Source organism: Poecile atricapillus, chromosome Z (genome assembly GCF_030490865.1).
Source record: "Poecile atricapillus isolate bPoeAtr1 chromosome Z, bPoeAtr1.hap1, whole genome shotgun sequence".
Classification (NCBI taxonomy): Eukaryota; Metazoa; Chordata; class Aves; order Passeriformes; family Paridae; genus Poecile; species Poecile atricapillus.
The window spans coordinates 56,636,917-56,709,005 of NC_081289.1; the positions used below are offsets into that span (position 1 = coordinate 56,636,917).

General features: G+C 38.4%; 1 protein-coding gene across 1 annotated transcript; it reads left to right on the forward strand.

Moving 5' to 3' along the window:
- The first annotated feature begins 323 nt into the window (after positions 1-323).
- Positions 324-43,001, forward strand: LOC131572972 (putative interleukin-17 receptor E-like). Its single transcript, XM_058826445.1, has 17 exons — positions 324-457; positions 18,174-18,201; positions 24,019-24,168; positions 24,890-24,999; positions 25,266-25,380; positions 27,013-27,057; positions 27,898-28,037; positions 28,358-28,429; positions 30,556-30,610; positions 31,264-31,427; positions 33,659-33,706; positions 34,364-34,421; positions 34,745-34,890; positions 37,369-37,428; positions 38,436-38,493; positions 41,052-41,106; positions 42,086-43,001. The coding sequence occupies exons 1-17, from the start codon at positions 356-358 to the stop codon at positions 42,111-42,113; spliced, it is 1,434 nt and encodes a 477-aa protein (XP_058682428.1). The 5' UTR covers positions 324-355; the 3' UTR covers positions 42,114-43,001.
- Positions 43,002-72,089: the final 29,088 nt, after the last annotated feature.

Here is a 72,089-nt window from a genome sequence, read left to right on the forward strand (position 1 = left end):
ACTCTAGAAGCAAAATTTCCATTTATATGTGGAATTTACAAAAAAGAAATCTGTTCAAACTGATCTAATGCTGTTATGATTAAATCCAGAAGGAAGAGGCTTTTACTGTGATTGTCAGAAATCACTGTTTCCTATTTTTCAGTTTGGAACATATGAAATGACTTGAGCATGCTTTATATTTCCCAGAACTAGCAATTTTCTGTCTTTGGAAAGTTTTAGAGGGAGGAGCTCAGAGGTGCTGTGGGAGGGACTAAAATTCATAATAAAGTTTTGGCACGAGGGGGAGAATTGTCAGAATAGAAGGTTTCTTCTGAGGTTTTGCTTTTTCTATTTTATTTTTTTTTTTCAGTTTAGGATGATAAGTATTTATGTTCAGATTCTTCTAATAATTCTCTTTTGGAATGCTGATTGTCAGATTATTCCCAGGATTGAAGAATGTGGACTTTCATGTTCTCAGGTAATCTCTTGTTCCAATTTGCTGTCTATTAATATAGTAGTTATATGCTGTCAAAATAATTGTAGGAAAAGCAAGAGGGAAAAAAGGGGAAAAATATTTCAGCTGTCCTGAACATTAACTTTATATTCGTGTCCTTCTGAATTAAGTATCTAAAGTGGCAAAAATTACTCTGAAAGGGTGTAGGAAAGTGCATCTTTACACCATTTGCAACTGCTGCTGTTAGTTTAAAATCTGTCTTTTGTATTTGAAAAAAAAATTTGGTTCATATTCATTAATTTTCTGGAGTGAGTTTTTACAACAGCAGTGGTGCCAAGGAGATGTGAGAGGGAGGAATGAGAGGTTTCAAAAATTGCTAATTATGTTAGGAATATATTAGCACTGACTTTGCTGTGAATAAATGGATTAAGCGTGAGAAAGAGTAGAATATGTTTTTCATTTTGTGGGTTGAATGTAACTTCAGTATTAAATTTAATGACTTCTGTATGTGCATGAAAGGAGTGTGAACCATACCATCTCTTTAATAGCTTTGGATTTTGTATGATTCCAGATATCCCCGCCAAGGGGCAGTGTGGAGATACTCTGCTCTTGGCATTCTGAAATTGTAAGCATAGAAAGAGTACACAGAAAGATAAATTTAAAAAAAGGATATTAAATAATAGGCAATCTGACTTTCAGTCTTAGTGGAGAATGATAACTGTGTACTGGCTACAGATAAGTGAAATTGATAGTATGAAAGAATTTCTCTGTATAAACTTCAGCTTGAAGATGTCAGTATTTAGGACAAGCAATGAGACATTCTAAAGATTGCTTAAATGTGGTGGCACTACCCAGATATTAAGTTAGTTCAAAGCAATTTATTCTGTATTTAATATGTGTATCCTAGAAAAACAGTAGGAATAAAGATACTTATACTAGATTGAACAAAAAAAGCCCTCTCTATATTTAAATATTTATGTAATGTAATTAATGTTCCTGTATTCAAGTTCTGTAGTGTCTATCTACTTAGATATTTTTGGAATAATAAAATATAGCCATAAGAGATTAATCTCTAGATGTACCCAAATACTTTTCAAGAATTTTTATGTACTTATGTTCATGAATGCAAATTCACATGTATTTTAAATAATTCATGCTCCTTGGTCTGCTGAAATGAGAGTTTAAAGTAGAAATGATTTACCATTCTAATTTATCCCTCCAAAGAGTGTAGTACTATCAGACTCAGCATGTAAAAATCATTAGCAACCTTTTTTGGTGGCTTTCAGTCTAGGGGATAGGATTTACCTCTGGGGACCTTAAGGGGTATCTTTCTCTGTCAAGTCTTCAATATGTCTGTTACGAAGTCTGATTCACTAATTGCCTTTAGACACACCCCTGAGGTTTGTCAGACTGAATCCCTTTACCTTTAAGAGTGTGTCTTACCTTTTCCAATACTGAAGATTGATTAACTGAGAAAGGCATGTTTTATTTTTCTTATTTACAAGGGAAATACGTTGTTTCCAGTATAGCAGAATTATTCCATCAATCATTTGCGATATTAGGGACAGGATTCAGTTCATGTTCTGTATGTGATGTTTCTGCTAGTTGTATTCAGTAGAATCTTGAATGCATTAATGACTTTTTAAGACAAAAATGTTTTCTCAGAGGGAACAATAATGATCTCAACAGCATAAATTACTGCCAGCATAGCATTTTCAATCTAGTGCAAAGCACTTTAGCTACATGAACTTTAGAATCCCATGAATAGCTTGTTAGAGGAAACTTCTTCCTTTTCCTTTGAAAGTAACTTCAGTTTCTCTGCATAACTGACCATGATTTGTGGGCTCAATCCAGCTCATGAGTTATTCTAAAAGGGAGCAGTCAATCTTCCCCATGGTGTGTAACTCAGTGTTCTTCATAGGGGCACTAGTCAGGGGTTACAGTTTGCCTTTGTGTGTGTGAAATAGGTGTGTGCTCCCTTCTGCTATAGCACATCAGATCACAAAGTAGATAGTCAGTGACTTGTTTCTATCCATTTCCTTAATGTGATAATGAGATATTGTAGTTTTAAAACTGTCAGAGATTCCTTCAGCTGCTGTTGTTACAGTGAATATTATAGAATAGAATATATATAGAATGTTAAGTGAATATTATAGGAAATTGGATTTTTTTCTTGGGAAGTTTTCCCAGAAGTTTGCATCATAAATTTCTCTTTTGCATTCAAACTTGAGGCTATGTGGTTCTTCATAAGGCAATAGGGATATAAAAAACAATTAAATTGCATTTTTCTGCAATTTACAAACTATGCGTATTGTCAGAAGTTTTTTTAGCAGGTTTAATAACTGAAACTGTTGAATTTGACCAGTAGACTAGATTTTAGTGTGGCTGTGTCCACGAGATATTTGTGAGCAGTTTTGACCTCCATGGTTACTCCTTATCAGAGTAAAGTACTGGTTGTGCTTAGGAGGGAAATAGCGACATAAATATTTTGAGGCATACGACTTGCAAAACATCTGCATTGAACTGTTACCACAGCTTTATGAAACATTCTTAGTTTACCATGGGTATTCAGCATTGCCTGGTGTAAGGCAATATTCGGGTTTCATTACTGTAACACAGACTGCATTTGTTCAATACAGGAAAGGAAAAAAAAAGAACATCAGATGTTTATGCCAGTATTAGGTGAAATTTTAAGCAGCATGAAAAATATACAGTTGTGGGTTGAATGATGGGAAATGAACTAAGCTTTTATTATGTGCTATGATTTATTTCTCCTTTATTTGAATAGCTTGGCTGTAGAGGTCATGTGATATTCTAGAATTCAAAGATTAAATGCTATAGGTATGGTCTCCATGCCCCACCCAATGGGAAACATGGTTATCAACCAAGTTTCCCTGTAAAAGCATAGGGGAATCCCAGCCTGCAATTGAAACTGGGTTTGTGCCCTACTCATTTTACAATCCACATTGTTTTCAGGCTGTACACAAAGAAATAGGCTTATGCCAAATTTGATTCAACAGCTGGTAAAGATCAAGAGTACTATATTTAAAAAACACTCCCCAGAACACTATGAAGTATTATTTGTATTGTCTGCCATTTCATGCAGTAATGTTTCCAAAGTCTATGGATAAAGAAGTAAACACTGAACTGAATCTGGGATTTCCCTCTAATTATAAAGGTTATTGGCAGCAAATCCTTAATATAACTGCTGCTTGTTTCTGCTATTCATAGTCAGAATACGTGGTGTTTCTTTACTGGCTATTTATACCATGGATCAGTCCATTTTTCCTGAATGCAACACACTGCACTGTTTTTGCATTTTGCTGAATGCAAAACCAGTGCTACAATATGGCCTTTAGTCCACAAAGTCAGCTGACATAAATTGGTATTCTTTGTTCATTATTAAGCAATTAGTATTTTAAAAGTGATCCCAAGCCTTTAGAAAATGGACACGATAATGTAAGTGACATAATTCAGTCGTCCTCTAAAATCCGATTGAAAACATAATTTAGGCATGGGGAATGTCTAAAGAGACTGATCAGAGACCTGGCTTCCTCAGGTTGAGTGAGAGAAATACAGCATGAAATCCCATTTTAGGAATACAACTCAACACAGACTTTTTTGGGTAGGCATGGATATATCTGATGACTGAAGGAGATGCATAAATATATGAAACATATCCTTTGGTAATATTTGCTCAGGTGCAGTACAATCCATGAGAGCATGCCCTAGAGAGAAAGCCTGGGGTCTACCTCTCTGCCTGTCATCAAATCACTTTTGTGGCCCTCTTCAAGTAATTTCATTTCTCCGGTTTTCACAAGTACAAAAGAGTTCTGACGTTCATGTGTGGTGTGTCTTAATTATATGTTTCCATTAACTGCTTTGAATATTATGAGTTTAGTACTCATTATTTCAAACAGTCGTACTTAAGAGGCTCACTAGAGGCTCACTAATAATGATTTGTTGTATTAGAGTGATATTAACCCATTTGCTTAGAGATCCTTGCTTGGCTTCTCTGCTGGTACTTAGAAGAGCTGAAATTAGCACATTTGGGTGGCTTATCTATTGGACTGTGTTTCACATTTGCTCTTTGGGTCAAAGACAGCTTCCTGTTGTGTCCTATGCCACTGGTTGGGTGCTGTCACATTTCCTCTCCCCCTGAGAAGGAAACAGCCAGTGGCAGGTACAAACAGGGACTCACTGCAGTGTTCCTCAGTGTTACAGCATGTACCACCAGTTCCTATAAGAGAAGTAGAGATGGAGAAAGCTCTGCAATTCAGAACTTGCAAAAACTGCAATGGTAGCTTCTGGGCTTTTTTCCTTCTCTCTTCCTCAGGAACTCCAGAGAAAGGTTTCAAGGTCTGGAAAGAGACTAGCCACGGAATAGCAATCACAGAATACAAGCAGTCATGAAAGTTGGGGGCACAGACTAAAAGGTGTTGGAACTGGACCTGACAAAGTGTTTTGGAACTGAAACAGAAGGCAGTGCTAGAAGCTTCACTGTGAGACATCAGCATCAGTAATGTGCAGCCAGTACCCATAACAGGAGATACATATTTAAAAATCCCAAAAAGGGATATATAAGAAAGCTCAGCAGATGGGACCAGCTGGCCTTTATTACTGGCAGTAAATTTCAGCTTACAAATCTCTCTCAGCCCTAATCTTAGGATCTGATCTACCCTTCAGCTCCATTTGGACCCAAAACTAAGTAGTGGGTATTGACACTTGGAAGTAGGTGCTTTCCACAGCCATCTGACTGCTTTGTAGTTGGGAAACTACTTGTAATTTGATCAAATGTGGCCAGGATGGGTTTTCTAGGAGTGGTAATAACTTTAATGAGGCCATGTGGTATGACCTAGCTTGTAATTCTTGCAATAAGGTCTAGGAATAGTTTAGTTTGTACTTTTGTGGAGCTGGCAGTGCTACATTGTCATGTCCATTTTTACTATTCTATTCTTCCTCTCCTGACAGAATGCCTGTGCATAGGAGAGAACCAGAGATGACAAAAAATGAGAAGGACCAAAAGAGGTTTAAAAAACTTCTTTCTGAGGATAGGTTTGGATACTCTCCTTGCTTTTTGGCTCAGCTTTGAAATGCTAGGCTTTGTGGATGGATGGATGGATGGATGGATGGATGGATGGATGGATGGATGGATGGATGGATGGATAAATTTGGACCTAACAAAGGAGTTTCCTCCTATCTCTGTCTAAAAATAATTTGGTTTCTGGGAGCCATAAATTTCTGTGTGCTGTGTTGTGACTTGGTGGTTGTTCAAACCAGGATCCCATATTTGAAGTTATATGAGTTTTTTTACCATTATCCCCACAAGAGATCCCTAGGTTTTATATACCAACCTGTTACAGATGTTTTTGTAGTAGTTTTCATACTGTCAGAAAAATATATTTTCTTATAATTTTTTTCCTGATTTTGTTAACATTTACTGGCTATTTTTTGAAAATCAGGAAATTATTTGCTGTCTTAAATAAATAAGAATACAAACCAGAAAGTAGTCCCCAAACTGCAGTGTGTTGCTGAGGAAATTCCAGACCAACTCTGAACTACTTGTCTGGGAATGATCATGGAACCAGTAAATTCATGTATACTCAGTTGTGATAAAGACACATCACAGCACTACTCCTGCATTCACAACCACAGGAATTCACTGGGCCAGAATTTTCTGATGTCATGAATGAATGGGAAAATTACAGTAACTAATGATGCTGAGCACTAGGATAGATTGCCTGTGGAACTTATAGAGATCTCCACACACACTAAGAAAATACAGCTGAGCTGTCTAATGTAGCTCACATATGTCTCAGAAAAATATCATTCTTCCTAAGGCAGAAAAATAGAGTAGATGACATCTTGAGTTTTTTCCTAAGACAAGTATCTCTGCTTTCATTCATTCATCCTCTTCTCTTTAGTGGGATCTACTGATGGTCCTTCAAATAGTATTTGACTTAATCCTTTGGAGCAGTCAGCAGAGCCAAAGACCTGTTTTGCTCTATGGCATGTCCTCTCCTTCCAGCATGCAAAATCTAGGACTCACCACGAAAACTGTTTGGGACATGCAATCTCATTCAGGAAGTGTCTATGCAAAAATGAAGTGAGTTTTAGTTTTAATTTGCAAATTACTTGTGGGTCTTTCTCTTGAAAGGAAATGTTTCAACATAGTTGCTTTGAATAAGTGTGGTGAATTTCAATAATTTCTGGAAAACTGTTTGTCTTGCTATTGCCTCTACTTGTCTGCATATTTTCAGAGAGTATGAATCACATAAACAACACTGTACAGTACTAGATGTGCAGTCATTGTCTTTTCTTGGAAAAACTGAGGAAATTGAATTTATTGCAGTTAAGATTATTCACTGTATCCAGTTTTATTTTTCACTTTCATCCCTACATATGCAAACTTCCTTCATCTTTTTCCCACTTCCTCATCTCCCTGACCTGCTTTTCTTTTTCTATGACTGCAATGATTTTTCTCCATTGCATTTTGAATTTTGGTATCTTTGTTATAATTTTTCATAATTTCAGTTATCATTATAATGTGATGCTTCATGCTTAGTTTTGATAAGTAATATCTCTTCGTTGGAGTTCCCACCCTCATTTTCAACATATTATATTTATATATGATACAATAGAATAATCTTTAGAGCATGGTCAGATTTGTATTACTGTTCAGTCTGCCTTTGTAGCTTATTTTCTCTTGCATGTGGAGGTCAAAAATCACATACAATTTTTAAGCAAATGTATGGCATAGGTGGTTTTCAGTAAGTGCTATCATTAAAAATGAGGCATAGTGTGAAACAACATATGAAAGTAGTGAACACTGATGGGTTTATTTAGCTGTTGTAAAATTAGTAGTTTTCTGCCTTTTTGGAAGCCCTTTTATTGGACCTCTGCCTCCTTTAATTGTCCTGTGTGAAGTTTAGCAGCTATAGTACATGGAGGATTTATAAAGGTAAACTGATTATTGCACAGTTTGTTTCCCCTTCCCCATACCCCCACAAAACTATGATTAACAGTAAAAATTTTGAGAAATAGACACATATAATGACATTTTAAATTATTAATTTGTATTGGATATGATTAATTTCTCTTTAAATTTTCCAAATTTATATATAACTAGCTTTTCTATCAATTATCTCAAACTGCAAATGTTTGTGCTACAATATACACTAGATATTTTCAGTAGGGTTTCTCTACATGGCAAATTTTGAATTTTTAAAATTTCTCATGTACTATACAGCTATTTCTGTCAGGGAAAGGTGTTTTTGGCTTTTGTTGCTCTTATTAGGAGAGCAAAGGCATGTATGTAGGGATTCTGGTGTAGGGATTCTGATGTAGGATTCAGATTTTCAGACACCACAATAATACAAATATGAATAGCCAGGAAATAGTCCTCTCAAAATTTTTCAAGAATACAGCTGAGAAACTTTTCATGTACTAATATTTCCTAATATTTCATTTTGTTGTGGCTAGAATGTTTCTGTAACTCAAGCAAGCATGATTAGAGCCAATCAGGCATGTTTAGCATTGTCTTTAATAGAAGCAGCTCCTTAACTGATACTGTGGCACCAGGCAGGAATGCAGAAGCCTCCCTGGACAGTCATCTGAGACTACCATGGCTTCTACCATGTCCTGTGGGACCATTTGTATGGCCTTATATCCTTACACAACATAACAAGCTAAGGCTAGAGTAAAACCAAAGTCAACATTAAAAATTACTTCTCATCTGGAAGAGCTATAATCAGGGGTAGTTCCAGGATTATTTAGATTTGAAATTTGCTTCTATTTAAGGAAAAGAGAGTGAAATATAATTTTAGTCAGAGCCACAAAACCCGGAAACATGTGCTCCTGCTTTGAAGGGAGTCTCAACCCTGAAATGTGGCCTCCAAAGTCTTGGAACTCTTATAAAAAGTTTTTGCCAAGCGTGCTATGTTATTCTAGATTTTAGTATCACTTTGTGAGCCATGATGGCAGCGTTAGCAAGTTCTTTTTTGTTTTTAAGTTTCTGCACCTCCAACATTTCAGGGTAGTGTCTACAACATTCACCCATTTTGTGATGCTGCTCTGTTCCTGTGGTTCCAGGTTATTAAATACAGATTCAGTGGAAATCATGAGAAAGCACTACAGACTTGTCAGGGCAGTATGAGAAACCTGCATGCTCAGCATGGTGCTGCATGAGGAAAGGTAAGGGAAAAAGTTAAGCACCTCGTTAGTCTGATCTCCACTCTTTAGAGTCCACAAACCTGAGTTATGAGTGAGAGTTTGATGTTCTCCTTGTGGAGCAGCTGCTGAGAGCTACTCTTCCAAAGTCTCAGTTTCTGGTTTGTTTTCTGATCACTGCTTAGAATAAAATATAAGTAGGAAACAGTTCTCCCATGTGAATCTTGAAAGCACTCAACAAACTCAACTTAAAAATTTCACTGTGTCTTCCCTGTCCTTCTCTCAGACCAGCATTCTTCCATTTCCCGTCTGTACACTCTGACTGCTTTGACAGGAGGCCTGGGAAACCCTCCTATTTACCACACAGTGTGGCAAACAGGCAGCTCAGAACTGCTTCAGTTTAAGGAGGATGTTGAACCTGGTGGTCCCTTGAGATAAGAACTTGAAAGATGGAGTACAAAATCTGGAAAATTCTCATATTCTGCTTTCCTTCTCTAATATTTACAGTTTGAAGGAGGCTTGAGCTTTGTTAGTTTTACTCTGTTACTATTAAATCTCCAGCCACCTGATATGCTGGGGATATGGACGTGGATGTGTGTCACTGAGTGTCTGCTATCCCTGACATGAGCTAGACATCATTCTGGTCACAAACTAAACACCAAATTGCATGCGTCCAGGGATATTTCAGATCAGAAAAGGAGGTGTCTAATAAGCTTAGGTACCTCTAGTGTTGTGCGGCAATTCATTGGGTATTATGGATCATGGTGCTGAGCTGAGATTACCAGTTTGCTTAAATTATATTTCAAGTTCCTAAGCCCTCTTTTAGATTTGGCTGACTTAATCCTTTTGAAAATGGCTGAAAACTTCGGCTTTATTTCACTACCCACTAATGCAAAATCCTCACGGAGAATTTGCTTTACTTGGGAATGATGTGACCCTTTCCTCACGGGCAAAGCTGATGTTTGCATAGGTGTGTTGGGTTTGTGAAGTTTTGGTAGCTGGGCAGGGGTGGCTTCTGTAAGAAGCTGCCAGCCAGCTCCAAGACAGACCCACTGCTGGCCAAGGTCGAGACCGTCAGTGACGATGGTAGCACCTCGGGATATCAGCTTTCTGTTGTCCTCTGATGGAGCAGGTGGATGCCTTAAGAAGGTTGGGGTCCTGTGGGAAGCCTATGGTGGAGCAGGCTCCTGGCAGGACCTGTGGCCTGTGGAGAGAGAGGAGCCACATTGGAGCAGGTTTGCTAGCAGGACTTGTAACCCTGTGGGGGACCTGCGCCAGAGCAGTCTGTTCCTGAAGAGCTGCACCTTGTGGAAGGGATCCACTCTGGAAAAATTCATGAAGAACCTCAGCCCATGGGAAGGACTCGTCTTGGAGTTCTCGTTCATGGAGTTCTGTCTCCTGTGGGAGGGACGGCTTACTGGAGCAGGAGAAGGAGGAAGAGTATAAGGAGTCCTTTCCCTGAGAAGGAAAGTGTGGCAGAGACAATGATGATGTGATGTGTGATGAACTGACAACAGCCTACTTTCCTTGATCCCCTGCACTGCTGAGTCAGAGGAGGTGGACAAATCAGGAGTGAAGTTGAGTCTGTAATGAAGGGAGGGGTTGGAGGAAGGTGCTTTAAAGTTTGTTTTTATTTTCTTGTTAACTTACTCTGATTTTAATTTGGAATAAATTAAACTAATTTCCCCAAGCTGAGTCTATTTTGCCTGTGATGGCAACTGCTGGGTGATCTCTCCCCGTCTTTATCTCCAACCAGGAGCCTTTTGTTACATTTTTTTGTTCCTGGTCCAGTGGTGGAGGGGAGTGACAGAGTGTCTGTGATGAACACCTGGCATCCAGCCAGGGGCAACCCACCACAATGGACAAAAAAATTTATCCCCACTTGCATCAAAGTTCATTCAAATCAGTGGAATGTGTCTCACAGCCATAGTCTTCCACAATTTCTAAATGTGAGCTGTGTGACATTTTTAATTTATAAATTTCACAGTGTACAGCTGAGCACTGTGTGCTGCTCCTGGGACTGACTCTAGAGATACATTAAAAGAATAGTTGCCTAGAGCAAAACAATGTGGGCTTTGCTGTGTATGCCGCTGGAAAACCAGGCCTGCAGTATATCTCCTCTTTTTGCTGAGCAATAGTGTTAGGATATATGAGAAGGGAGTAACTGGAATAGAAAAGTATCTTCAGACAAAAATAAAAATACATATTCCCAAATGAAATAATTACTGTCTCCAGCAGCAGGAGGAGCAGTTCTGTTCTGGAGAGTACCCTCTCATAATCTTTCTTTTGCTTTCTTTCTTTCTCCTCTATTCTTTCTTTTCTATGGCAATCTTACTGGCCACTGATTCCAGTCACCTCTGAGGCTGCTAGTCTCAGTTGTCAGTGTTGCTGATGGATCTTTTTTCTTGTAGCCTGTTTTGTGCTACAAAGATCATTATAACATCATAATCTCAAACCACAGGATATCACCATGATATCCATGGCTGTCTGGAGGGCTTGTGGAATCTGTCCTCCAGTTTTTCAAGAAGTGACCGAAATAATTGCTGTCTTGATCTGGTGCTGGTGACTACTGCTTCTAGCAGGAGGCTGGATTTGGTGACCTTCAGAGATCACTTCCACCCTACATTTCTTTGATTCCATTTTATCATCCCCTGTATGAGAACTCTAGTAAGTAATTGAACTATTTAATGCTGTGTCAGGGTGTCCCTGTCTCATGGTTATACTAGAAGTGCTGATTTGGTAGATTAGTTCTCCTTTCATGTAGCTGAGTAGTCTGAAATTTTTGACACTGTGTATGAGATGGTGCTGATTTATACCAGCTGAGGGTATGGCAGTCAAAGTAGATTTTAATTTTACTGTGTCTATTGTATGCTATTCTGTTTTGTTAACAACTTGTATTAATATTGTAGGAAACATGACATCAGAATGATTGACAAATTTTGGTTGATTTTTTTCTGTTTGGTTCTTTTAATTTCTAAAAGAAAGAAGTTAATACATGCTGTTGCTTCAAGCAAATTCTGCTTCTAGTCCTGGAGCTGAAGCATACAATGGAACAGGCAGCTTTTATTTCAGGCAGTCATAGCTCCCTTTGGTCCAATAAATTTAAAAGCAACTGGTTTATATGTAGGTCCTTTTTTTTGTATCTCAACATCACTTTTAAATAAAATTAATTAAAAAAAATTAGGAGTGGGGAATATTCTTCCCAGTTGAGAGACCTCAAAGCAATATTGTTTTTCTGGCTATTTCACTTATAGGATAAATGTATGTCACTGCCAAGAGTTCTGAGAAATTACTGTGCTTCTAATTCTTCCAGTTGTTCTGCTCTGTGAAAGGCATTCAGCCATGTAGCCACTGCAAGGGCCAGAAGATATTATGTGCCACATGCAGTACTGATAACATATGGAGCAGTGCAGTCATAGTACAGGAACAGGATTCCTCTGCATCAGTGCAGTGCAGGAGGAAATGCATACTGCCTGGAAAACAGAAATCTCTGTTATACCTGACTAGTAGCAGGTAAACAAAAGGATGAAAATCTAAGGGGGCTGAGGGTCTTAGTCATGTGCACTCCCTGAAGTACTGCTAAGCTGTGATGGAGGTGTTGGCCAAGAAGCAGGCTGTGGGAGACAGGGTCTGTACCTTTGCATTTACATGTGAAATGGAAGGTGGTGCAGTGACAATTGGTAGCAGTCTCTGCTTGTGATCCCTGTGAAGTCTTACTGGAGAGTGTCAAATAATCTTCGGTAAGCACAATCATGTCTTCCCTGTTTGCTCACGGCTGTTTCACTGATGAGCTCAGAGCACATCAACAGAGCATTAACACAGCCAGATGTTACCTTGCTATGCTGGACTCAAGCCAACTCTCATCCAAAAAGTGCATGACCTCATTAGCATTGTACTGAGCCACAGCTTGATATCCCACTTCTCAGTAGCAGTTATTCTTTCAGATTCAGCACTGTGATAATGCGATTGGATGTTTTTTATTCCACTTGGAACACACAGGGAAAAGACCTGGAGCTGGATACTGTGTAGACATAACTCAGATATTTTGTTTTAGCATTCTGTAAAACAATCCAGCAGCATCCAGGTGTTTTTGTAGTTTGAAGTAGTCTAAAATAATGCTTTGCCATAAGTTTGGGTGCCTGTTTCTTTTCTGCATGGATAACAGTCCAAATGTTTCCATCTATGACTGCTTAGCTAATCCCACTGCACACTGCTCACATGTATCAGATCACCACATTGTCAGTAAAAGCTGAAGAACAACCTCATGATTTGCCAAAAATTGAAAACTGTCATTAGTAAAATAGTTTTACCTTGGCAATGAGAATAATTACATATGATGTCATAACAAATACAGATGCTTCTTTAAAGAAAAGGTCTTTTGAGGGCACTGTATCAGCAGTAATAACTATAAATTTTTAACAGTTCTAAATTTTCATATTAAGTATATTAATAATTGCAATTTCTCTGGTTCTTGGTAAATATAACCACAGTTTCATTCACTTGCCAAGTGTGTTTTGGAGATGTATTATTTTTCCTTTTCACCCACTTCCAATAACAAGCTTTTTTGTATAAATACTTGACCATGATATAATTGTCTTCTTTCGGTGGGAGAGGAATCATTATGTTATCACCATGATTTCTTTTACTGTAAAGAATTCTGTTTCCTTACATTTGGTGAGATAAATACAACAGTGAGCTTTCTAAGAATATAATGAGAAAAGTTCTGTGGGGTTCCAGTCCCCACCAGCATCAGTGATGTGTAAATTGCAAAGGCATTATGGCCTTTACCTACGAAAATAGCTCTGGAAAATGCTAAAACATACTCAGTTGTTTGTCTCCATGAAGTAATCCCTAGATAGTTTCTGGGGCTGAATGTCTCTGTGAAAGGAATTACAGTGATTTGTTGATGGTCTGTGGAGCTTTTGATACAGATAGAACTCTGAATCCTCTCAGTTTCCATCCAAAGTTCTTAAATGGTGGATGCATATAACTTTGTCTATGGCTGGCCACTGCTCAAAGAACTTTTCCTTATGGAGATGATTGAGATCGCGCTGGCATGCCAGGTTTTTTACTAGAGGCTGATTTTAAAATGATGCTTCGCCAGTTTTTGAAAGGGATTAGCTTATATGGTATCTGTGGTTGTCAGGGGACTATACCCAGTGATCTGGGACCTCCTCTCTATTTATGTGCAGAATAAGATGGATTTTTGCAGAGCATCTCCTCTCAATTGGAAATTAAAAAAAGAACATGTTCAGATTAATCATCTTTATTGGCATTTGGCTACAGTTTGAGCATCAATTATTGCAAACCCACCCTTTCCCTGTGTTGTAAAAGTACATAGAATCCCATGCTTGCTTTTAATGATGGTTAAAGAATAGAAATTGTTGGAACAGAGAGAAATGTAAGAATATGGTCATGTTCCCTTCTCTCTGCCTTCTCTGACAACTGAACCTAAAGTAGCTTTACCAGTGAGCATTGCTAAAGAGGGGGGAAAACTGACTAATGTAGATAACTTAACGAATCAATGTTAAATGTCTGACAACCTGGTCCCCACTAAAGAATGCATTTTAAGGCATTTTCAGGTTTTTTACTATTCCTTACGGAGCTGTGGAAGAGCTGCCACCAACTCTTCTATGAACAAGGTCCAACAGAAATAACAGGTAGACTCTGAACCCAGATTTTCCTCAGACTCTTTCCAGCATGACAGAACATCCAGGGAAGAATTTCCACAATTCTGCACTTGATTTAGTGCCTGAAGACATGCGAGGAAATGGGAAGCAGATTTGATCTTTGTTTCTTTTTCGTGGCAATTTTAATTCATGAAAACACTCCCTGTGCCCCCTAATCCAAGTCTTCCTCTGCTGATCTCACTCTCTTCTCTACAGTTATTAGAACAATGGGATATTACAATTGTCTTCGATTGAGGAGAAGTTGCTGTGCTAGCTAAAAAGTTGGCACCACATCTTCTATTCAGAGTGCTGCATGCTGGTGGTGTCTGTTCAGATAACCTCTAGCTACAGTTGAGTAATACCACAAATGGGGAAAACCCCAGAGAAATAGGAAAATCCCTAACTGTTTGTGCATTGTGTAAGTATACTTTGCTTAGGCTCTTTGCCAAAGAAGATATGAATCAAAGATTCTACCTGTATAAGAGTAAAATGTACTATCATGTTCAGGATCTTATTTTTGCATAAAAGATGCCCTCGGCATTTGTGAAAAGGGAAGAAAATTTCCATTCTGGTTTTAGTGTGTCATGTTTTTCTATTGCACTTATCACTGAAAATTACTGAAAAAATAAAGATATAGAAAGTGGGAGAGGAACTTGGTTAATTCATTTGAGTTATTTTTTCAGACAAATGGTCTCTGGACTGTTTTGCAAAATGATTGTAAGAGAAAATACCACCCCCACCCACTCGGTATTGTACAATAAAAAGAAACACTTAAAAAAATAAGAAATTTGGCTGTGACCAAATGTTGCTGTAACTGGCAAGTGTTTGTGCAAATATTTGATTATTTATGTAAATGTTCCCAACAACTCCTCACCCAGAACTCAACCAAGTGCCCAAGAATGACAAAACATCTCCCTACCAGAACAAAAGTCACAAAGGATGTTTCTTTCTTTCCTATGGAAAATACAAGAAAATAAATGTAAGAGTTCATATGATAGGATTCCTCCATGCAATAGTGAAAACCAGTAATTAATTAGGTGTTAGAGGATTTCTTTATCATGCCACAGCCCACAGAAGGGGGTGTTTCAGTTTTTCCCCTACAATATATGTAATTTAATTATTTTACATTCAGTTTTCAGTTTTTATTTTTCAGGTGTCGTAATAGGGAGATGACCTTCTCTAAGAAAAAGGCTGAATCCTCTGATTTTTATGAAATGTTTTTGTTGTTTAATTTTTTAATCTGTTGTTTAATTTTGTTGTTTGTGGTCTTGATTTTTTTAAAATGTGTTTTTTGCACTAACGTTGTAACCAGAAAGAATGGTTAGAGAAGTTATGCTGTTCTAAGAAATTTTGACTGGCAATTGGGAACTCTGTCAAGTCAATTTTCAACAGTCTGGCTGCAAAATGGGAAGTTAAAAATATGGAGGTAATTTGCTGAATGATCAGCCTCATGAGAGATTAATTTCTTCCAGTAACTAATGACTGAGAAATTAGTTGATCTAGCAGTTAGGTTTTCTCAACAAAAAAAGTGAGCTCTCTAACTCACTACCTTGATTTTTTGGAGTGATTTTGTGTATTTGGCTATTCCACTTCCTAGGGCCATAAAGAAGCTCAAAAGTGACTCAATTCAAGTTTTCTTGCAGCACACTTCTGCAGGATTTAATAAGAAAAAAAATCAAAATTAGGACTTTGAAACAGCAGTTAAAAATCTGGTAATTTTATATGAGCATAAAATATGGCATGTTCCACTTCTGTTGGCTTAGTGTTGGACTGAATAATTCAGAAAATTATAGTCTTCTTTTTATTGATGAATGTGCACTGGGAGCATCACCAAATTACCAATGAAGCTTATTTTGTGGGGAAGGGGACAGAAATAGTTAATAAATAATGAGTATTTATATGATACAGCAGAAATTAGGGTTTATCAGTTACTGTTTTCAGTTTTTCATGGGGATTTGAGGAAATAATAAATCATTGAAATAGAATATCCCAGTTTTAGAACTGTTATATAAAGAAGTTTGGTGTACTTTAGAGAATCATAAAATCGTTTGGGCTGGAAGGGAGCTTTAAAGGTCATTTAGTCCCCTGCAGTGAGTAGGGATAGCCCCAGCTGGATCAGTTGTGAGCTGTGAGCTGTGCTCACAGCCTCATCCAATCTGGCCTTGAATGTTTCAACCACCCTCACTGTAAAACATTTTCTTATGTCTGATCTAAATCTACTCTCATTTAATTTAAAGCCATTACCCCTTGTCTGGTTGCAACAGGCCGTAATTGGAGTATCAATGTAATATGCCGTAGAAGCAGCCAAAAAAATATCTTTAACAATGTCACAAATAATTTTTCTAATCTTCAGTTAATGACAGTATATGACTACGTCTGTTTTATTATAAAACGTGATTTAAAATACCACATTTTATGCATTTGCACTTTTTTTGACTCATAGTAACAAATTGCCAATAGTAAAAGATGACAACTTACCCAAAAGTGATTGTTAAAAAATAGAAGTGCCAAAAGGACAGAAGGATAGGAACTGATTCAGGTTAGACAGTGGTCACTGGCTTTCTTAAGGCCTCCTTTAAGACGGAGCTTATTTAACTCAAATGAAAAGCTGTCATGAAGAGCAGGACACACTTAGGTACCCCAGGCAGCTGCCACAGGACATGCTGCCATTTCTCACCTGTAGCAATATGGTTTTGCTCTACAGCTTTGTTTCTGAGCGGCACAGGATTTTCTGTGGATGAAAGCCTCCTGGAAAACCAAGCAATAGTTATTTTATGATGTGCTAATGCTTGCCCAGGCTGTAACGTCTGAGTTTCAGTTCAAGAACTTCTAGATGTCCATCAGAAGACTTTTGCTGGCTCTAAAACTCACAGATTCTTGGCTCCTGGACAAGATCCTAAAATGTTTTAAAAGGACTAAGAGCTGCCATTCTGTTTGAGAGCAGAGGATACAAGGTGGTGCCTGCTATTTCTGTGAGTGTGATAAAAGTATCTCTGTCAACAGGACACTGCTTTTAAAGGAAAGAAAATGGGAACATATATTCTCTATGCAAAAGACTACTGCTATAAGGGCTATGCCAGAGACCTGAATGCCAGAACAGCAGCAAACAGTATTTACTGGCTAAGGAATAGTCCTTCTTTAGAATGTCATGCATAGCAGTCAAAGTAAGATTTGTTATTTCTGTACTCTACAAAATTTTAGTGTGTGGTTAAATGTTTATTCTAATGGGAAAATGGATGCAGTCTGTCTGAAAGATAGCTAGAAGCTTGTTAAAATCTCAATGCCAGGTTCACTTTGCCTCTTACAAAAACAATTTCCCTTGAACACAATAAGTACTGTGGTAATGGAGTAATTTAATTTTCAGTCTTCTAAGCCAGATGTCAGAAATAAAAAGTCTTATTTCTAGACTGATTTTGCAATTGCTATAATGCTTCCTTTCTAGTGGGATCTTCTAAAAATCATATAATATTCAATAATGTTCTAGATATCTTCCATTATAAAATTGTTGGGTTTTTTTGCTCTGGTGTGAACAAATCCATTGTAGAGTTCAATGAAGTAATGCATAAACTCTTGGTCAGTAGGAATGCAGTATCTATAAAATTATGTCTGTATTTGATGCAACTTTTATGTTTGTTAGAACAATTACACACCTCAGTAGAAATACATGAAAATTAGGATAATGCTGATCTTGTGTCCCCAGTATGTATCAGGCTGTCATATGCAGCACTGATGTGCTTTTTCATGGTATTGGAAAATATTTTTTTTAAATCTTGAATATTATTTCTGTTGTGGACAATGAATACGTTTACCTGTTTAAGGTATGTTTACTTGTGTACAATGATTGAGCAATATTTATTTTTATTATTACCTCAGCTCTTAAAATATTTTGTTTCTGTTTGCAGGGGATTCACTGTAAAAGCAAGCCTTCTGGTGAGTATACATTATTCACATTTTTACTATGTTTGTTTTTAAAGATAATTTGTTAAAGACATTAAATTCACTATGCTAGTGACATCAGATCACTGTCATAACAAGGCACTTACCACCAATTCTTTCATAAAAAACATTGGAAATTGGTAAGTTTTGATAAATAATAGGTTAATAATGACAATTGCTTTATAATTTTCCATACCATAGTGAAGGAAAGAGAGTGTGCTAAGTCACTTTACATGTTTTTATTGCTTCTACTCGTTATTGATATTGCCTATAGTAATAACACAGGGGCTTGAATTACCTGAACTCTGAAGCCTCCATCAGTCACTCCTCCAGTGCACGCAGTCATTTGCAGGGAAGTATGAGGCAGCTGCCTCGCAAACAGTCTCCCCTGAGAGGACAGTCACAGCCCCCCTGAGAGGACTGTCCTAGCTGGAGGCTCAGCTCTGAGACTGCTGGTCTCCACAAAGCCTTTCCTGAATCCATGTGGCAGTGAGTCCATAGACAGGGAGAAGATGCGATGCTGAGCTCAAGCATGTGAGATACTGATGCTATGACATGGGGCATGAACTGAATATCAGCTGGCACAATTCCTTACTTGGAATGTGTGGTATTTATGGGATTGTGTTGAGATGGAGAGAAATAATGTGTATATGGAATGGATGCAGTTAAAAGTCTCACCAGAAAAAATCTCAAGTCTTCTCCCAGTCAGCAGAGTGAACTTCCGGTGGCTGGTTCAGAGGCTGTGAATGAATCTTGTTAGGATTAGGCAGTTGAGTTGGTAGTTGCACAAACTATGTGGAAGGTAGAAGAAGAAACAGGGGTGCTGACCCTTGCTCTGCTAGCTGAAGCATGCCTTTATGTCCTTGAGCAGTTCAGGCTGAGAAAATCAAGCCCTTCAACCTGTTCTCAAAAGGAAGAACACCCGCAATTCTGTTGGTTATGAGTTAAAATCTGTTCTGTGCAGTTAAAAACAAATGCAGATCTAGATAGCAGAGACTCACAGGTACCACGAGGTGGTGATTCATTCCATCCATTTTAGGACAATAGGATTTATATGCTAGGAGAGAGGCAAGAGGGGTTGTCACTCTCTGTTGACTGCCAGAGTTGTGCAGATCAAAGACACAGCCTGGCTGAGGTCAGAAGGGACCTCTGGGAATCTTCTGGTCCAATCCCCGATGCAGGGACATGCAGATGATGCATGTCAGATAAGCTAGATGTTTCACTCTTAATGGGAAGGGCAGTGAAGGGTTCATTAAACTAAAGATCCATATCTTTGAAGATGATATATATGAAGCTGGTTGTAGGTTTTTCAGTGCTGTCTGAAAAAAACTTATCAGCTGTCTTTAAGACAATTAACATGTAGGATGACTCAGCCTTACAGGGGTGATGAAAAAGCATTTTTTGTCTTTATCCTAATTCACTTTTGCAACAGTGGGTGTATACTCCTTTGCATACTTCCTTCTCTATATTATTTTTTAAAATTATTTGTTACTTGAGGTAAAATTACCTTAAGAGACCTTGACTCTATAGTAGAGAACCTTTGCAGTAGTTATTTCTTTTAGCTGCAACAAAAGGATATTTCCTGAAATTTGCAACCACCACCTCAGTAGTATTTGGCAGTGTGGCTTTGACTCTGCCATTTTCCTCCTGCTCTTCTAGACTGTTAGGTAGCACAGAAGAACTGCTGTAGTATTTGAAATTCACTGTAACATATCCATATATTGAAAGTATTGAATTTTAAAAAAATTACATTTTCAGAAGATATAGTTGGCACAGTATATCACCCTGTTGTTCAGTATCCTTGAAAGTTTGAAATGTTTTCTGAACACACAACCATGAAACCCTTTTAATTTACTGTACATTGCAATCTATTGTGAAAGAGAGGCTGTCAGTCTAAAATTTAATCAATTTCATAATTGCTGTGAGTACTTTCAAGTAGTGAAATTTGGTACTTATTAACTGAAGTGCACCATGTGGTTATTGTAGGAGAGCATGTCTACTTTGTTGATGAATTTTGGTGAATCATCCTAATGAACAGATGCAGCAGACACTGTGGTAAATCATATGCAAATAGATTTGAAATACTACTGTAATTTATACTCACGGAATGATATGCCAGTGAAGCAATTCAGATTTAGGCTTTAGAGATGCTCACAGATTTAGCCCTGTCAGTATCCTTAAGTAGCTCAGATTCTTACAATACTTGTAGGGAAGACATATCAGATAAAAAAAAACAAAACAGTTAGGATTTTCTATTGGGTGTTGTCCCAGTTCTGTTATTAATAGGTTTTCTCTGCCTTTGTTTTTTTCATGCTCTTCTCCAATTTCATCTCCTTACCTGAGGCTTCAAATTATTCATCTATTCATTTCTATTGCATATTCATTGCTCATCTCTGGCTTCTAACATCCAACTGTACATAAAGTGTCCTTTACTGTCGTGACAATTCTAGGTTGATTGCTGCATCATCAGATTAAAAAAAATTATCTGCTGTGGTTGACCTGATGGCAAAAGTACAAGGAAATGTCTACATGCTGAATAATAAGCCTCTTTATGCCTGGGCTGATATGTGCCCATAATTAAGGAACCTTTTATTAAAGCAACAATCCCTTTCTCATGTAGCCATGTAGGGCTAATTACAGCTATTATTCATAAACACAAAATTTAGGTAAGATTTACTCAGCAGATGGTTTGTGTAGCAAGATGTATCTTTATGTCTTCTGAGGTATAGTAGTTTTATCTATAAAAGGAAAAGGGTGCGAAAAAGAAAATGGGGTGTGTTCCAGAAGAAAATATCTTAAGCGGGGATTAAAAGATGATAAAGTGGGAGTTTACTGAAGAGTTAGTCAGAAATGAGTCTCATACTGTGATGATTTATACAATGAAAATTATTTTCTGTCTGGTCGTATCATGTATTTACTGTAATCCAATGGTAGTATCCTCATGCATGATATGATCCATTTACTTTATTATGAATGTGTTTTGCAGCATATTTTGCAATTCTCAAAATCTATTATAGAATTAATGGAAAAAAATCCAAAGTGGAAGTGTAATTTAATTTCATTCAGTGCATTTGTTCTCAGTTTGATAGTAGAAACCCTGATTAAGAACAGTGTGTCTGCTGACAGGACATCAGAGTGTTTGTGCATCTGTCTGACACTGATTCAATATCAGTTATGCATCCAGGTTGACTTAGAGCTCTCTTAAGATAGTTCCAACTCTGTGACATCTGATGATATCACACCTCAGGCTGTAACAGCTAAGAAGAAAAGTCAACTAAATCATGACAATATCCCCCCCCCCCCCAAAAGGCCAAATAATATGGTCAAATATCCCCAAACAGAATGACAGAATATTTTGTAACTGAGCGTCCACTTTGAATATCTATCTATCTATCTATCTATCTATCTATCTATCTATCTATCTATCTATCTATCTATCTATCTATCTATCTATCTATCTATCTCTACATATGTCTACATACGTTGCCCTCCCCTTAAATAATTTCTCTGCAGACATGGGACTAGGCCAGTTTATAAACCTGGATCAAGAAATTTACACCAATAACCAAAACTTAAGCAGAAACAGTTACTCCCAGATACCACTGGGTATCCACAACTGCATCTCATATGATGCATTCAGGAAAATATCTTTTTGAGCAAAGAGACAGAACTCAAACTAATCATCACTTATCACATTATTAGTAATAGTTATCACATAGTTAAGCAATTCCCAGTTAGTTGTGGGTGGATTAATTGAGTGTTGTACAATAACTTTCTATCCTGAGATACCCTTAGGATTATTAAACCACCCATTTTTGGAACATGAAATACAGTGTTCATATCCAGCTGCTGTGCACTGTACTTCCGAGGGCAGTCTCATTTCTGTGGAAATATTTATAAATTCTTCAAAAGCCAACATACTCCAGCTCTTAAAGCTTTATATGTATATTTTGAGTGATCTGTGTTTTTTCATTGGTTTGCATAAATTGTCTTCTCTAGTTGCCAATATTTCTTTGGATAATTCAGAGTTGATCTACTGCCAGTTGAGGTAAAGTGTCCTTGTTTTCCCATGCTTTTCCACTTGGTTCATATCAGCATATCCTGCTGCCTCCAAAATATGCTCAATGACACAAAACCAGACAAACAGAGCGGAGATTCGGGTGTGAAGGGTTTGTCCCTTCTGACCGTATGTATGTGATATGTATCATGCAGGACTTAATTCTCCTGATATCAGGTGTGAGAGCACTTAAGGCCTAACAGACTTAAGCAAAGATGCCACATTTATTTCAGCCTGTCTTGACGTTCTGCAGTATCAGTATCTGATCTTTGACAATGGACACTGGGAAAATTATGATCTCATAAGTTAGGAAGAAGTCCTGTTCAGGTTAATACACTTTCAGTCTTTGAATTTAGAGCATTTTCCTTCTCTTGAGGGGTTGGAAGGATAAGTAAGGATATGCTTTGTCTTTCCTTCTCCACACCCTACCTTTCCTCTGCGAGAGCTGTGGATCTGTCTTCCATGTGAGTCAATGAGCATCCACAGTTGAGAACAGCTCTTGGCTTGACATTGAGGGATGCACCCTTTCTTGATGATTCCATTAGAAGTGCTATCCTGAATTTTATGGCAAGCACAGTATTGTGGCACGGCTGTTTCATACTTTCATACTTTTGCAATTCTTCCTGAAGTCCTTCTAGGAGCATTTTGAACAGCTGAATGGTATATATATATATATATATATGTTTTTGTTCTTCTAGCCTCTCACCAGGGGAAAGGATAATGGTCAATAAAATACTTTTTTTACTTGGGTGGTTTTTAACTTTCATGCTATGTATGGAAGGAAGAAGGCTATGAAACATTTCAAAGAAATAATAGTTATATAGTTAGAGCTAAAAAGAACTGTGCTGCATTGCATACCACAAAGCCAAGGGACAAAACCCAATTCCCTGGCTATTTGTTCTGATAGTTTCTTGAATTACTAGTTTTCAGGACTGCAAACAATGGATGTGGAGAAGCCCAAGGAATGCACTGGGGATTAAATTCACTGTACCGATATAAATTCATAAATAAACAACTGATTTCTGTGTAGGGCAGACTGAGAAGTAGAAAGAGGTGAAATATGCTAACTGATGAGGTTTTATTTATGTCTATTTTTTCCATTTTTACTAGCCTACTGTTTTAGCTCTGCAAACCCATTTCCTAAGGCTTTGGAATGACTAAAATCACACAGTGAAATAGAAGAAGGCATAGTAGCTGTGTTCTTTGCCTGCTGATTACTGTGTTCTGTGCCTTGAAGAAGGCCTGGATAATATTTATTCTGCTCTTGTTGTTCTGGTCTAAAGCAGAAGGAAATCCAGTAGGTGTAGGGTACTCTTCCATGTCTAGGAATGCAATGGTGCCCTCTTGTGTGAAAGGGAAATTTTAACAGCAATGGAGACCATCAGAAAGTCCTAAAATTAAAGTACTATTATGAGAGTGCTCACAATATGCAGGTAATGTTTTTGAAAAAAGTTTATATAAATTATTAGTTTAGCCATGTTCTGCTAACCTTAGGTGGTAGAAGTGTGATTGCTTCCTCTTGTGGGTGAACATTTCCCTAAGCCTAGAAATTTATTCCAACCCCCTAAAATTGCTAGTGAAGCCAACCAGGTATGTTGGCTGTGTGAAAGTCTTAGGCAAAGTACTGGCTTTGCTGGTCAGCGGAGACTTTCTTACTTATTTCAGGAGAGCTGGAACTTCCCCTGTAGTGCTTGCTCTCCCCCAGACATCCTGTGTACGATGAGTTTTCTCTGTCCTTGTGTTTGCATTTGCAGGTGACATTTTTAACAGCTTCTGCCATGATGCTCCTGCATCTTTACCTTCTATGGTACTGAAAAGCATGAAGATCTCAACAGTGATGAAATGTGTCCAAGGAAGCCCATGCTCTCTTCATTTAAACATTAAAGGAACACTCAGTCTGGATGGTAGGAATCAGTTTTGTTACTGAGCTCTTTCGTTCATTTTTTGCTTATTTCAGCCAAACTTACTCCATATTGTAATATATTGGACCAAGCTGTTTTCATGTAACATCAGAAAAATATTTTTATGAAAGCATTTTACTACAAAACAGTTCTCAAAGTGACTGAGAACTGAGATAATGAATTCTACCTTCCAATGTAACACACATAACTTGTCTTCTGCCAGTGCCCCAAGCACACAGCTGCCCTTTTCTTTCTATCTCTGACATCCATGCAGACACACACGATATCTGTCTGCTCTGATAATCTGGACATGAGTGACTGCCCTTACAGAAGGAGAAACAGTTTATTCATCTGCAGTTACAGTTCTGCACTAAAATAAAATGGAAGTACATGAACTTCCTGTGTGTAGTCTATTTTTACTAACACCTTGCCATTCATGTGCTTCATGTTACCATTTAGGTATTTCCTAGTTGCTTCACTCAGAGTTAATAGGTTTATTTTTAAAATTTGCATTTAAAGCTTCAGTTATAGCAATCTATAATAAATCCTTGTTCCTACTCCCATGTGTGAGTTATATATACTGTCCCTTTTTTTGCAGAGATAAAATACATGTGCCTTTCACTTAGAAGGAAAGCTTATGATATGGTGTATTTTAATTTAAGGTTTTGTTCTTCTTAAAGATGCTTAAATTACATTTTTGCAATCTGTTCCTAACTTGTTTCAGAAAATGTCCGTGGGCTGGAAATATGCTCTTTTTCACTGGACACACAGCAATCTCAGTGCACAAATGTGAGATTCACTAGGAAGAAAAGCAAGATGCTTAATGGAAAGAAGGTAAACTTCTTTTTGTGAATATTTGGATTTCTAAATGTGAAGGTGATAGCAACATCCTGGATTAGAAATAATGATGCTCTTTGAAATCCTTTTATTAAGTTGTATCTACTTTTACATTCCCAATGCTACCATATTGACTGCTTAATGCTGCTTTTAAATGCAAATATATCTGAAGGAAGAATATTTATTTCTTAAACATCTTAACCAGAGGTTTTTCTGTATCTGGAAGCCATGTGTGAACTCAGTTTTATAAATGTTTTAAACAGGTACAGGTCCAATTCAATTGCATTGAAGTCAACGTAGCACAACACATCTATGTGACCATGAAAACTGTACCACATTACTGTGAAGTCAAGCTGAGTCAGCAATACTATGTTGAAGGTAGGAAAACATCTTAAATCAGATGCTTTTCAAGAAATATCTTGCAAAAGAATAAAACCCAAATCAACCAAACAACAAAAAAACCCCTCAAAGGCAAAAGAACAAACTGGGTTCTGATTTGTGGGATACACTGATCTAACTGATGGTAAATCACCTATGCTAGGACAAGGCTTAGTTTATGTTTCATAATTTTTTTTTTTTTTTGTTAGCAAGTATAAGTCTTGACTTGCTATAAAACCCAGAGTTTATATCTAAAAGTATGTGGAAAACTTAATTTACAGAATGCGTTTATCCCAGTTGCCCTTCTTGTGATTGGCACCTGCTCTTTCTCTGCCTGAAGGTTCATCCCTGCCTGCTCTCTGTGCAGGATGTGATGGATGGAGCTTCTGCTTCTCTGCATGGGTGGCCCAGGGGTGGCTTCAGAAGCTGAGGAAAGATTAATAGGAAAATCTATGGAAATTTATTTTTACTTTCATTAATTAGGTGTTCTATAGCCTGTTTACATGTAACTAAAAGATAAGGTCACATTTTCCATTTTCTAGTTTTTGGGGTGAAGTGCCTACCAATTTTTTACAAACTATTCCATGTAATTCCATTATTTTTACAAATAATTCCACGTCCATACAAAAATATATTCAGCACCATGGTCCAACCAAGATACAGTGTAGCCAGGGAAGGAAAAAGCAAAAAATTACATGAGACCCTTTGCTCTATCCCATGCCTGGGATTGTCCAGCCTTCCCACCTCCAGAGCCCATGGGTGGGTGATTCTTGCCCTTGCCCCTTGGTACAGTGTCATCCCTGATACATGGTTTGACATTTTTGTACAAGTAAGGCCATTTTGGGCTTAAAAAGTCTTTAATTTTCTTATAAATCCTGATTCACTATTGAAGTATATAAATACTTTGTGAACAAAGAGGGGTGGAAACAAGGTTTTTTGAAGCCCAGTTTTAAGACACATTACCAGGGTGAGTGAGCAAATGAAAATAGGAAGTATTTCTTCCTGGAAGAGAACTCTGTGGGGAAATTAAAGTGCTGCTCCAATACTGTGTTATGCAAGGGGGAGTGAAAGCAACACATGAAAATTTGTTTTAATGTTCTTAAGAGTTAAGTTTTGGAGATAAAAATACCAGATACTCTGAAAGTCTTGCATGGCTTCTAATTCTGGTAAGCTCCCTAGAAGCTAGATAGGGCATTTCTTTCTAAGGCTGGAGTCAGAATAGCAAAAATAGAGAATAACTGATAACAGAGAAATGAGCCTGATAAACAACAGGAGTTGTTTTTCAAGGAAAAAGTAACTGAAATAAATATTATTACTCAAATTGTTGTTAGGTTCTGGGTAAAAAAGTGTGCTGTTATATTTTCAACTGCAGCCTTAACTGCTGATAAGGCTTCCCAGTAGAAACCCCAGACTGGGGAGATAGATCCTTAAGGCATATTGTGATCTAATCTCTATGTGTGGGAAGAGTACTTCTCTCTTTTGCCATTTATCTAAAAATGTATGTAAATCTGCCTTAAAAAAGAGGAATGAGAGAGGTTTCCTGTTGGGAATCTATTGGATACTTTGGCAGGTTGTTTACATAGTTATATGAATAAAGCAGCACTGAGACAAACTCTGCCTTCCACTTTGCAGACTGCAGAAACAGTGATGTGGGAAAATATATTCCAGCTTGTTCGGGTGAGCTGATCTTCTATGCAACCTAGAACTGAGATATTTCTGGTAACCTATAAAATTACATGTTTTCATTCTTAAATGAGCAAGGAGAAAAAAATATTATTTCCAACTATCACTTCTTATAATTACCCTATAGTTGATAGGTAATGTTCTGGAAATGTATTTCTATTGAAATGGTACATGGTAATGTTCTGAAAATATATTTCTATTGAATATGCTACATGGGAAGTAAAGGTTTTGATAATCTATTTGATTTCTAAACTTTTGGAAATAGATTTGTGTTTTTTTAATGCACTTTGGATTGCTGTTTTTATGTTTTGCCTATAGACAGACCGCATAAATAGATCAAAATTAATTTTCCAAAAAGCTATACTGCTTTTGGCATACCTGTGAATATATGTATAAAAAAATATTCCTTCCACATATTGCATTTGTCAATCATAGTTGCACATATTCTCTATGTAAGAAAATTACAATCTTGGGGTAATCAGCCCTTATAATAGTATTAGTGTGTATATTTCAAATATTTGTACATAAACTACATAAGATTCCAGGTACTAAGGTTCAGGTAAAATTGGCACATGTCTTGGCCTCTCAGTATTACAAGTTCTAAGATAAAAAATGTTGAATGAAAATTATATCTCATAAAAGAACATTAGGATTATCAGTAGAAAAGTAATAATTTCAAACATTCTAAGTAAGAATCTGTAGATGTTGAGTTTCATCTCCATCAAGTTATGAAATATATTCTGTACCTTTTATGAATAGATAACATAGAAATAAGAAAGTAATAAAGAAACAGTTGAAATAATTTCATGCTTGATTTTTTTTTTTTTTTTTCAGCTGGAAAGTTAGATTATAATTTAGACAGGGCAAGGAGAATTTTAACAGTGAATGTATCCAACTTTCCCCAAGATCAAGATTATTATGTTCGCCTGTGCCACAAATGGTTTACCTGTGAAGATGTTGGGGCATTTGCTGTGGTAAGTTAAAATCACAGTGGTTTGGGAAACTGGTGGGGGGTGCCTTGGAGGTGGCAATGCTCATTAAGGTTATAATAAATGCCATATATCTATCTATATCTATCTATATCTATATCATCTATATCATCTATATCTATATATCTATATATAGAGATCTATATCTATATCTCTATGTCTGTATCTATATTTAATCTATATCTATATATCATCTCTATCATCTCTGTCTGTATTTATCCATATCTATATAATCTGTAGCTATCATTTAGCTTTATTAAAAGTCATTTACTGTCCTGGATTTATGACCATCTTTTTAATTTCAGATAAAAGGAAAGGAATCTTTTAAATCCGTTTCTCTGAAATATTCTCAGCTGCTCCCTTGTCTTTGCATTGAGGTAATGCGGTCTGGAATTTGGTATATGTTTGTGTTTCTTATTAAAGAAATTTTATCAGGCATTTGTGCTAAGAAAGGAGGAAAAACCTGAAGAAAAAGGCTTTAGATCCAAGTTTTTGACTAAGGCTTTTTTGACCTTAGGATTACATGAATGTAAGGAAGAGATTTTTTAGGAAATGCTTATTAAAATACAGCCATCAGAAGAAAATGGGATAAAATTTACAATAATTTATGGAATTTGTTGTGTAATATTATTTTGACTGATCTTTTATAAAAATGAAAGACAGAAGACTTAATCTGACTGAATTTCAGCAGCATTTGATATAGTATTGCATGAGAAACTAAAACAGGAATTGAGGAAACTGAGAGTGAGAACAAGATTTGAGTGGTAGATAATACCTGGCTGCAGGGCTAACTCAGCAACTCCTGTTGGATGGGCCTGTGCTGGTAGGGAGGTTATTTAAGGACGACATGTAGAGTGATTCTCATATAAATGTTTTCATCAAGGACATGGGCAAAAAATGCATTTTCTGGAACACAACTGGGACGTGTAATCAAACATGGAAGAGGGTCAGCGTAATTGGAAGAGACTAGAGATCTTCATATGTGACATAACTGAATGATGATGAAGAAGTGTAAAATATGATGTGCAAGTTCATGCACTTGCTCTAATAAAAAGAATTCTTTGTAAGATGCAAGTCCTCATTTAGAAATAACAGTGGAAGAAAAAGATCTGGGTGAAATAGTTGATCACAGGGTGATTAACTAGCTTGCTTCCATGATGTAAACATGAACAAAAGTTAGATTATTCCAAGCTAACAGAAAAGTATGGGCAAGGCCTTTGAAATACTGTAAGGAATTCTTGTATCCATATTCCAGAAAGATTAATTCAAAAGGAAGATGTATATAAGAAATCTGTGGTGGTTGGGAAATGAAGATACTGTTTTACAAAGGAGATTCAAATACCATGTTTCCATTAGCCTGGTAAGACACATGCAAAGAGAAAATATGTTTGCTGTGTAAATAGAGATCAGAAGGGTCACTTATAAGGAAAAATAAGTTATGTTTTAAACAAAAGCCACTCTTTCAATGAGAATGAAGGGGGATAAACTTCATTCCATGAATATATTCAGATTAGTTACAGATTTTTCTGATAACCCGAGAAGTGAGATTTTGGAATGTCTTTTATGCAAGGAATAAAAGGTCCCAAACAAATCTAAAATTATTTTGATAACATAGAAAGCTACTATGTGAACCTAGTTTTCTCAGTGAAATTTGGGGTTGGATTTACCTTGCAGATTAAGATATCTAAATGTAGACATCCAAATATAGATATCTACATTTGAATTAGGTGTCCAGTCTCTTACAGTCAATAGAGATGTAATTAATGCAGTCAGTTGCTCAACTGACCAAAGGCAGATGGCCCTTTTGGGATGTGCTGGACTGTGCTGTAGATTGCACAATAAGACTACTGTGACAGTAATTTGGGGACTTCAGTCACGATTAGATGTGTACATTATGAGACCTAAAATCACATGCCTAAATACACAAGCTGAACCACCAAGTCTCTTCCAAGCCTAAGGATTTTTTTCATCCCACTCTGAATATATGAGGCCACTAGAAAAGTATTATTCCTCTCAGTGTATACACAGAAAATTCTGCAATAGGATTGCTGAGCAAACAGATGAGAACTCTAAATAACAGAAACATTTGCACATGAGTCTACATAAATAGGGTATAACAGCAGCCATGCACATACACTTGAAGGTTGGGTTAAGTGTTAGCCTTCAGATTTTAAGGATGCATCCTTTACCACTGCCCAGGCCAGGAGATCTTATGATTATTGAATGTTTTGATACTCCTAGAAAGTAATGTCGCTGTGAGAAACTTAATGAAAATTAATCTGGAAGACTTTCTAAATGAAATTGGACTAAATATATGACTTAAAAATAGTAGGAGTACTAATAAAATGAAAATATAGTGCAAAACTTCTTTTAAAAAACAACTTCCAAAGCTTTCTAACAAACATAGCATCCTAATCCTTTGGTGGAAAAATTTTCTGACACATTTTACCTGAAATGTTAAAAATGTGTCTGACAACCTCTAATGTCCACTGTTTGGTTGTAGGGTTGGCTGGCATTTCCAGATGCAAGGAGGATACAACTTTGCCCCTTTGAAAATGGCAAGTACTTTGTGATTACTCTTTATAGGAGTGACTTTCAGCAGCTCCATTAGTATGTAACAATTTAAATTAATCTACAGTGAAAAAAATGTATTGCAAAACTTCAAGGAAATCATCATATTGGTTTGTTTTACTGTGGGTAGATAAAACAACTTACTTTCAGACCAAATAGTTCACCAAGTTCATGCCAACATAAACACTAAGTAACTTTCTAGTTATTTCCCCCATTTTCTTAAGTGACATGCAAACTGGCCAGGAGGAATAAAAGGTCAGCTTAGAAGTGAGCTGAGTGCTTGAAGAGTGAGTGCTTCACTGAGACATTTGAAGAAGGTGTCAAATACCCTACTTAAAGGAGGGTGCAGGGAGTATCTTTGTGCCTTCCATGCTTAAGGGGAAATTACCCACAAAAATATTCCAGCCATGTCCGAATTTGTTCTGAGATGACAACTGAAAATGAAATTGTCTTATTAGCACTTATGAAAGTAAATGTTTTACCAGACAAATAGAAATAAGAGTAGCCTAAAAAGTGTTTTATTGTGTGAAGTCCAAGATTTTGGGTTAAAGCACATATACAATAAGTACCAGACTTGTTAACTGTGTTGATTCCTGTCTGGACATTTTGAAAAATGTTTTCCCTCTTTCTTTGTGCACAGATACACAGGTGCTATGGGACAATATTGTTTATAACCCATCAACACAAACCCTTGCTTGGGAGCCAGCCTGTCCTGTCCTTGTTGTGGTTAACCTATGCAGGTTCACCAAGTCGAATGACCATTGTGAAGATATAGAAAACTCTTTCAAAAATTCTCCTGAGAAAGTAAGAGCTATGTGGATTAATTAAAAATGTGAGATTGAAGTGCATCACCAAAGGCATAATGTGAAGAACTAGACTTTGGATTAACAGCAGTTGCAAATTCCTCTCTTCTTCTCTGATACTTAAAACTATTCATAATCACAGTCTGTTCTTGCACACTAATCACATGATTTATTCAAAATGGTCACTGACTCATTATAAAGAAATAAAAAGTGGAGATGACTGGGCAGCTAGTAATGTTTGCTAAATTCTTTGGGGTAAATAGAATCTGCTTTTTATTTATAATTCATGTCAGATTTCCTTTAAAGTAAGGGATACAGACATATTGTGAGGACAGCTCTTGTCTGTAGATAGGCATAACAGGTTGGAGGGATTTCTCTCTGATGGTACTGCCTTCTTTCTACTGTCACAAGGGTCTATTGTGATTAGAACAGATTTAGATATTTAACATTTAGACACCAAAAATGTAAATAAGATAAAGCTAAATATCTTTAAATATTTCTGGAGACATAACAGTACTTTGGTAGGGCACAATTGTTTTGTAATTAAGATCTTTCTGAAGTGTCTTCCTCAACCTGGTCCAATGTCTTGAAATTATGGATGCTGAAATCTTGTGTCCCTTAGTTTTTCCAGCACTTTTTTTTCCTCAAGCTGAGAAGGGTTTTCAAATGCATGTGTCTTGAATGGCTTAACACTTCAATCTGAAATCTGATCATGCTGAATGCTCTGGGTTTTTGAGGTTCATTAGAATTAATTTCATAATGAAAAGTAAGTTTCAGGCTTGCCTGATTGTGGAGAGAAGATAGTAAACTTAGAGTAACAATTGAAAAGGCAAATAAAATCAAATAATTTTGAAACTTTTGGACTAACATCGTTATTCCGATGACATGATAGAGGAGGGGGTGGGGCTGACTCAAGACTGTTGAATGCTTTTGCGATTAGGAACTCCTGGCCAAGCCTTTAGTGATTCTTCAGATTTATCATTTGTGAGTTCCAACAAAGCTTTGATCTCGAAAAAACAGATTAATTTAATTTTAGATGTGAGTGATCCCTGGGGGATTATTCATCTGCTGGCAACAACTTATTGCTTGCAGGAGAGAAAAAGAAAAAAAAAAGAAAAAAGATTTAAATGAGGTCTGGCTGGTAATGGTTGTATCTGTTACCAGAACAAAATCCAACTTTATTATGGAGTATGAGTGTTTATCTGTATTTACTGATTGCATTAAATGGTTGAGCATTAATATTAATCATAGAACCACAGAGTATCCTGAGCTGGAAGGGATCCAAAAGGATCATCAACATTTATGGACAGAATTAATTCCCTTTTTTTCCCCTCATTAATTCTGAGAAGTTTGATATTGAATTTGGTCCATTTATTGTACTGTAACCCTGAAAATCATCTCTGCAGTATGCTGGAAACCACTGCAGATTTCTCAGACAGGGCCAGTTGCTCTGTAAATCCACATAAGGCCACCAATACTGTGCACATGTGCTGACTTAGGCACAAAAGCTGCATTACTCTTTACTGAGGCTGGGGCTTTCTCTGTCAATGACAATGCTGTCTCCAGGTCTGACAGTTGGACTATCTCCAGGGACACTGCTATGTTCTCAAAGGAGGTTACAGGAAGGAAGAGTTTGGCTGTATATTGTGCTCAGTCACTTGAGCAACAGGGTTTATTTAAGTAGGATCACTTATATGTGTAGCAACTGTTTATATAAGACAAAGCTTTTTGTGGTGAAGCCCTTGGTGGGTAAAGAGTTGTTAATCAAGTAAACAGTATTTTGTGGATTGCCTAAGGGGATTTCTAAAATTCAGCCTACGTTCTGAAATATGGGTATGGAAAATGCAAAGATTTCTCAACTGATGGTGGAATATTTTTGGATGTCTGTTTAACTGTTCTGCTGAGTTATTCATGAGTGGCAAATAACGGGTTGATACAAGACAACTGTGTAATGACAATTTTGCACAAGACACCATGGAATCAATTAATTAAGCTCTAATGGGTCAGGCTGACCATAAAAAATACTACATGTTGCAGATAAAAAGAAGCAAATTATTTAGTAACCCAAAGCAGCAGTTGTTTCTAATCATTTTATGCGATTAACTTCCTGGGGTGTTTATGAAGTCAACAAACCAGTTGCCTTCTCAGTAATCAAAGCATGAACATTTTCAATAGTTGATTTTGTGAAACTAGTTAATAAAACTAGCTAATGCTGAGTGCTCTGTCTTCCAGCAGGTTAAATATTCTCGTGTGGACACTCACCCAAGACTTTGCATGAAGGTAAAGGGATTTCTTTATAAAACATAAATTAACTGTCTTTCTGTCTCTAAAAAACTTGAGATGCTGATGGTCTTTATGATCAACTTTTTTTTTGTAGCTCTGGTGAATGGGAACTGAGAATGAAAGAAAAATGAAAGATTAGATTAGAAGGTGATTGTTTTGAAGTGAACAGCAATGATAGATAGGACACAGGTCAGATTCTGCCCTTCATTTTTTCTGTTTAAGGAAACCAAGAAAAAAAAAATGGTTTTGGTCAATGCAAACTCTGAAGAATGTGCTAAATTTAACACATAAAGTTTTTTGTAGTAAATATTTAAGAATAAAATGATCAATACAGTAAATTTAATGGAGAATCTCTTACTATTCTAGTTGAGAAAAAAATGCCAAGTAAAGGCTAATACAGGCGTATTATTGTTTTCTTTTAGAACACTTTTAAGTCAGTGGAACCAGGTATTTCTGTAAAATATGCACAATTATAAATACCTGAAGAATTAGGGGATCTAATTTATGTCAAAGGTTGGAAGATACCATAAAGCAGGAAAGCTGTAAATTAATCTTCTGCAACTTTCTGGAATGCCCTGATCATCACTAGTTGAATATTTTGCCACAGATTGAAATAGAAAATTCATTTTTCCTAACAAATTTCTCTGCTTTCAGTTTACAACCAAACGAGGATCTTGGATTAAATGTCCATTTGCTCATGGAGAATTTCCAGGTAAATATATATTTTTAAAATTGGATAACGTTATATTGTGGAAAATATTTAAATCACTAGATATAACCTGTCTCTTTTAAGCGAGAAGTATTCACAATACTCTAAATTGTAAACTAAGTCAAAGAGATTTGACAGCTTGTTACTTCTATGTATCCTCAGAAGATCTAGTGTTCATTGGTATAAAAAGTAACTTGCAGGAAACAAAATAATTACTTGCATATTGTTTGATAGCACTTACAAAAAGCTTTTATTTTAGGCATCAATTTAGGATATAATGTACGGTATTTGTACATCTAAAAGTAAGTCTTTTCCCCTAATATCAGCCTGGAAAATGAGGACTGCTGCAGTTGCAGAACAAATAGAAGTTTTCTTCACATCCCAGATCAAGGCACAGTTCTCAGTGCTTGTGTGTAACAAGACGCAGATGGCTTCATGTGAATCTCTTGGGATGCACCATTCAGTCTCTGTGGTTTGTATATATTGATTCTTAAACATTGTAAGACTTTTAAACATACCTAACTTTATTAATTTATGATTTCATTTATTGTTCTGCAGCTTGAATCCATTAATAAACCATGTACATATTGGAACAATTACTGGAACATTTTAAAAGCATGTAGTTCTAAATCTGATCTCACACTGAAACAAGAAATAAAGATCCTGAAGTGAAATGAGTCACATCAAAGGATGTGACTATTGAGTGGTTAATATTATTTTAATGTAATTTTTGTAGTGTGGTGTTTGTATTATGTATATAGCAAATGTTACTGTTAATATTTCATAGATGGGTCACTGATATAGCTGACCCGGCAAATCACACATCATGAAATGTAAGACTTGAGCCATCAATCTATGATGAACTCTAAATGTCACAGCTGCCAATACAAATTCAGCATGCAAAAAGGGTTAGTTTTCAGCCAAATTATCTTTCTGAGCTGATTGTATGGCTACACAACTGCTTCTTCCAATAAAGTGGGGACAGAGTGGGAAAAGATTATGGGAGGGTGAGACTTCAGTTTCAGGCAGTGGCTAATCATGAGAGCCTCATTCCTCCCTTGCAATTTAGTCCACACCCCACACATTTTCAGTGCAGCACTGTGGTGTTCCCTTTAACTCTGCCAAGTCACCTTGTTGGCCCAAACTGTGATCTGCTGAGAGACACATAAGGAAAGTGAGGTCAAAGAGCAAAAGAGTGGCCATAGCATTATTTTTCAAACAAGAATATTAGCAGGATATATCCTAGTAGCTATTTGGACCACCATGCTGAAAGACATCCCTCTGGTTCAGCAGTCAGCTCCTCAGTAGTCCCATGTCCACTGCTAAATATGTGCTGCTGCTGTCTGCTTCACTGACCAGGTGTATGAGATGGCATATGATGAATTTTGAGAAATTTGAGAAATCTAGATATTGTGATTTGAATTTGTTACTCCTGTTGACTTCACTTCCCTGTGGGGGAATGTGCTTTAGAACACACAAACATAGCTCCTACATCTATCCTCTCTTTAAGGTATATTCCAGCTGTACTTATTTGCCACTATGCAGGGACACAGTGCAATGGTGCCTTTTTCAGGTATTTGTGATTTTACTGTACTGCTGTAGAAGAGTGCACATACCAGGGCTTAGCTGATGACTTGGCAGTTATGAACAAGGATTTCTTAAACATAATGGGCTGGACACTGAACACTGAATTTGTTTTCTGAATAATAAATCAGTTTAGATCGTTATTGCACCTCTGGTGCTGACTGTAACTTAAAAACAGGGTTTTCCAACTCAGCTCAATCTGAGGACGTGAATAAGCATAAGACGATAAATTGGTTCTCTAGGAGATCCCAAAGCTGAATAATCATGGGGAAAAACCTGGGAAAAAACAGCTATCTCTAGTTAATGGACCTGTGTAATGGACCACAGAGGGCATTAATGGTAACATCAAGAGTCTGTCCTTATGGGAAAAGCTGTCTGGAAAGTGCTGTATTACTGGCAGAGATGGACATCTGCATGATAGAAGAGTTGTCAACACACAGGGAACATTCAGTAGCACTACCCTTCAACTGGTCTATTTCACATGAAATCTGTGGAGTTTCTGGTTTAAAAGGTTCCCTGTGTGAATTGCTAAGTAAAAGGGATAATCGTGGAGCACATCTAGATATCGAAGTGTGTGTTTCATGAAGGCAATGATGCATTTAAAAATGGTGTTTTCTTCCCTGTGGTACAAAGCTGTTATGTCCTCTGCTACTGTGACAGAATGAGACCCCACATAAATTACATACAGTTCCTATCTCAACACCATGATCAGTATAGACAAAGTTTTCATCAAGACCTAACTCTGTGTTCCCATAAACCAATGTTGATCCTTTAACTATTAATTTCTCTTCAGTCGTGCTTGAAAAAAGAAATACATATTCACTTAATTTCCCCCAAATTACTTTAGGAGTTTACCACGCTGAAGAGAATGGTGTGGGATTCATAGCTATTGGTGGAGTAACAAACATTATTTTGAGGACAAACCATAATCAATCAAATATTAAATGTCAAGCCAGTCATTTAGGACAATTTTAGCCTAAGGCTCAGCTTGTTCTCTGCATACAATGGGATGGGAAGTCCAGAAGAACTGTAAAGACAGGGTCATTCCTTCAGCTCATACACCAGGGAAAAGAAATGAAGACGATGGGAGAAAGCAAACTGTGGAGGGAGTGTGTCCTCCTTATGATGCTCCATAAAATACAGTAACATTAGCCCTCTTCCTGTGCTGCCACCCTGTGCTTGGTAAAACTCTGCCATCTGCTTATGGTCATTGAGATCTGGGACTATCTCTGAAAATAACTAATCTTCCATTAATTTTCCATTATTGGAAACCAAAGCAATGAGCTGGAGAGACACAGTATGTTTTCGTTGTTTCAGAGTATGGAAAATAGTGATTTTCAAATATTATTTATTCTTTTTTCATTAGGGAGATTCTGTTTCAATCCCTATGTCACAGGAAATGTGTGGGTCAACAATTTGCATTCAGGTATGTGTCTTACTTTTGCCAGGTACCCTGTACAAAATAAACTAATAAAAAAATCATTAAAAACCCCAGCAAACCAGCAGGTACTTTCATTGCTTTCTCCTCCCAGCTAAATATGATTACTGTGCAAACTGAGTTGGCAAAGAGCATTATTTATAGCTTGGTATGCTGCCACCACCTCTCTTTGAGATGACATTAATTAACTGAGAAGTTGCTCTCCATGATCTTGCTCCTTTGTCTGTGGCAGATAAAAGGATATCATCAGGATATTGCTAATTCTGTCTTTATATGTTCCTTCATAAAAAAAAAAAAAGTTCCAAGCTATCAAAAGACCCAAGTAAATAATAGATGAATTTTCAAAAATTGACATTGACTAGAAAGGTGAGGCATATAGTAAACAGCACAGCATCTGCATGGTGTCTAGAATTAGCACTCAAGAAAGCAGAACTGAGCAAATTATTTTTGATATTTCTACACACTATTTCCATAGCTGACTTTTATTAAGAAATTTTATTCACAGAAAATGAGCATGAAGCTGATAGGTTTATGCCTCTCTGGAGTTAATGTTCTCAGCAGACACTGAGAGAAATGAAAGAGTGGAGCTCTGAGGCTCCAGTAGCTGCCCTGGAAGGCCCTTCTCAGCTTCACTTTCTGCTGCTGGGAAGAAAGAAGCAAGATGAAAATAAGATTGGCAAGATCCTTCTGAGTAATGAAAGTAGTAGTTTCCCTAGTGAGAAATGAAATTTGGTGGGGAGACTCCTACATAAATTATTTATTTTGTAAATAAGACATTTTCTGTCAGACAACAATAACAACAAAAATTATGATTAGCTCTATCAGAGACCTAAAAGTGATTACACTAGACCAGTAATCTCCATATGTTTATGTTTAAAAACATTTAAAATGCAGTCACTTGAGTAAACTAATAAAGCAATCTCATTTTGTTAACACAAGTGATTAGTAACAGTTCTACTGAAAGGGGAATAAGCCTCAATTCTTTCTTTTAAAAGGGCTGGAGAACAGATGTAGATTATTCAGTTCCACTGCAGATCTGTGATACCTACTGTGGTAAGTATGCACGCTAAGAAAAGGAGCACTGTGTCTTGGTTCTGTAGAAAGGAGCATTTCAGGTGAAGTGTATTTTCACTGGAAAACTGAGGGATTAACCTGACTGAATGTGGATGTGTGCGTGAGAGCTAGATATGCTCAGATTCCTTTATAGACAATGGACAGTGCCTCATCAGCTACTTTAATAAGCTCTGCAAGGGCAACTTGTGTGGCTGGCTTCTGCCTCTGCTTTTCCTGGGTGAATTTTCCAGCCTGTGCCAGGTTCTGTGTGTTGCACCTATATTTACGTTGCTGTTAATACATGAGGTAAATAGTTAAAAACACACCTTGGCAAGAGGCACATGCTACTGCCATTGCAGTGACTGCAGCACAGCCCTGCTGTCAGTTCCCCACCTCTGCAAATGGGAGGGCAGCATTTCCCTCCACTTCCCAGCAAGCAGAAGTTTGTTTCTGGATATAACAACAACAAAAACAATAATAATAATTGTTATTATTTTAATTATTTTTATTATTATTATTTGATACACTACTCAGATACACTATGGAACCAAAACATTTTTAAATTTCCAAGCCCTGAAACTAAGGCATTGTAGAAGTTAGTGAGTTCAGAGCAAACTAAGGGGCTTTATGGTGAGCAGTACAGCAGTAGATTGACTAATTTAGAACTAAAAAATCTTAAAGGAATCATGCTGAGAGAAGCCTCAATCTGAGCATTGCCAAAAACACTTTCCCAAACTCACAACCAATCAACCAATCAACATCCCCTTCTAGCTCACTGTAAATATACTGAGTCCTGTGACAGATTTTCCCTATTGTCTAAAACCACCTGTCAGTTAACTACAGCTTTAGATTTGGAAGCCTGATAATAAAAAGAAGGGAGCTTAAAACTGTAGTCTGAATGTAGTTCCCTGTGTAATCATTCGTATAATGCCAGTTCAGGTTTCTTCTCCACTGAAAAAATTGTAACAAGCCCACTCAAGATGAAAAAATTAAATAATCAGAGTATTGTGGTTCATACAGTGTGGATGCGTTTTCATTTTTCATATTTTCTATTTAACAAATGCAGAGTATGATGAAAGCATGTAAAATAATTAAAAGCTCTAGAGATGTCAGTCTTGGAATTTCCCTGCACTTCATAGTGGAGAGAATATGTCTGTGTATTAAATGAAAATAACGTAACTTTAAAAGCTGACTAAAGAACTTTTTGGGCACCATATTTGATTTAAATATTGAACTTTTTGTCACAAGTTTGTTTGTTTGTTTTGTTTGTATATGTGTGGGGGTTTTGTTTGTTGTTGTTGTTGTTGTTTTGGTTTTTTTTTCTTCTGATTAGGAATTTGTGAAAATTAAGGAAAAAAAGGAGAAAATATGCACTTAACAAGAATATCAGAAGTTTAATATGTGAACACTGTGTTCGTTGCACATTAACCTTATGCTTCATGGATTCTGACATAGGTTTCAGGATAATGTGATTTACATTAGTTTGTAGATAAATCCATCTCTATCTGTGGACCAGTGTTCCCAAAACCTCCCTGTAATCAAGATTGTACAAGTCAATGTCAAAAGTGGGATACTGAACTGGGCTGGTCTGTCTCATTGCAATAATTCCAATGTTCTTAATGACTAATTGGAAGCCACCAGCTGCTTCTTTAATGTATCAGTAACAGCAAAACTAGTAAGGACTTTTGTATACTTAAATGCATATTTTCTATTACAAAGGTATTTCTTAAACATTAGCCTTTTAAAATCAGAACATGATGAAAGTTTTTTGAAAGAGTCACCAAGGGTGATAACTGTTACACTGGGATGCTGTAACATTGTGTTTGGGCATAAGATGTTAAGAAAACCCATCCACATAAAGGTGAAGGCAATATTAACCTTGAGATTTGTCCGTAATTTGTGACAATATGATTTATACAAATGTCAAAGCAAATGACAAATAATCTTGTAATGGCATAGTGAAACAGTGAAAATATATACTGTGTACATCTTTGTAAAATAGAAATGTGCATGTTAAGTGTTACTGTTAAAAATACCAAGCACTGTCAGTGTGCACAGAAGACTCATGATGTTATTAAAAAACAAGATTCCAGTCATAACAACATCTATTATAAAAAAGTCAGTGTGTCTAACCATCAGGAAGGCTGCTCTTTACCCAGGCTTCAAGAAGAGCTTTCTGGCACGTAGAATTTATTATTCTACAATGGATTGCATTTTTCTATAAGTAGTTATGCTTTGGGAATTACAATGGCTTGCTCTTGTTTACTCTACCAAGGATGGATATGCGAAAATAATATGGTGTTTTTTTTAAAATTTGCGTTTAATAGCATTGACCTGGAGGCAAAACTTCGTGTTCCTTTTAAATTTTCTATTTTCTTTGACCACTTTTCTGGATTCTATTTAATAAACCCAAATATTTTGAGACATTATTTCACCTATAAAATAAGAAATTTATGTATTTTGTGTGAAACAATAACCCATATCAGTTACTCTGGGAATAAATGTGTGAATTGTAATGAAAATGAAATGGCAAACTATATTTGAACTTGTTCCCTCAGGTTTTCATGGTCAGTCACACAGTGATGGAAACCTAGCAAAGGCCATGACACACAGGTATCCATGTAATGTACAGTTTAAAACATCTGTGGGAATGGATGGAGTTTTTAATCTTAAAACCATATCACTGGCCTTGCTACAGGCACAGAAGGAATAGCTGAATAAATTTTGAATATCGTTAGAAGGAATATCAGGTTCTTAACTCTCCCTTTTCCACTGAAGACATTCCTTGCTTCTGTGTTCTCTCTTCTCTTGCTTTCTCTCTTTGCAACACAGTCTGGAATCAGAGGTAGCTGCCTTGCTACCAATGTGAGGAGAAAGGGAGACAACCAGTGTAAGTGGGAAGTGTAAAGTAACAACACAACCTTCAAGAGCCCTGAAACAAGCTCAGATGTGCTGTGCATGATATTCACATTATTAGAACCTGTCCCCTGCTTTCTCACTGATGTTTGCATGCAGATCAGGTCCCTCTGTGCTCTCACTGATTAGACATGTCTGCTCAGCTGTTTCAGTGCTGCTTCTTATTGCCACAGTTCTTTACAAAACACTTGTCCTAGCCTATAGACAAATCAGTAAATAATGCAGCCCATGGAGGTATGACTTGGTAGACCCTGAGCCCTTAAAAATTCTCTTCCTTTAAGGATACCTTTCAGAGCCAAACTAGAAGAATGGGAGCTACCTAGAACTCCAGAGAAAATAGAGATGGTCTGAAAAAGCCTTGTTCAAAGATGGGGAAAAGATGCAGTCTTGCAAAAGCTGTGCAAATCATGTGGTTGAGAAGGGGCTACCATCCTTGCTTTAAGGCAGTCTTTGGCTTTTCCCTTGTCAGAGGATACTGTTCAGAATAAAGTATCCTGGTTTTGTTTATTTGCTCATATAAGCGCTGTTTGAACTGTGACAGTCAAATACACAAGCTGTAGACAAATGGTGAGATTTGTTACTTTACACCAACTATATATGAATGCAATGAATTTTTTCACACTTCAGAGGAAATAACCTCACAACAATCTTCTTTCCTCTTCTGTTTTTCTCCTAGGATGAAGAGTGTGCAGTCCTTGCATTGAATTCAACAACATGTTTCCAAGGTCCTCAGTATCTTCTCAACATTGTATTTTGGTGCAACTTGCAAATCTTGTCTAACTGGTCCTCTCTCATGATAGTAGTTTCTAATGACTATTAGATTATACTCATGAGTGAAAAATTTAGCAAGTTGAGCCTATTCTAGTATGACAAATTCAGATTATGATTCCTTATTTCCCAGTATTTTAAAAAAAAAGTCTTAGATCACTTAGAAAATCAGGTCCATGTTTCCCATTTATACAAAACATGCTCTGAGTACTTTGTGTACCTATAGAATAAGGATTTCAGATTTTCTTGTTTATAACTTTAATTTTTAAACCATAACCAACAGTTTTTGAGAAATGAAGAATGGAGGAAGTTTTCTCATCTTTGATATGTTATTTTTCTTTGCAATTTCCTGTTTTGATTTTGTCATGCCATTCTGATGATCTCACCATAACAGACCATGTTCTTTAAGTATATCTAACAACTGCTTCCTGTGTTTGCATTTGTGTTTGCCTTGGAGATAATTTTCCTATTTGTCTGAGGTGGTACATGTCTTTGGTTTGATAGCTATTTAAAACTGTCTTGTGGAAATCTGGTCTAGAAGGAAACAGTTTAATGGAAATAATGGAAATATTTTTCCCCATTATATCAGTATTTATACTCAATTGTTCAGGATAATATTACACACTGTACTGATTATTAAACATTTGGCCTTTATTTCACTGAATAGTCCTGTCAAACATCCTTCCTGTTGTGTAACTTTGGAATAAAATCAACTAGAAGATGATTAATAGCATATCCTGAAACCATGTGGAATTGATCATGTGAGATTAGGAATATGGGTGAGGACTAAGGGTCTGGAACAAGAAGCTGATCAATAAAAAATATTTTCCATCTGAATGTGTGGGATTTTGAAATTGTTTTGTTTTGTTTCAAGTCATTCATTGACACATTTACAGAGTACAGTATTAGAGACATAACCACTGCATTGAAACACAAGAATTTTTGGTGTGCGCAGGAGAAGTCAAGTTCTGCTCGACTCCTTTTATATAAAAGCTTTATTATTTAGACTGCATATCTATTAGCTCTAGTCTCATTCCTAGCAGTGCTGCAGCTCCAAAAGTAGAGGTGGCAGGGCAGCATTCCTAAAGCACTTAATTACTTTGTCTGTGAAGTTGAAGCTCTGAACTATCCTGACTGTTGTGGTTTTAAAACAGTAACTAAAAAATTACTAGAAAACTTATTTCTTGCTATGAGATATAGATTAGAACAAGAGCAAAACAGGCTTAAAACTAAAAGGAATAAAGAAAGTTTATTAACAAAACTACAAGAATAAGAACACCAGAATAAACCTCCAGAAAATCCCTTTATCCCCCACTACTTAAACATTCCCTTGTTCACATGACAACATAGAGACAAAAAACTTTGGAACTTTGGTGTTTAAAACAGTCCCAATTCCTGCTAGAGTCTTTTCATCAGTCTTTGTAGAGAAACAGAAGTCTTCTGCTAATATATGGAGTTTCTCACAAGAAAACTATTTCTTTTATAGCTTTCTATTTTTCTGATGCCGGCTGCCCGGAAATCTGCCATCAGTTCACTCCTCCCATTTCACATCACTCTGATGTGTATGGGTCAATGAGTCTAGGGATATCATTTTAAGGATGAGTTATTCAAAGGCAAAAGTTCTCTTCATCTGTCTCTGTGAGCTTCCCTGGAAAACAGAAGATTTTTCTTTGCCTCTACAATGGCCCCAAATCTTCAACTATTACTTCTCCCCCCTCTGTTCCAGCACCTCACTGTATCATAATTACTCCACCTTTTGCTCAAAATCCACACTTTGAACACTCCATTCCTCCCAATATACTCTGTCATGAATTAAAGGAGTTTTTTTCAGAACATTATTGTCCATCTCCATAGCTTTAACAGAAAAATATTTCAGCTTAATTAAAGCACCTCCTAATTCTCTACCTTTTCTGAAGCTTAATTCTTTTCTTTACTGTCTCTGATAGTTTATAAAGTCTCTTTACATGTTGATTACTCTCTTTTTCTTTCTCTGGAAAAAAGGATTAATCTGCAGGTCTCATCTGGGTAATGAAAAGGTTAAAATCTTGCCCAGGCTTTGTAGATGGTTCTGTGATCTCTGCCGGAGCAGCAGCTGGAGCTGTCTGCGATGGAAGATTCCTCATGGCTGCTCTGGAAAGTGTGGTCGCTGTCTCAGCCTGCCGCAGGTCCAGAGCTTTTATTCCTTTCTTTACTCGGCAGTCTCTGGTGAATTCAGTCACAGCAAAACCTGCAGCCGAGCCAGGGACCGGCCTGGCCCGGCCAGAGCCCGGGGCAAGCCCCACAGGCCCCATCTCCCAGCCAGGAGCTGCAGCAGGCCCAGCCCAGCCCCTGCCCCGGCCGCATGGGCTGGGCAGGGAACGGGAGGCCAGCTGGACCTCTGTTACCTTTCACAGCCAGGAAACAAAGAGACAAAGAAATTCCCAGGCTTAGGTCTTAAGGTGGTGTTCACAGGTTGATCTCACTTTTCAATGGTTAAAACTGCTGTCAATTCTTAGAAATGGCCAGATGTTGGCTGGGAGAAAAACTCCCATCAGCCTCCAGCGGTTTTAACTTCCTTAGGTGTTTCTCTTTGTTTTCTTAAATGCTAATCTATCACACTGACACACCTGCTTTTCCTCTAATGCCTTTCAGGCTGCAGTCAGGAATAAGGCACTCGACCATCCAGTTGAGAGAGCGAGCATGAGAACACTGCTCTCTTCACTTTCTTCCAGTGGAGAAGTCTTTTCTATGGGAAAGGTTGATTTGTACAGAGTGATTTTTGTTGTCATGGTATCTTAAGATCACCTTTATGAATATGTCCTCAGACTGAAAATGAATTAAAATCATACAGTTATATCTAAGACTAAGGCAAAACACCACCTCCAGTGACAAGCTCATCTGAGATCCTGAAGCACCAACAGCTACACTAAGCTGTATGCTTTCAATGAGAAAGTTCTGTTTCAGCTGCATAGATGTTGACCCTTGCAGTACACCATCTCTTGTTGGCTGCAGTGCTGAAAATACCAAAGAAAATATGACCAAGCACGGTCCTGTTTTACAGGAAAATTTAGATGATGGACATAGCAGATGTCACTTAACCTGAAAGTAAAGTGTTCATCCAAAGATAGTGGTCTAGGCTCCTGTGATGGATGTCCACTGCAGAGAGACAGGTAGTTTCCAGGCATATTTCATTCAGCTTGGGGATTTGTTTTAAAGGGAGCCTAGGAAACTCGACCTAAATGCTTACCATTACAAAATTCCTGCTTACGGCAAATGTTTGCAAATAATCCTTAATAATATTTCTATGCTTTGGCTCAGGTCTGCCTGTTTGCATTTGTGTAGTGAGAAAATTGCTGATAGCTTTTCTGACTGATTCCCAAGCAGATCTGTATGAGTCCTTTCCTGTTGGAAAGGTAGAATTAGAAAGGAATTATAAATATGACTCTTTAGCCAGAAAGGCTAAGGAAGAAATACAAATGAAAAGCACAGTTTGAATAATTCAAAGAAACCGGTCTGGTATGCCAGAACACATTCTTTCCCCCAATAAAACTAAGCTGAGACCCCTCTTCTCAGCCTCATAAGGAAAGGTCTGAAGGACCCTGAGATAACTAAAAATATGCAAAAGCAGCGATTTCTATAGGTCGCACACAAATGTTACTGTATTAGTATACTTAGAAAGATTGGTTAGTGAAGGAATAGAATATTCAAATGTATAGGTTATATAAGTAATTGTAAAGGAGAGCTCGCTGTCTTGTTTCTCTTGTCTCTCTTACTACGTTCTCTTGCTGCTCTCTTTTTCCTGCTCTTCTTCTGCCTCTCTTTCCCGGCTCTCTCACTTCTGTTCTGTTCCTCTCTTTCTTAGCTATCTTAAGTCCTGAACTCATATATTCATATTTTATCCCCTTTTGTATTGTTCCCTCCGAGCCTGCTTTGAGGTCTATCTGCTGGCTCATAGCAGGCTCTCTCTCTCTCCCTCCCTCCCATGCCCTGAAATAAACTACTAACATCTAACTCGACTATAGAGGTCTCTGCCGTGTCTCGGACCGTCCACACCCCAAAGCGTCTCTTACACTTTCCTAATACTCTGCTTCAGGCAAACATTTTCTCTTCTAATTACAAAATTCCTGCTCCCCCTGGGACCAACTTTCCCGCTCTTCCAGATGGTAACTGGACCACCGCATACATGTGATACATTTGGAAGAAGGTCCACTCTATCTCCACACAGTGAGTGGAGATATTTTCTAGAGAAGTTACAGCCTCTTCTGTTCTTGTGACTTCAAATCTGCAAAAGTAAAAGTGTTTAAATTTTTTCACAAGACATTTTAAACACTGGTAGGTTAGTGCTGGAAGAAGATAGTAATAAAATCTTTCCTAACCCTAAAAATATTCATTACACTCTGCTGACCACTGAAATGTTTTCTTTCTCTCACCCAAAATATGCAACAATTTTGCAATATTGACCAATGCACAATTGGTCAATGGTGTTGTAACGATAGTCAAATGCAAAAATCCCCTATGTGTTGCTTATAGACTTGGCTAATTGTCTAGAACCTCCATTCCTTTGTTGAAGGAAATTCCCTTCATGCTTATTGTGGGCCCAGTACAAACACCTTATTTTGAGATAACCTGCATGTATTTGTTTTTCATTTAATATCTACATTCTTAGTACTATCACAGAGCATCAATGTCCCAGTTCTGAAATCTTATCATGTATCAGAATATCAAAATATAGCAAAAACACTGATAAGATGCTTTTTAGTAATCTTTTAAAGACTTTGTTATGTCTAGTGCATTGCACAAACCTGAAACTAACTGTTAAAGTTAACACATAAATTAAACCAATTTTGTTCTGCTTACTAATTGGCTTATTTTCTTTCTACGCTGACGTGTGGTCTGGTGTGGGAAACCAGCCTGGTGCTGCTGTAGTATTCTTTATTTGCAGTAATGCAACTCAACCAAAATACATTTCCTTGATATCAGGAAGTTACAGCTGAGTGCCATGCTTGAATTGCCACACCCCTCATTAGAATAGCTGTGTATTCATCAAGCTGGAACACCAGTCTGCTCTGCAGGCTGAGTTCCTGACCTGTCTCTTTTTTAGACTTCTGATAAGCTACTTCAAAGAAATAAATGGGAAGAGAAATTATGACTTCTTTTGTAGGGTTATTTTACTGCTAATATAACTTCTGGGACTACAAAATCAGGCCTATGTGAGCCAGCAGAAGGGAAGCAGCCCAGCTCTAGGGGAGTGTGAACAGTTTGCTCGTTAGGTCCTTAGCTGGCAGACTGACTGAATTGTCATACCTGCCAATACACTTCAACCTGAAGTCTAACACACCTGTGCTTAACAAACAGAAGGAAATGCACTTGCTTCAACTTAGTGTGAAAAGTTCCCCTTACTCATATCCTGTAATAGCTGGCTTAAAAAAAATGGTGACTTTATCTTATATCCCCTCTAAGTTTCTTTATTGTACACAGAAATATCTTTCCTGGACTAAGAACACAATTTCTCTGTCTTATCCAGAAAGGCCTGTAGTGCAAACATGTAAAGCTGCTGTGAACAAGAGAACAAGTGAACAAGTCCAGTAGCAATGATGGGAGCTATTCCTCCCATCCTCCTGCTGGGTTTCTACCACTTTAAGCCACTGCCAGTATCACTGACTCATATTTTGCAGGAATAAACCCTTTCAATTGGCACTAAGTACCATTTTTTAAAAACTTTAACTAAATGAACAAGGGTCAGTTCTGATATTGGGTTCACAAGCACTCTAGAAATTATTATTTTTTAGGAACCATCAGACAGATTAATTTTCCATCTCATATAGATCTAAATGACTTAGTAAAATGATAATTTCTATAGACTGCTTTTTTTAATAGGTGAAATTTTTCAGATATTATATTTTCTGTCATTGACTACATTCTAAAGAATGAAACCTTAACTATCCTCTTTTAATGCTATATAAGTTCCTATCTAACTGCTAAAAGTCAGTTCTCAAAATCAGCTGTGGATGAGATTGTGTTCTCCATTTCTGCCTCCATATGAGTGTTCTAAGGTTTTTTTACCTTTTCATGCGATAGAAAATAGACTAAAAAAACTCTTGCCTTTGAGTTGATAACTACTATTCTCATATATTTCAGAGGTTCTAGTGTCTGATCACACACTGCAGAGATTTCCAAGCTTTGCTTACATTGCTTATATGCATTCAGAAGCTGGATTTGTGCTTGATGAACAGTTTTGTCATAAGAGACTCCCTGACAGGATGTGTTTGGAAATAGAAAGGATGAAAAGCAAAAAGAATGCCCAGAGAAAGGATGGGGAGAATGTACTTTGAGTCATCTATGGGCACAGGTGAGGAGATTCACTCAGAATGAAAATATATGTATATGGAGCCTGCAGAAGGAAGCCATAAAGGATGAAGAATGACATGGAGCTGCAGAAATTGAGGTAGGGGTGACAGGAGGGGAGCTTTTGACAGCTCAAGAGGGACTTGAGGGGACAAAGGCTGTGAGGCAGGGGAGGGAAGGGGGAAGTGAAGTTGGCCAGCCTGGGTGTGATTCACATTCCTGACTCACAGCTACTCCTCACTCAGAACCTCCAGGTAAAATGGCAAAATGAGTGGAAAGTAACCACAGATGTGCTGCTCTGCACCCAATATATACATTTTCCCTACCTGGTTGCTTCTCACCTTCATCCCTGTTATACACTATCTTGTCCTCTTCTTCATGGGGCACAACGCCAGGATGAGTGGGAGGCAAACTGACCCAGAACCTCTCTGTATAACAGGGAGTCCTTCAGTGAGTCTCTGGGCTTCTTACCTATGGGACTTCACAGTTTGTTGGATCTTCAACAAGTCATCTAACAACACCTTGTTGGAGCCTGTGGAAACAGCCTGTCATTTTTATTCCTTTCTTCAATAATAACCATCCTAGCAGTGGTGAAGTGGAAAGAAAAGGTGGTTCAAACAAGTGGAGAAACACCAAGATGCACAATAGCCACACACTCTTGATAGTTCTTTCATGACCATTTAACCCCTTAAAACTAGTGAAACTTTACTGAACTTTTTCTTTTTTTCTTTCTTTTGCATTACGCCAGTTTCCCTTTATTTTTTAGAAGTAAATTTTCACTTTCTTTTTAATGAATCTATGAATGAATGCTATCATGAATCTTATAGCATTGGACTTCTGTGGCAGTCAGCTTCCTTTCAGGTAGCTCTTTCTCTTCTGTTCTCTGTTCACATTCTTTGTGAAATCCAGAATGTCTTTCTACAGCTGTAGTTTTCACTCACTGATATTTTTCTGCAAGACCCTGGGCAGCTGAGAGGCTTCACATTGGACTGTTGCCAGTTCATTCTGGAAAGGCATGGTTCTCTGTATGCAGATACCAATATTATTATAATGCTTGAATGTTCTGCTTGTTCCACTGATGTGTTCTTTTGTCTACCCTGTTCCTTATCTATGCCCTACCCAGTTAACACTAATGAACCATGAGTATCTGAAAATTTTGGACCATTTCTAGACCATATAAGCATTTTCTGTCTTCATTCTAAGATAACTGAATGTGTAGCTGAGTATGAAGTCACATAACTATATTTCTATCATTCTGAATATAGCTAATCTGAAAAGATTTACTGGAAGTCAGGATAGATTGATCAGCACTAATGTGGTTTCCAGATTGAGGATAATTTTCTCTAGCCAAATCAGTCCACAGACAGCAATCTGGTATCTATCCTCACTTTATTATATAAACAAAATGCCAGCATTTCTTTCTGGATATATGTTCCGTAGTGTTATTTGAGATGTATTTCCCAAATTCACACTTTTTGTCTTGGCTTACTTAAAATATGAGACTGAGCAGAGCCAAATGAGCTACGTAATTTGGTGTCCCCTCCTTCAGTAACTCAAGCTGAGGCTGTGAGTTAATGATGACCAGAAAACTGTCATAAATATCAAACCTGACTCAAATCCTTTGTCACATTTCCAGGCAGCTCACTTCTGTGGCTTTTCTGTTTTGTGACCATCAAGTTTCTTTCTAGAGGCCCATTTTTAGCTCTTCAAGGTTATGATCCAGATGACATTTATTTGTAGCACCAAGGTATGAGACTTTTATCTGCTTCTAAGGCCAGGGGAACATTCACCAAATAACCAGCTGTTGCTGTGCTGCTGCACATATACAACCTAGGCTGCACAAGCAGAGTAAGATTTATTCCATGAAAAAGACTACAAAGATAATATAAATGTACTTGTGAAGGCTGTTAATTACTGCTTGGTGCAGACACATTGGATATTGTAGGAAATAGCTGTACAAAAAATGCTGCTGTTGTGTTACTGCCTCAGATGAAAGAGGATTCTGTGATTCCTGAATGGATACTCTTCTGTACTCCAGCTTACCAATGCTCTGTTTTGAATACAAGACAACATTAGAGACTGTGTTTGAAGAATGTACCATGTGTGCTTCTGGTATTTTAAAAGACCCAAACACTGCAAGTTAATTTATTTTGGATTTTCACAAGGTTCCATTCTCTTTCTCCAGCAAATACCCCAATATATACTTTCCAGCCCACAGAAATGAAGAACCATTGCATCAAGTCTTTAATGGACATAATTCTTGTATGACTCAGCATATAGGGTAACGGTATTCCCTTATCTATTTCTTAAGATCTGTAAAGAAATGTTTTTTAAATGTAATTGGCAATTTTATGGAATTCTGACAAACTACAGCAAAGTGGGAGTGTCACTAAAAGAATGTTCATTGTAACATAACTCATAACCACAATTCCCCATGTCTAATCTGACAGTTGTGAATTTTTGTGAAGGGTGTCTGCTGCTCATGTGTGTGAAGCTTGAGACAAAGGGAGACAAAGAATGAACAATTGCAAGAAACTTTCTCTTGCGTATCATCTGCCCTGTGAGCCACTGCCTGACAGCAACAATATCTATGCCTGCCAGAAACAATACTGTTCCCTGACCACATAGTATTGTCACGAAGAAAACAGATATTGTCCTGCTCGAGGAAAGTATGCCTCAGGTCTGTAAGTCATCTGTAGTAATTAATAGTGGATCCCAGTCAAATATGGATTCCATTTTTCTTTTGTATTACTTTTTGCTTGGCAATATGTGCACACTACGGAGTTTCATTTCCCAGAAGCACAAACCTCTTAATTCTTCTATGAAGTCCAGTGATTCATTTCCAGGTAAATGGAAACCAAGTTTTTAGACAATGAGGCATAAGAAGCAGCTTTTAAGTGTGGGTAATTATAGCTTTATTTCAGAGAGAACAAATCATATGCATGAGGAGTCAAACCTGTTTCTCACTAGCCAAATTTTAATCGGCTTTGGATCAGAAAGCTTCTGTGCTTTTGCTGTCATCCTTGCTAGTTCCTCTAAAGGCTAAAATTTATGTTCCCATGGACACTAGTCAGGGCAGGATGCTGTTCTGATTTTTTGTCCTGTGACAAAGATGTTTCTCCTTCAACCAGGTTGCATCTCATGATGAGACAAGCTTTGTGCCATCTCTAAATCAAGTCCATCCTGAGGAAGGATTGCGAGGCTGGAGCTACAGGCACACATTCCCACTTTGCCATACAGCAATATATCTTCTCTCCTGTTTGTGGAGCCCAGATGGTTGACATCTGGGAAAACAGAGGGTAAGGAGCTGGAAGAAGCAAAAAGTAAGGTCTGGGGAAAGTAGGAAATCCGAGACAGTTAAATCTTTTCCTCTGTAAATCTCATCCCGCCCTATCTGTTGCAGAGCACTCCTAGCCAGGAGCAGAGCTTCTCTGAACCATTCATTACCTTTTCCATATTCTATCCAGTCACCTTGAGCTTCCCTAGCTTTGTGTAAGGACATATGAGAGTTTGCACTGTGTCAAATCTAATGTTCTTCTAGTTTGCACTCTGTCTTCAACAGGTTCATCTGCATTTCTTAAGAACTTAATGAATGAATTATTCTTGTGAGCTTAGTATCTCTGGAAGGGTTTTTCTTATACAAATTTACCTAAGTGGTTTTTTTTTTAACTCATGTAAATCTTGTATTTTCTATTCCTCATTTTGTTAAACTCCACAGTTTAAGAAGGTGATATGTGAAGTATCTGTCCTTGCTCTGATGTCACCTAGTTTATGACAAAAAGAACAATTAAATGTTTCTCTGTACTTATTTTCCCACATTCCTTATTCTTTATTGACTTCTATGTTATCTTCTCTTCATCTTTTTGTCAGTTTGAAGAATTTAGTTCTATTTAATCATTCTTTATATGGTAACCACTTGAACTATATACAGCATTCAAAATATGGAAACATGATTTTATACAGTGGCATAGAGATGTTCTGTTAATTTCTCTCTTCCTGATCTAATAAAGCTGACAACTACCTGCCTGTTTTTAACAAGTACTTCTAAGTACTGTACTGTTGACAACATGGAACTCTTAGAAATTCAAGATCTCAATACTTAGTGCTTATGTCTAAGTCAGAATGTAGCACTATATTACAAAACATAGAGCTTTATGTGTTCTTCAGACCTTGCTTCTTGTAGACTGGACAGAAGAGACAGATGCTTCATTAAAATTCCTTCAACTAAGCAAATTCATAAGGAAAACCAGACAACTTCTCAACCTTCCCTTGCATTAGACAGTTTCTGGTAACACTTCCATGAATGTTAATATGCCCTATGCCAATCTGCAGGGAAGACCCAGCCACAGGATATTCAATCTTCACTGGGATGTTTGTACAGTAAGTAAGTTGCCCTATATGGTGTGTATATATATATAGGATGCAGTCTCTACATAGCTGGGTTTGAAGGGAAAAGAGTCCTGATCCCCTAGTCCATATCCCTTCTTTCTAGAGCAGCAAGCTCAGATACAGCAGGCTGGACCTGACAGTATCAGATATGGAGTATAATATTTTTCTGCAAGACAGGCAGCTTTAGAAAAGTTTTGCAACTTACTTATAATGGTAGGGTTTTTTTTTAATGAGTCTACCAGGTCAGAACAGGACACATTCTGTATTAGTTAAGGTTCATGCTAGGACTGGTGATGGTCGTGTTGTTGTCAATGGTGTTTTCTGTAAATACAGTTAAGATTGTTTTTCTCCCCCCACACATCACTTGATTTATCAGCATTGAGAACCACCTACTATTTTATCATCAGCTGCACACTGTTGCAAAACCCATTTGTAATTTTTCATGTTCAGCTTGAATACCTTAGGCTCACTGGCAAATGTTTTATACTATCAGCTGAATATTTTACAAGCATGTTGAACAGTTGAGAAACCAACATGTGCTTCTCCTCTGTTGCAGTAAAAATGTAAATCAATATCTCTTCTCTAACTGATAACCTTTTCCACACCCTCTATCTTGTCCTCATATTTTTCTCACTAGAGACATCATTGTCTTCAGATAGATTGTTAATAGCACAGCTGGGGAAAAAATGGAAAACTGTGAAATAGCATTGCACTTACTTGCAATTAGCTATGGAGTGCTCCAAGGGGAAGTGGTCCAAAGGGAAGTGCACTGCAGTGAATTATACATCTCCCTGTATTAATCTCTTAATTTATGCAAAATAGTATTTGCTTTGGATTAGTCTTTCTTTCTCCTTCCCCTTTTCAGCTGTGATTTTTATCAAGTGTTTCTTAACAGTGGCGTAGGTTTGATTAATTGTGAAAAACTGAACACAGCTTTTAAACCATAATGACTGGTAAGGAAAGAATAGACTACCCATTGGGCCTAGGCTCAAGTCTTGCTGAATTTGGGAGTCTGATGGGGAAATTTCAACCTGTGTTGAAAAGTAGTTCCACAATTGCACAGTTCCACTGAAACTGCGTCACAAAATTCTCCACACAAGATGCAGGACACTTAGTTACCTGCTTGTTTGTTTTTCCTTTAATTTGTTTATTCATTCCTTGGTATTCTCGACAAATCTCTGATTTTTCAGTCAGACCATTTAGAAAACTGTCTGGATGCCATTGCTCTGTGTGTTTTCAAAGCCCAGCAAGACTCCCCAGCAGTAATTCAGCTTCTCTTTCTCTTAAAAGTGACAAAGTGAAGAGGAAATTAAGGTCTTTCCTCTCTTATTGCACTGGAAGGGACGTGGCAGGTGAAGCCAACGTGTGTCTGAGCTCTGGTATTGACTTTTTATAGTGCCCTGTCTCCACAATTTGGGAATTATGCAAATTACCTATTGGGTCTGAGAGAAAAGAGGAGAGAAAAGAAAGACTCCCATCCAACTGTGCAATAATAAATGCAAAGCAGGGTCTTGAGGTACAGTGAAGAGAAAAACAAGGTTGGAATCTCCCTCTGGGGACTGGTGACACTGAACTTTAGTGCAAACTTTTAATAGTCCCATCCCAACACTGATGTATCTTTGAGCTGCCTTTGCCTCGTTTGAGTAACTCATGGGAAGGATGCCTTGGTCAGAGAACAAGAATTAGCCCCAGAGCACATGGCTGTGCTGGGATATTTGCAAAGGGAGCACTGCAGCTCAGTGGCAGAGACTCTGGGACAAGTGGGGAATATAACATTGTGGCTGAGTGTGCTGGAAATAGACTTCAAAACCTGGTGTCTGAGACAGACACTAGATTGAGAGAACCAACCATGTGCCAGGAAAACATCTCTGAAGCATTTATTTGGAAAAGAGTACATATAATCGGTAGACGAAATGCTCTGTCTTCCTGTTCTAACACGCTTTTCATAATACAAACACATGCACATACAATGTTGGTTAACAGATGAGCTACAGGAGGCAGGCCCAGGTGTGGCTCTGTTTTGGCTGCTGCCAATTCCAGAGCGGAGCTGCTCATCCTGAGGTGGAAAGATTACGCTGGGCGTGACTTGCCTCCTCCTTCACAGGAAAAGAAATGTGGGTTCATAAAAGATGAAAGTCAATTACAGATTAATCTGTTATATTCTATTGTTTCATGGTATTTGATAATCCTGAGAGTGATTATCCTCATGAAAAAGAAGTGGTGGTTTTGCCATGATGGCTGGGAGGCTTTGTGCCACCTTCCATAGATTTGGCTTCTTCTGGTTTCTTAGTGTTATTCCATGTATAGCTTTCAGAGGAAAAACAGGCACAAGGCTGTGAATTTCCATAGAAGTTTTTGCAAAGCTTGAAATCCATAGTTCCCTAATTTATTTTCTTGACAAGGCAGCTAAGAACTCTTTCACATCCCTTTTGTTTCTCATGTTTCTTCAGACACCCGTTTCCCATTCACCTCTATCTATCCTCAGCAGTTTCCTTTTCATGATGCTTCTGTTTCAGCTTCAGGGCTCCAACAACATTTTTTCAAACGGAACACTTAACCGCAGTCAAAACAAGTGCTGCCATTTTTTTTACCTCACAGATCTCTTGATTTCTAACTAACTTTATTTATTAATATAGTAACATCAAACTTTGCAGGAGATCCTTTCACTTTGTAAAGGCAAGCATGGAAAGCAAAAGCCAGTTTGCAAATTTTTTTTTCCTATAAAAATCTCAATTCCACTTAGATGCAAAGGGGAAGAAGAAGGTTGAAAGGATATATATAAGAATGCACATGAGAGGATTGTGTAATGTATGACTAATGGACTTTTAAAACAATACATAAAAGATGTATCTGCTGTCAAATTATCCCTTCTTATGAGGTTATGACTGAGGTATGAATTGCAGAGCCAAGTCATCAGGGACCACACATGCACACAATAAGATATAGTTTCTAGGGAGAGGAAATTGCTTGAATGTGAAGCCTGGCTTCTTATGTTATAGAGGTATTACTTATTAGTTTATATTAATATGTCTCACATTATTGCATAAAGAATTATCTTCATCTGTTTATAGCATCCTTGGATCCAGCCATGCATATCCAAGATTGGCTTCCAGCTCTGCATTCTCACTAGCCCTTCTTAGTTGTCATATAGTAAAAAAACAACAAAAAAGCCCATAGAGATAATACTGTTTTATTGCATTGTGATGATATACTCTCCTTCCTACTCTGTTTTCCCAGATATATTAAAATATTTATTTTGCCCTACATGTTTTCTTCTTATCTCAGCCACTTCTCTTTAGTAATTTGTTATCTGCTTTACATTGTATAGTAATTTGCATCCTCCAACTGTTTATGTGGGAATACATAATCTGTCATTGGGTAGGAAAAGGTATATAGTATCAGTATTTGTCTTTGAGGTGAATTTAATTTATTGACTAGTTGTCAGAATTTCTTCCCTTTTAGGTAAGAATCTAAAAGCTGTAATCAATCATCTTTTATCTCTTTCATTATCTCTTTCCTCATTTATTTTTTTTCAAGACCTCCCTGAAAATTGTTCCAGTTCTTGAACTTTTTTGTCTTCAGGCTGAATTAATGGACTGATTTTTAACTGTATCTTCACCATCAATGGAAAGCATTTCAAGGTAAATTCTCATTCCAGAGTTTTGGTTTTTTTTAGCTTTAGCTGATTGCAGAAGAAAAAGTTTTAAGGTGAATTCCAGGTACTCTTTTAAGCAGATAATATGAACAAGAGAATTATGCCAGAGAATTCAGAGAGAAAATTCATGGAATCAATCACCTGTTCCATGGTGGCTGTGCCATTGCAGGGAACAATGATTGTAGCTTCCAGGTAAATAAGTTACTTTCTTGGCTCTAATGGCTGCATGCGATGTTGGGGAACTAAGCCTCAGTACAGAAACGACAATAACCAAGGTTATCAGCTGACATACAACCCATTGTAAAGCTGGTTATCTTTTCCAGTTACAACACAGCTTCTTTTCCACTTTCAGGGGATGGTAACTCAGGGAAAGTAAACCAGGTAATTCTAAAAGCACAAACTGTTCCCAGTTTCCTCTAAGGAAACTAGGCAAATATAGTATCACCTGTAATCTGTGTAAATTTGTTCCAAGTTGGGAATTTCTGCTTGACAAGGACTTCTTGGTGCAATAATAACTGGTGCAATAAAAAAAAAAAAAAAAAAAAAAAAGATGAATTCTGTGAAGAATAACAGTGGGGACAACAGTTTCCAGTAAGGCTGTCATGATAAAGACCAAACCAGCCAGTGCTGGGAACCACTGACAGAACTACAGAGCAACACAGAGTGACAAAGGGAGAAACTGCCCCAGTGCAGCACATGCCATTACTGTCAATCATTTTACATATGGCTGTGTGAGGAAGTGTGACTTCCTCTTCTATGCTGGTTACGGGTTATTTCATATGGGAAAACCCGTTGAAATTTGCATAGATAACACCAAATTCTGGCCTTTGCAGGCTGGGATCTTTCTGGGCTCCCCAATGGATTGCTCTGCTCAGGGTATGCTCAATAGAATAAACTTTACTCAGTAGAACTCAACAAAAGTAGTTTGTACTATGGAGGGAGAAGGTCAGCCTGGAAGGTCTGAGTCACTGGGGTTTTTTTTGCCATGCTAACCAGTCATGTTCTTAGCCAGCTACCAGCTACTCAAATTGCAAGATTAATGACATTAAATAAAAAAACACCCAAACATTGAAGATCTCTACAGATTTTATTTTTCTTAATGCTATCCCATGAAGGGAGCAAGACAAAGAACAATTAGAGGAGGAAAAACAATATGGTATACCAGCTCCCTGGGTATTTGGAACATGTGTGAGAAGAGGAGGCTTTATGTGTGGCATCATCTAGCCTGTACCCAGCTGTTGGAAACTACCCCTTCCAGTTGGGTGCTTTCTGCAGAAGGTAGGTAGAAAGCTTTGCAGTGGTTCAGCTGATGGTTGCCCATTCACATTTTACACTGGTGGGATTTTCAAATGGATATTTGGGGTTTGCCAGAGGATCACATATGGGATTCCTGCTTTTAAGTTGCAGCAGTCAGAAGATGCTGTAATAGTTCCATTTTCCACAGAGCTCCAGCTGTCTCAGGGATCTGGGCATCTGAGGACACTCATGATGAGCACACTCCAAGCTGTGTGGTTTATAATCACTCCTCTCCACTAGGCATTGTGGGAATGAACCACCATTTTCACTTTTAATGAGGCATAGTAAGTATGCAAGTTGAGAGAGTGATTGATTACAGGCAGAAATGCTCTATTTGCTGTAGATGTTTGCCCTTTTGCAGGCCAGCTCCTGCCAGATTTTTGGATGATGACACACGAATCTGAATTATGGAAATACTTAGCAGGAATTTATTGCTGATATGCAGTAAGCCACAGGAATGTAAGCAAGTTGAGGGTGATAGGAATGTCTACTTCCTCTTTTGGGTGAACTTCTCAGCTTTCATGTGTAGGCTGAATTAATTATGCAGTCCCAGGTACTGAAATGTTGTTCCTTGGCTAATGTACTGTATAATGACTTTTTTGAAAAATAATTACCTCTGAATACATCATTCTGATTAGATCTATTTGAAATATCAGTGACAAACTTATGTTAAACTGGAAAGCACAGTAAGTTTTTTTCCAGTTTTTGAATCACGATAGTGTTGATCACAGTTATAACGTACAATTCAAATCCTTTATCGAATGGGAAAACAGGATTTTTCCCCTCTGTAAAAACTTCTTTGGGATGTATTTTTGATCAGTTGTTCTGGTCAAGAGTCCTCTGAAACAAAAAGGTTGCTAGTATGTATTTCCATAAAGGACTGTGCCCTTTAATTAATTTCTTAAATAGGGTTAAGTAGGAAAGAGTAAGTTTATTAGGAGTTCTTTTTTCAAGCAGGAGCAAACACAGCTAAGCAGCAGAAGAAACATAACAATTTCTGCGCAGATGCAGGCAGTAAAAAGTCCTCAGGGGACTGTGTGACATAAATAGAGAATAAGGCAAGTTTGTAAAAATTACCAGGATTTTTAAGACCTAAGTACAACCTGTTGGTTTGGTGCTATAGATAGAAGTGACAGTGAAGCAGGTGTGATTTTACTTCACGAACAGGTCTGAGAATTGGAGTGTAGGTATCACCAGTCTGTCACCCTATGAACATTCCCTTCTGGCAACACCAGCCATGTGCCATCCAAAAGCTTTTTAAGGGGTATCCTCAGGCAGCTGCTCACTTTTTTGTCATCCTGAATGTATGCTGTGTTCCTCTCTGTAGCTAATTCCAGCAAGGAGCTGCGTCCTGCAGCTGGCATCTTCTCACCAAATGACATAGTTATTTATAGAAATTCTTCCTTCTCCCTCAGAAGCTAAATATTTCCATTTGTTTTCTTTTACTTCCTTACTTTCCATGGATATGGTTTAGTGGTAATACGGTATCACTGGGTTAACAGTTGGATGTGGTGATTTTACAAGTTTTTTCCAATATTAATGATTATATGAAAGATGGTAAATTTTTGCCATCTGGCAAGACCAACAAACTGCTTTTTTTTTTTTTTAATTTGGTTTCCTGTAAATCATGGTTGTTTCCATGCCAACATCCTAATCAGTTGATTTCCCTTCTTACTAGCTTTTAAAAAATGCTTAGATGCAATTCCTTTTCAGTAGTGTAGATAGATGATTTGACTAATGAGTTCATTTGGATGACTCCTCGTTTCATCTTAATCACAATATTTTTTCAATTTCCGTTCTTCCTAGAAACCAAAGTACTTCCTTGTTACCTAATTCCTAGCATGACCTTTCCCAACCTATTTTTTGGTTTTATCATCAGGTCATTGCACCCCTTGAAGCTTCTCTTCGTTTATTTCTGGTTCTCACTCTCTTCTCCAAACCAACTGAAAAGGAAGCCTCAACCTGTGTAATGTAGTGACCATAACCAATGCATGGCCAGTGCATCTCTTGGGGTAGCCTTGCTGCACAGCAGCTCGTGGCTCTGCAGCCCTGTGGCCCTGTAGCTAACAATCACCTGGCTTTGCAGATGAGCACCACGGATCTACAAGAAGATAACAGATTTGCAATAAGGAACTATACAGCGGACTGGGCACTGAGACACCTGATGACATGTGGAAGGCAGTGCCTGTGGTTCTGAGACAAGTGGCCATTAGGAGGGCTAAGGATTAGATAAGGTTTTTGGGTGATGCCTAAGAGAAGGCAATGAATTGGTACAGTGGCAATTTTGGAGGCAGGCTGCCGGTCCAGCTGTTGGGTCTCGGGAAACAGTCTGGGGAAACAGATACTTGTTTGGTGACACTGCTCCTTAGCCGCGCCGGAGCTCTGGGCTAGCTCCATGGTGCCACTCTGGCACGGGCAGCTGCCAGGAGTGGGGAACGGCAAGGGAATGGCAACCCCACTGCTGAAACTACAGAGCTCTGACCCCTGCCGGGCTCTGCTAATTCAAATGTCGCGGGTTATGATAAAAGGACGGAGGAGGCTCAATCCACTGTACTTCCCAGAAACAAGTTTATTAGGGTGAAGGGAACGGAGGCAAGGATCCGGGCTGGAACAGTAGCACACGAGAGAGAGCCCAGAGTACCTCTGTGCATCAGGTTTTATTCAGGGGTGGGCACAATCCAGGGTCCAATCAGGGATCGCGGAGGGAGGAGTAAGGGGAGGAGATTACAATATTAGGAACCAATGGGGATATAAAGGGAGCGGGAATACAAGATAGTAACCAATAACGTATCGAAGAAGGGATGAAATACACAGAAGGAGCTGGAAGGAGAGGTGGGGTTTACAATGATGGATGGGGGAGATGGGGCAGGGTAAAGACAACTGACGGGGAACTTTCAGGAAAAAGGGGAGGGGTTAACAATATTGACAACTAGGGCTAAACCATTACACAACAACGGGGGGACACAAGGATGTACCAACAAATCCTAATAAAATCACATAAATGAACTGCAACAGTTTGGGGATGTGAATATCTACTTGTGCTTGGCCTAGTAGGTAGGGCCCTGCCCCTCCACCTCCCAGGAAAGTGGGCTAGGAGCTGCTGTGCATGAAAAAAAGAACTCTTCATAGAATCATAGAATCAAAATGGTTTGAGTTGAAAGAGACCCTAAAGGTCATCTAGTTCTGATGCTGCTGCCATGGCCAAGACACATTTCACTAGACAAGGATGCTTACAGCTCCACCCAATGTGGTTTTGAACACTTTCAGGGATGGGGCATCCACAGTTTCTCTCCGCATCTCGTTCCAGTGCCTCACCACCCTCACAGAAAAGCATTTCTTCCCAGTATCTAATCTCACCCTAGTCTCTTTCAGTTTGAGTCTATTCCCCCTTGTCCTGTCACTACATGAAGTAAGAAGTCTCTCTCCAGCTTTTTTATAGGCTGTCTTCAGTTACTGGAAGGACACAGCTAGGCCACTCTGAAGCCTTCTCTTTTCCATGCTGAACAACCCCAGTTTTCCCAGGCTTTCCTCATAGGAGAAGAGCTCTGGACATCTAACCATCGTGGTGGCCTCCTCTGGACTCGCTGCAATGGGTCAATGTCTCTCCAGAGCTGGATGCAACACTGCACACGGGATCTCACCAGAGTGGACCAGAGGGGTAGAATCCCTTCCCTCAACCTGATGGCCATGCTGCTTTTGACGTATCTCAAGATACAGCTGGCTTTCTGTACATAGAGTTGGCTTAATTGACATAAGATGCTGAAATGATCATAGAGACCTGAAATGATTTCACATTAATTACATTATTGCGTTTACGTAAAAATAATTTATTATGTTTATTGCTATTGCTCTGAACCATAGCTCTCTGTGAAGAATCCCCAGTCAGTCTTTAAACATAAAAATGTAAAAAAACCGACTATGATTCCTCAGGGTGTCTTCCAGTATGAAAAACCTGTATCTACATGATTTTGTACAGAATCTTTGTTATAGTAATTAATATTTTTACAAAGACAATAAAACTTATGTGCTTGCACAGAGCTGTAATTTGGCTGTGAAAAACCATTCCTTCTCACAGATTTATTGGTCCATAAAAATTACAGGCATAAAACTAGCCTTTGGATTTTTATGAAATCTGTTAAAAAAGCTAGCAATATAAAAATGTGCTATAATTTGTGGCATGCCTTAAGTTACCAAAAAAGACTGAATCAGGGCAAACCAATTCAAATTTAAACATACTGTCTACAGTGCTGCCAAAGATAAAATCATGCTTGAGTGCCACAGCCTTATTTTTATAGCTCATGCCTGAAGATAAATTTTATGGTTCAGATAAGGTCTTTTGAAAATAGACATTTATGACTCTTTTATTAAAGAAAAATCTTCACTGGGCACCACAGTAATAAAATTGTATCTCTGCAAAACAGATGATAGTGTCACTTTGACTTTTACCATGCAACAGAATGCTGCTTCAAAGCCTGGCCACAAACCACACACAAAAATACTCCAGTTGGGATAGGCAACTGTCTGTGTTATTCATTGTGTGGAAACTGTTACATTCCCTTTAAGGCTAGTTGTCCTGAAGTCAAAAGTGAAATTTTGACATTGGAAGGTTTTGGTTTTAGAGAACTTATGAGCTAAGTATGGTTTGACTAGATTCCAGCTCTCCAATCCATGAGGGGTTCCCAAAGCTAATGATGGACCATTGTTAAATATTTTATTACAGCCTGAAGGTACTACTGCTACTAGATGTACAAGGGCAAGGGAGAGAGACTTTGATCCTTCAGTCTGTTTAGCTGTAGCTTAACATGGCTCTGGTTTGTCTCTCTGCTATCTGCTTTAGCAAGGACACACACAGCCCAGGCATAGCTCTGGGGACAGTTCACTCCAGGTTCTTTTCCCCCAAATAGATGGAACTATCCTGTCTCTCCTCCCCTCTACAGTGATTCCATAATACATCAGCACTTTTGCCCTCCACTCACTGCTGCAGTGTATCCCTGGGCATGCAATATACACACTACATCCGTCGCTATCAAAACACCCTGATGTGCTGCAAAATTCCCCTTACCTTATTTTGAACACTTTCAGATGAAAGCATCAGATCATGTAGTAGCAGCATTTTAGAGGCACCAAAGTATGACTGAGGAACAAGGATATCAGTTCTGAAGGGAGCTAATCCTTCCTGGTGTGGCCACGAGCCAGTCTACACTGCTTAGAGGCTTTTACTCAGCCGTAGTGAACTAAAAGTAAACTGCAAGCAAGCTAAATAGCGCCAAGGCATTGGCTTGAGAAGTAACATCTATCAGATGTACTGTTTGGTGTTTACTAACCCCTGACCTGGCCCACTTTTGCCATATGACCTTTTAACCAGCACTGCTCCAGAAGGTGGCCAGGAGTGGCTTGAGGGATAATACGAGGAAAGAGACTGGCTGCAATACAGCAAGACAATGCTGTGGAAAGGATCCAGCTGTGCTGCTTGTCCTGGGTTGATTATGATGTTAAATTGTATCCCCATTCGTCCACCTAACCCAGAGACAGGTTTTATATTCTTAAAATTCCATCTGAGACTAAAAGTGAGTGGAAAAGAAGCACCGAGTCTGTTATCAGAGACTGTACTCGCTCCCCCCACATCGGGAGTTTTGACTACAGCACAGACAGACAACAAGACACAGATCGCCTTGGCTTTCCAACTAGCCGGAGCAGAGAGGTCTTCCTGGACTGTTTTCTTTCCCTTTTCTGAAACAAATCGAACCTGCTCTGGACTGGGGACTCGGGGGAGCACCGGGAGCTTGCACCCGTGGACTACCGGGAGCGCAGCCTGGGCAGCGGCATTTTCCAGCGCCAGAGGGACTGATACCAGAGCGAACACCCACAGGAAAGAGACCCTCTGAAGTTTGTCGTCTCTTCTGAAGGGCAAGAGGTTTTGTAATTTGATATCATTCATTCTTGTGCTGGGTAGTGCTGTGCCTGTGAAATAAACAGGTTTTTTCCACTTCTCTCAGAGAAATCTCTTCCCGAACATGTTGTGGGGTGGGGGAAAAGGGCCCCGTGGGTTTGCTTCCCGGGGGGGAGCCCCACTGGAGGTTTTCTCCTAAATTTACCCTAAACCAGGACACTGCTGTAAGCAAGACAGGCCATCCCATTCATTTGCACGGTCAGAAAACATACCCCAGTAATGGGCTGTGGCCAGTATTTTATTGTAATCAACATGATGGTTTGCTACATAAATGTGAAAGGAAAACACAAAAAGCTTCTTAAATATGGTAGGTTCTCCTTTGCTGTAATGTCCTTTCGTAACTTGGCGAGGTGACCTAATTGGATGAACTCAGTATGATTTTAGTGCTGTTATACAGAGCCCAGTTTCAATCCCAAGAAAAGTTCCAACATTTCAATATTGTTTTTATTACACATGAATAAAAACTGTGAGCATGTAGTTCTCCAAGAAAACAAGATGTTCCCACAAATGTTTAATTAAAAATCTCAACGTTTTCCTGCTGTTTTTAAAATCTAAATGAAAGGTTATCATAGACCACAATCAAAAAAATCCACTTTGGTTTACTGAAGTGAGCCCAAATGATTCATTTTCTGGTCTTCACCTCCCATCATACACCCAGCATAATGAAGTAGTGTGACTATGCAGAGTTCTCAAAAGAAACATGTATTCACAATGAAAAATTTAGGGATTGAAAAGCCTCTAATCTAGTAGCTGGGGCAAAAATTTTGCTGATGGTTCCATCTGATCAGGTGTAGACATCTACTGCTGAGCTGGTTGTCTGCTCTCTTATTAGAGTCACTGGAAGGAAAAACTTTGGAAAGTGAACAAGGTTCAGTTTCTGAATGTAACTTAACCACACAGACTGAGCTAATGATATAATTCTAGGTAATTTTAATGAATAGAAACAAGCCTTTTGGAGTGAAATCCTTTACCAATATTAACTTCAGATTGAGACAGAAAAGGACCCAGAGGCAGGCACAAAACATATTTAATTTGCATTTTTTATTTTTTTATACTTGGGTAAATTTCTGTCAGGTATTTTATTGCCCATATTGCCCAAGACACAGACATTCTTTGCAAACTCCTCCAGCACCGGAGGAGCAGCCCAGAAAGCCTGTAAATGATCTAGCACCTCTCAGGTTAATCAGTGCCAGTAATGACAAATGATGACAATGAAGTGAAAAGCAGAAAGAGCTTTTCTGAATGCCAGGAGGTAATGAAGCTTTTGAACTCATGCATATGGCATCAGAACACTCTGTGCTGAAGTTATCCACCAGAACAGTCTGGTGGATAAATTAATCAGGCACATCTTTAAACACCACAAGTGAACAATGATAGATTCTGGACAGTAAGGATTTTCTTTGTACTTGCTGTAGGTTTGACTTGTTTGCAGGACTCACCAAGAAGAAATGTAATTGTTTTCATTTCTGAAGACCTCAGAGTGAGGAATGCCTTGCCAGTGTCTCCTGGACAATGGAGGAATCTCTGTAAGCTTGTTCTCAGCTTCTGATTGCTACAGCTTTTTAGAAAATCAGAGGGTAACCCCATCACTTGACTGAACCAAACTTTCTGTACACTATTCTGTTGTCCCAGAATGGAGGTGGGAGGAAGAGTACCCCATCACACATCAGCCTAAAGCTATATGGTTTCTGTGATAAATGAAAATACTCTCTCTACTAATCTTTGCTACCTTAATTGTCATCAGCAAAACCTTGATAGGCAGAACTACCCAGCTTTCTAAAGAGCTTTTTATGTCTGAAGACATTATCTAAAACTGTGTGACATACTGCAACTCTTTGACTATTGTCTGGACAAGTAAGAAGTACTGAAGCAGCCTGTTCCTAAATTCCATCATGCTATGATAGCAGATCCTGACTAACTGGACAAGATATTTCTTAAAAATCCACTCTGTTGAAAGAGAATGGAGAATCTTGGATAAGATTAAAAAAAAAAAAATCAATCATGTTTTTCCCCATAACTATTATTCCCATACTTCTCATGTAGGAATAGTGGCATCAAGTTTATGTATCCCTTTTTTTGACTTGGATTCTATGTTTTGGCTTTCCTTGTGAGTGTTGCTATGATGGTGGTGGAGGGTATGCCAAGCTCCAGTGCTAATCTCCAACTATTTTGAAACTCTCCAAAAGGATCTTAGGTTGCATAAAGAACTCTTACAAGATGGTCAAGGTGGACTTAGTTGTGAATCTAAGAGTATTTTTTTCATGGACCATATTATGTTGATGTTAACACTTTTACACTTTCCTTTGTATGCAACAAAACAGCATCATAGATGTTGCAGCAGTGTCAGTGAAAAAAAAAGACATTTGAAAAAGAAAATCTAAGTCTCTGGTGACATTTTTATTTACAGAAGCCTCCGAATTTAATAGTTGGCAAAGCACTCCATACTTACTGTTCTCCTTCACTTCTGCATATTTTGAGTTTCATGTTGCCCACAACAGAAAATCCCTGAAAGGGCTTCCCTTTTGAGATGATTTCTTAAGGTTACTTCTGTTACAGTAGCTGGAGTTTTTCAGACTATGCTGCCTACTTTTATGAGCCTTGTTTTCCTCTGCAAGGGAACTGAGATGTTACAGGCACAGGGTGTCTTTTGTGCCCCCATCATTACCCCCACAGAGTGCATGACCTCTGTGAGTCGATATAGACAGGCATAGACAGTTAAATAGTCACACTGCTGTCTGTTGAATATATACAGCAAAGAGGCCAGGTATGAATGCCATGCATATGCCAAGACTTCTTGCACAGTTCCACACAGTTAAAATGACTTCTCACTTCCAACTTGCCTTCTTCTTACAATCTCATTTCTGTCTTACAGCCCAGTGTGATGGTAGCTGTAGTATCATCCCTCATGTAACTTGTCTGCCAGGGACTGACTTGCAGAAAGGCAGTCACTGGTCCAAGCTCAGACCCTCTTTAATAAGCACAGGTACACTGTTTGTCACTTGCATGCAGAATGGTCAGAAAATTACATTAACTTGAGTACAATAAACCAAAGTATCTAGGCTTTGAAGTACAGGTTTTTCCTCAGTTGTAAGCAATGCACAGTACGAATGGTTGTAAAATAAGGGAACATGGGAAGAGAGAAACAGAATACGTCACAAATATCCCCAAAGGCAAATTACCACCCCAGAACATACCAGTGCCAGGATAAATCCAAGTTACTCCCCTGTCGGGGTGGAAGCAGAACAGTGACTCACCTCAGACAACCACAACAGCCAACATCTTGTTTGCTTGTTGTACTCTTGAAGCTCATTTTTCAGGTCATATCTGAAAATGAAGATGTGGATTTTCTTGAATAAAGCTTTGAAATTCTTTTTCTCTAAGCCAGTTGCCAGTGGATAAGTAAAGCCATTCTCACCTGTGATACAACACCTGAATGGAGGGCAAGTCACCTTATCAAATTGTTGATATTTTATATGACACAGAGTTTGAAAGAAAATAATGCAACAAGAAGAGCAAAAAGATACACTGATGCATGAAACAGCTTCTCAATTCAACTTTTTCCAAAGACAAAGGAAAATCCCCTTTATAGGAGCTATTGACCAGTAATTTTTCCATGGTAAAGGCTTTGTAGTATTACTCTGTTGTTTGTCCAATATAGAATGGGCTGTCTTTGCTGGGCTCCCAGGAACCGAGGATTAACTTCAATTGTGGCAGGCTCAGCTCATGTACAAGAATTTAAATGGCCATGGAACTCTCTTTTAAAGTTTTTAGTTTATATGGTGACTAGAAATTATCTGGCCAACTTCAACCCAGAAAGAATGTAAACTTGTGAGTTCCTCTGCATTTCAGTGTCAATTTCTTTCTGTACCTTCCTGCACAGAGGAGGTTTTGAAATATCTTATGCATCACAAGGTACTCATATGATTTTGAAATCTCTAATCAGGGGCCAGTCTGAGCTGTCTCCCCCACTTTCCCAGCCTCTCACACATATTCCCATGCTCTGCTCAGAACAGTTAATTTTGGTTGTTTCAGAAGACTGTGTTTATTCCAAGAACCGGTCTGAAGAATTTACACATTGGAATGCATGTTGCCAAGAATATGGAAATTATAACTGCAATACAAAGGACAGTTAATAAAACCAAGACATGATCCTAATGAGATAAATGCTTATTTGTGTCCACTCTAGGAAACAGGAGATCTTTATGTGTGTGAAAGTATAACACTAAAATTCTTGCTGCTCAAAATGGAAGCATAATTATTTTAATAGGATAATAACTAGGTGAAGACACATTCAGATAATGTCAATGAGTTCTATCTTTTACATACGGAAGTGCAGAAACTGCTCCAGTGAATGGGAAGACAGTTTCTCGTGACTTGTCCGTAAACTGCGGACATGGTCCTGCAGCAAATAGCTTTAACGGAATAGTGGTTCTAGCTGTGTTTGTGGAAATTTGTTGAGATTGCACATGAGATTTAGTATCCCAAGTGGATAATAGCTCTTTTCCACCAATGCAAGGCGTATTTCAGGATTGGTATCTTGCCAGTCTTGCGGTGAAATGAAAGCTGTAGTAAAGTAGTACCATTAGAAGCATCAAACAGTGTGTGACATGAAAGGGTGTGAATCGCTCCAAAAGCACGGTACTAGTGTTTGGTGTTGGACAGAAAGGTGGGCTAGATTCTGAATTCTGGTCGTCACTTAGTTTTTGACCTAGAATAGGACACTCAATTCTTTTGCCTGTAACCACGTGTAAAAATGGCACCAAATCGTTATTCGCTTCTTGTACATCAAGAAATTAAAAAACACCCAAAGCACCCCTTATGCAAATGATGATTAGTGCAGTTCTCGGAGCCAGGACGCTCCTGGAGATCACCGTGCCTTGCGTGGAATGCCCTTTTCCCGAGACAGCCGCTTCCCCAGACCCACCCCGCGCCTCCAAACACAGAAACTCCCTGTGCCGAAACGCACAAATTCCCGCGGAGTTTCGCTCCTGAGACGACCCTCGACTCCTGAAACCCATTACGACTTGCTCAGTACCATCTGGGAATGGTCTGGAATTCCTGGGATTCCAGCTGCTCTTGCCTAGGAAAAGGAACACCAGGTCCCGGTACCGAGGAGGCTCGCTGCCCTGCCCGCCTCCCCGCTTTCTGTGGAAAGAACGTGTCTCTGGCTCGGCAACACGGACTCCTTTCCGCAGTGACTCCCCGCTATGGAGACCGAACCAGCTGGGAAGGGGCCTGCTTGCGGGCAGTCAGCGCGGCCGGGAGGCCCCTCAGCCCCGGCCCGCCGAGCCGCGGCCTCCGCGCTCCCCCTGCCGGAGGCGCCGGGGCAGGGCCGCAGCGAGCCCGCCGTGCCCGCCGCGGGGGGAGCGGCCCGGGGCAGGGCTGCGCGTGTGCCGGCCCCGGCGGCTGTACCATCAATTAGCCAAGACGAGTGGACAGAAAGTGCTCTCAAGTCTCTCAGTGTTCATCAGGGTGCGAGGTTTTCTATAGGTTGTTAAATAAAGCTGCGCTGTGCAACAGTGGCAGTGCCCCCTTCTCTTTCTGAGCGTTCTGACGTTACAGGACAGGCCAGCAGTATTCAGGGGTGGCCAGTGGGGTCTGTTAGTGCAGGTTCTCACTCCTGACAAAAACAGAAGTCTTTTCCATGCTGAGCTTTCCAATGACTGCCAGCTACAGTAGTCTGCCTCAGTGGTGACAGGAGGGCAACATGAACACTCGCGAGGCCTTGCACTGGTTGTGGAATTACTGTCTGAGCTGTGGGCCAGGTAGGTGCCCCTGCACCTGGGCTGCTGGGGATTGACTGGGTGACTGCACCAACAGGACCTGGGATACAATAAAAGTTATTGTCCAGAAATGCATCCTTTTGCAATGGTGGCCGGCAGCATCCTGGGCTCCACTGGGCACGGCACTGCAGCAGATTGAGGGAGATGCTACTTCTCCCACCTTGGCTCAGCTTTGGCAAGACTGCAGTCAGAGTGTTCTGTCCAGGCCAGCGCTCTCCAGGACAAGAAGGACATCGACATACTGCGGTGACTCTTGGAGAGGATCACTGAGATGATTAGGGGATTAGATCCAATCCTGATGTGTAAGGATAAACTGAGAGAGATGGGACAGTTTAGACTACAGAAGAGAAAATTCAGGAGGTTATTATCAATGTGTGCAAATAACAGCAGGGACACTAAATGAGACGGACCCTGCTAAATGGATCCAGTGAAAGAACAAGAGGGAATTGGCTGAAATATGAGAAATCCTGCTTGAATGTATGGAGGACTTTTAAACTGTGAGGATGCTGAACACAGGCACATGTTGAGATATCCTGTGAGTTTCTGTCCTTGTAGATACTTGAAATGTGGCTGGACATCATCTACAAGAACCTGCTGTAGATGACTGTACTTTGAGCAGAGAGATTGGACCACATAATCTCCAGAGGTCCCTGCCAACCTCAGTCATGTGTCTTCTTTTTAAAAGAAATGTAAAGAAGAAAAAGGCAGTAGGAGAGATTCCCCTTGCTCTCTGTATGCTAAAGACTGAAACAGATAAGAGTTGTTTTTTGGTGTTTTTTTTTTAGTTTTTTTTTTTTTTTTTTTTGTTGTTGAATTGAATTAGATGAAAACATGAATAAGGATGGGAAGGGCACTGGTAAACAGAATACTTCTATAATTACTCAGTCAAAAGGATTGCAAGCCTGAGAGGGGATTTTTTTTTTTTTTTTTTTTTTTTTTGCGGCCTGTAAATCCATTTGGAATAACCTCGTGTTTTGGCTGGCTGCCTTTTTCAACAGGGAGATTAGAGATACATTTATTTGTCATCTTCAGGCAGGTATAAGCCACCTTCACCACTGAACTGCTTGCTATGTGTGGACTTGTTCACTGCAACCTTTTAAAAATTAATTTTGATTATGTAATTTGAGTGCCACAGAAATAAAAATTAAGTTTTCAGCTGTAGGTCTGAACATGGATTTGGAACATCTAGCAATACAAAGTGCAGTCATTTGCTTCTGCAGTCCAGTGTCCAATTGGATGCTCCCTGAGGTTAACTGGAACATAGCAATCAGCCTCTCTTTGTTAAACTACACTAGTTTTGTTAAACTAAACTACAGTGTAAGACCCTTACTCAAGGAAAATCTCAGCTTCAGGCTTTGGGTAACTATTGATCCTCTTCATAGCTTTTCCGTAAGAAAAAAGAAGCTCACATTACAATTTGTGGGAATTACAAAACGAAGTAATGATATTCTTAAACGTACAGATTTTAGGCTAATGTACTGTTTTGGAATACATCTCCTGGACTCAGACACTAAAAATGTTTAGACTCTCCAATATAATATCTCAGGTTTTTTCAAAAGTTCTTGAAATTAGTAGGATTATTCCCCAGAATCAGAGCAATCTGCAGGTCTGCTCTTCCCTCTTCTTTAAATGTGTAAGTACACTTGTAACTCCATTCCCAAGAAACTTGGAAATATTCAAGTTTATTATTGAATATGGCCAGTGGAAGTAAATATTCCTAACTTGGGTAAGAATAAAGTTTCTATAAAATACCTGTTGCTGAATGTTTCATTCTGCTTTCCAAAGTACATTATTCCTCTTGAGGCTGATAGGATTGGGGTAAAGCTGGAAGATAATTTTCTCTTACTTTCATAGATGATAAAAAAAATAGAATTATCTCTTGCTTGCAGCCTGTAAAGGAATTTTTGTAGATGTTAAACCATATACACCTTTTGAAATGCAATGTGCACTTTACATATTTATAGTTAAAATGCCTTAGGTATGTATTTTAAACAGTTCTGATCTTGTATCAGGAAACTGTAGATTTGCTTTGACTTGTATGTTGGTTTGGATATGAGAATCAGGCTAGGTCTAGAATTGATGACAGTATGTTTTCTAGCTGGCTGCCTGTTTCGCATAGCAGGGATTTTAGTATTGTTCTGGTATTTCATACACTTATTTAGTGGGAAGACCAACATTAACAACTCTCATGTGAAGCTGCAGTGCAGTAAAATGATAGCACGAAGGCCTTCCTGCTTGTCAGCAAGTCCACTAGATGTCCCTCCAGCTCTTTGTGAGACACAGATGATTTACTCAGGCTAAATGGATCTAAGATGAACAGCCCTGCATTTTATGTCCTTACCTTGCATAAGCAGCTCTTTTTGGATTCCTATAGCAGTTATGGATACAACATAAATCCAGTTTCAGAAGGTGATGGTAGGTGTCTTCCTTCTGTATGTGTACACATGTGATTTTGATCTGTCAAAAGCAATCTTTCACTGTATGGATAGTGGGCAGACACTACACTGGGGTGGAA

Coding starts and splice junctions, on each gene's coding strand:
- LOC131572972 (XM_058826445.1), top strand. CDS start 356: ATGATAAGTATTTATGTTCAGATTCTTCTAATAATTCTCTTTTGGAAT. Junction 25,381..27,012: donor TCAGCAATACTATGTTGAAG/GTAGGAAAACAT, acceptor TCCACTTTGCAG/ACTGCAGAAACAGTGATGTG. Junction 37,429..38,435: donor GGTCAACAATTTGCATTCAG/GTATGTGTCTTA, acceptor TTCTTTTAAAAG/GGCTGGAGAACAGATGTAGA.